We start from the raw sequence: 56,602 nt of genomic DNA, 5'->3' as shown, positions 1-56,602 counted from the left end.
CATTTATCCCACCACGCCAGATCCCGGCCTGAGTGACCACACGCTGCTGATCTCAACTGCCCCACCCCATTCTGCTCCTGCCTGCAAAATCCAGGGTGCTGAGGGGTGAGGGCATGGGGCAAATTCCCTGCCTGCCGGGGATGCTGCTGTTCCCGCCAGATAAAGCTCATGATTAAAGACAATCCCATTTTGATGAACACCCCATCTCAAGATCAGCTTCCTCTAGGGCCCTTAGCCAGCCTCCAGTACCTGAGCAACCCCAATCGTTAGGGCATTCATCCTCCCTGACCCATCAGTCTAGCCAGCCCCGGACCCCCTCACCCCTGTGACAGGTCCTGCTTCATCAAAAGTGTGAGCAAGTTTATAGTTAGGGGATAACCTGCCCCCAGGAAAGATGGCTTCTGCCCTGCAGCAGACGGGTTTCGCTCCCTTCCACACTCTCAGGGCTGTTTTATTCCTGATAGTCTCATGCTCCACAGACCCGTTGGATCCTGCCCTCCCAGCCCCCAGGCAGCAAGGCACCCCAGCTCCGATTGTGCACCACATGTGAACCCAGAGTGACGTCACTCACTCAGCAGGGCTGATCTCGATTGACACGGCTGTAACTGAGCGAAGAAATCTGGCCCTGGCACTGCATGTCCCCCTGTGCAATGACCGGGGGAAGTGAGGGGGTGTTTCTGGGCTGGTATGATGCAGGGCCCAGGGGCAGGACAAAGCAGGGAAGTCGGCAGTGCCTAGGGACGGTCGCTTCTGGTGCCTGTTCTCAGCGCAGCAAGGGGGCCACCTTCTAGTCACTTTCAGCTTCTCACTCCGTCCCTGTCAGCAGCTCGCGGTGCCTTTTGATTCACCGCGGGTGAAAGGAGCTGGTCCCAAAGGCCCAGACCTTCTGTGCAGCTGCAGCTGGGGCCCACGCTCCCTTCTCATGACCTTCCCCCTTACCAGCACTCAGGAGCAGCCAGGCCCTTGTGCATTCCAGGCACTGGAGCAGAACCCAGGAGTCCTGGCTCCCAGCCCCCGGCTCTAAGCCCTAGATCCCCTTCCCTCCCCTTCCCTCTATCCAGCTGCCCCAAGTCCAAGTGCAAAGCGAGTGATCCAATGGTTATAGCACCAATCAGCCACCAGGAGGCAGCACAGCACCACCGTCCCAGTGACTGCAGGGATCTGGCAGGTTAGCAGCAGCCTCCTGTAGTGCGTGTGGTGCCCTCATATCCCCACAGGGGGCGCTACTGCAGCAAGGACCCAAGGCAGGCAGAGTTCACCCCACCCACCTGCCCCAGTCGATGTGTATGGTTATGAGTCTGCACAATGTAATATTCCCACAGATGTGTCTTCATGGCTTGAAACAGATCCAGGCAAAACTCTCCAGGAGCAGAGGGGCAGTTCATACCTCGACAAGGCGGGTATAGGACAAACCCAGCCCAGCTTTCCAGGAACAAAGGCCTGACCTGGGCATCAAGGGAGGATCAATTGGCCTCTCAAGTGAGTCGCCTCCCTGCCCTGGGCCAGCTTGGAGCCCCGAAGAGGAGATGCTCACTGACTCCGGACATGGCTGAGTCCCTGTAAGGACATTGTTTGTCACCTGACCCTGGGGAGGGGGCAGGGGGCAAAGCCCCAGAGGGACGAAGGAACATTATAAAAAGGGGAGACATTTGCCAATTGCCATGCTTGCTGTCTTCCACCTCCATCTATGAACAGCAACAAACAACTGAAGTGCTGACCAGAGGGGAGAGCCTGGCTCAGGGGAAACCAGCCAGCCTGGGGTGAGAATCACCTACGTTTGTAAGGCTGCTGAAAGTGTTACGCTTCGCTTACACTAAATCTTGCGTTTTCTGCTACGCTTAGCTTAGAATGCGTTTCGCTTTTAGTTCTCTTGACCAATCTGATGTGTTACGCTTTGACTGATAGTCACTCAACGTCCTTCTGTAGTTCATACGTGTGTTTGTTTGCTCTACCTAAAGCAGTGCACATGGTTCGAAGTGTTGGACACTCCACTTGGAATAACAAGGCTGGTGCATATCAATTTCTTTGTTAAACTGATGAACTTCTATGAGCTTCTGTTGTTCATTGTGCAGCACTGGACATTGTAAAACGGAGGTTCCTAGGGTTGTATCTGGGATGGTGGGTTGTGGCTGGGCTCATTCTTTTGTAAAATCCAAGCAGTGGCTGGCTAGAAGCACTCACTCACTTAGTTGGGGGCTCCTTACATGCTGGAGGCTGTGTGTGAAGACCCAGGCGTGGGGGTTCTCACAGCAGAGCAGAGTAAGACAGTCTCCAGGAGTAGGGGTTGGGGGTGACATGGTGATTCACCAGCCCAGATTGCAGGAACTAATTGCTCCTTAAAGATCCCATCTAGGTACCAAACCCAACCCTACTTAGCTTCCGAGGATCACACTGCACTGGGGAAGAAGCAGCTTTTTCTATTTGTTGGCAATTTTGAAAGAAATCAGGGGACCAAGAATTCAATTTTTTTGCCAAATCAAAAAATCGGGAAAATTTTCCTTTCATTTTGATTTCAACCATCCTCAAACATTTTTTAAAAAAATTTCTTTAATAAAATTAAAGGATGTTTTGAAACAAAGCTGTTTCAAACCAACCGATCAATATATTGTGATTTTTACCTAAATGTTCTTTTAATGCCCAACTTGGCAAAATCAACACAAATTCGCCAGGTGTTTTGGTGTGGCCGGCTTGCCGAATAAAAGTTGCAGCTGAAAGTTTCACCTCGCTCTAGCTTCCCTGTAGGAAAACTGCCACAACAGTCAGACTCCATGGTGGTCTCACACAAACAGACACACACATGCTCTTAATATTCTTGTGTCCTTCCTTCGCAGGAAAAAAACAACCCCAACACACACTTTAACGATGATACGATGTCTAAAACCACTGTGAACCTGTTCTTCGCTGGGACGGAGACCATCAGCTCCACGTTGAGATACGGGCTCCAGATTTTACTCCGGCATCCCGAGATAGAAGGTAGTCACAGTGCAAGAGGATGAGGTATTCCCAGATGCAAGGATTATCCCTATTTAGATAGGTTTCAGGGAAGCACCCAGCAGAGGCATAAGGGGGGCTTATGTCAGTAAGTCACCCATAGAGAGCTGCTCCTTAAATTTCATGGCTAGTAAAGGCTTCCCAGCTGGGGTACACCAGCCATACTTCCACTGGAGTCAAGGGGGCCAGATCCGAATTGACATAAAGGGGCCAGAGCTCCACCGGCGTCAATGGAGCCCGGGTCCCCAGCAGGTATGTCTGCAGACTGCCATGAAGTGATGTGGATCTACAGCAGCTGGCCCCGGGGACTTTAAGGCAGCTGCAGCACCTGCGCCTTTCTCACCCTTCCCCTGCTCTCCAGAGAAACTCCAGGCAGAGATCGACCGGGTGATCGGCCCCCACCGCAGCCCCTGCATGGAGGACCAAAGCCGGATGCCCTACACGGATGCCGTCCTCCACGAGATACAGCGCTACGTGGACATCGTTCCCATGGGCTGCCCCACACCATCACCCGGGACATCGAGTTCCGCGGGTACACGCTGCCCAAGGTACGAAGGACCAAGACACGATGGCGCACGTTGCTGGGCTCGAGGACAGCCTAGGGGCTGCTCCGACTTACGCTGGGCAGTGATGGCCACACGGACTGAAATCACAGACTGGGAGGGCATCCTGGCCCTGCCCCCTTCCTCCAACCACACCCCTTTTCACTAGTCATGCACCTTTGACTGGCCACACCTCCTTCCCCCACAAGCCAGGCTTGCTTTTCCAACCACAATTTCTTTCCCACCCCTATGCCTCCTAATTGGCCACACCTCTTTTTCCATAGCCACGCCTTCTTTTCAGAAACCACACCCCTTTGCCAGTCACGCTCCTTGCTGGACATGCCCCCTTTCCCAGCCCGACCTGCAGCAGGTTTGGAGGTGGGGCTCGGTCTGCAGAATGTGCCGTGTGCTGGAGTGAGCCAACCTGGGGCAGTGAAGCCAGCTCTACGGCCAGATTGCCGGGCATGTGCATCCCACAGCCCTACCAGTTCTGCCTCCTTCCCTTCTGAGCTGGGGGCCTCCCCCCAGGCTGGCCCTCGCTGCATCCCCTTTCCTCCCCGATACAGGCACCTTCCTCTCACCTGCTGGGCATGGTCAGCGCTGCCTGGTGAGTCCTGCTGAGCTCCACTCCCGGGCAGAGATTTGTCTCTCGTCCGGGAACGCTGCAGCCCCCGAGTGTCTGCGGCGACGCCCGGCAGTCTTTTCAAAGCAGAGGCAGGTTTATGAGTCCCCTGGGACGTCCTAGGGGTCGCACGGAGCTTTTCAACCCTTTGGCAGGGTTCAAAGTGCAGAGGGCAGCCAAGGCATGTGTAGAATCATAAAAATATCACAGAAAATTCCCTCTTCATCACACCTTGGCTGGCAGCTCCAGGTAAGATGAGGCATGAGAGGCAGGGCTGGATTCTTAGCCACTTCCAGGAGGGGGGAAGGAGGCGGAAAGGAGGGTGAAGATGCTTTAATGGCTTATTTGCCTTCCCTGTGTTCTGCACCCTGTGTATCTCAGAGCAGCCTCAGGGTTACCCTAACTAGAGCTGACCTTCTCCCCCCCCCCCCCCAATTGAAAATCTGACAAAAGGTGTGTGGGGTGGTTTGAAATGAGTTATCATCAAAATTTGCCCACAGAAATATGCAGAGGGTGTTTTGGAGGAGTTGGAGGGATCCAAACCAGAAATATTTTGCATCAGGAGTGCCTCATGGGAGCTGTAGTTCAGGTGGATCATGGCTCATGGGAGTTGTAGTTCAGGTGGCCCTGGTCCCATTCTCCACTATAGGCCATCCTCCTCAGAGGACTACATTTCCCATAATGCACCCAGGTCTCCTCCCCCCCCTCTCTCCCGGAGAAGGAAAAGTGTCAGCCAGTTGACACTCTTAATTCATGTTCTGCCTCCCTCTGGCCCACGGGGAAGCAGAGAATAGATATAAGGCGGTGTGGTACAGCCCCATGCTGCCCCCCGTCCATCCCCCTACACCATGGGATGGGAGAAGTCCCACGGACTATCTCCACACACGAAGGGACTGCCACGGGGCTATCTCTGCCCATCCTGGATAACCCTGCTGAGCTGGGAATTTTCTGACAACTCGTTTCCCCCCCGGCCCTCAACTGAAAAATACTGATTGGTCAAAACAGTTGGTAAAACGGGATCGGGTTTGATGTTTTTCCCAATTTGGAAAAAAATACTGGGGGAGAGGGGCAGGGTTTGAGCTTGGCAAAAAGATTTGACATTTTCTAAGGGAACCACCAATAGTATCCAGTGGCCATAGGTCCCACAGTTTACCTTACAATGAGTATTTAAAATGTTTCCATTTGTCTGCTGTTGTGATTCACAAAAAAGTCTCATCCTTCAGGAAAGAACCTATTTGCCACTATAATATCCAGTGGAAACATACATTTGTCTATCTGACTCAGTAACATCCCATGGCTACACGTTCTATAGCACATCTTTGTTAATCAGCCAGGTTAACTATACTATGAATTAAGCCTATTTTTTAAAAAAAACAACCATGGGACCACTCTATCAGCATCACTAGGCATTGCGTAATTTGGCCAATCACTCAGTCAGTTATATTTGTCCCCATGGTGACCTGTCTTCCCCCTCACTCATCTATGAGCCTGCAACTCTGCAGCACAGGTGAAGGAGAAAATATTCCACCTGGTGCTATAAAACTGGTTTTTATTTAACTCAGCACAAACTACACCGCTTGCATAACATTCACCCACAGCCCCCACTGACCAACCCCACTGGACAAAAAGAGCAAAAGACGCAAAGAGACTAAAGTGGTTTTAACAGGGAGCCAGCCAAGTTGTTGAGTAATATTTGAGAAGGGCTGTGTGTACATCTGGCATTTTAGTTGTCATGTGGAGATCATGCAACACCTTAAAAAAACATAGGTATGATAATTACATGATCTCTTATATAACTGTCCCGTTGTAATAGGGGAGCTAAATAAATATTTATACCCTTTTTACATTGAGCGTGTGTTTTGTTTTAGGAGGCAGCGTTACCTAGTGGCTAAAGCACTGGCGTGGACTCAAGGGGCCAGGATTTTAGCCCAGTTCTTCCACTGGCTGCCTGGGTGATCTTGGGAAAGTTACTACCCCCCCTTTGCCTCAATTCCCCCATCTATTAAATAGGGATAATGATATTGTCCTCCAATGTAAAGTGCATTGAGATCTATTGCTCAAAAGCACGCTATAAAAGCTAGCGAGGCATGTTGATTATTATTGAACATTTATATTGTGATAACACCTACAAGCCAACCAAGTTGGGCCTCTATTGTGCTAGGCGCTGCACAAACATGCATGTAGCATGAGCCCCAAAGAAGCTTAAAACAGAACCTAGGAAAAGTGATTGAGTTGAGGTCAGGCTTCGCTAGCTGTTGGGAGCTAAGGCCCCGCCTACACTCAATCTTTTTCCAGTCTTGCTCACCTCAAAGGGTTCAAAAATCATGAAATTGGACCAAAAAAAATAAAAAATAAAAATAAAACAGCAAGATTGGCTTAAAAAAAACATGACCTTTTTATCTAGATTACCTTTTCGGTTCTTTTTACGTGGCTCCTGGTTTTGTAGTTCACGCACATCACATTTCCAAGCTTTTCTCTGCCACCGTGAAGACTAAAATTTTGCTTGAAAAATAACCCAATCAACAAAAGCTGTGCTGGCATAATCCCATGATTCAGGGAACTGGGGATTTAAAACAACCACCAAATGTCACAGGCCTCACCGTGAAAATGCTGAGGCTTGCTGACACTGACTCAGTGCAGTTCTGCCAATTCACACCTGCCAGGGAGCTGACCCAGTTTCCCTTCAACTCTGAAGTCCACGTTTATCAGAGTAACCGATGAATTCTCAGCGCCTCCATTTGGGGGCTGTTGACTTGTGACACTTTAAAGGGACTTTCTGGAAAGTGCAGCACCTCCACCCTATGAAAATCAGGTCCCTTTACGGTGTCTTAAGTTGGGCCCTTAAATGAACGAGTCATTTTGGGAAACCTAGGATGTGATTTTTATCCACAAGGCACCTGATCTTCAAAAGCACCAGCTCTCCGTGACTGCCGCTCAGTTTCCCCAAGGAGTTGGTTCCCTAAATTTGTGTCTTATTTGTAATTGGGATTAGTCTGGCTTGAGCTTCCAGGAATTGGTTCTGCCTTTCTCCTCTAGCTTATACGGCCCTTTAGTCCCTGTGAATGTATTTATAAACTGAGATCAAGACACTGATCAATCTGGCTGATAAATTGAACAGACAGAGATACGGAAGCCACTCCCTGCAAGGCGTTTTCCCAACCCTCCCATTGTTTTGTGGCTGTTCTCTGCGCCCCCTCCAGTGACAACATTCCCAGCTCTGCCCCACCCTGGCCAGGATGCATAGTCACTTTAGGGACAGCAACTTGTCCAGCCGTGAGCATTCAACAGATCACGGGATTGGCTTTAAAAATCCTGAGATTTGGGTTCACTTTATTTGCTTCTGGGTTATTTACTCGAGCTGGGTCTAAACTTTTCTCTACAGCCACCAGAGCTGGAAAAAAATATATTTTATTTATTTTTAATTAAAGCTGGAACTAAGCCCATCAGTCCAGGGCCAGGGCTTTAAAAAAAAAAAGATCAACACCAAATATCACAGTAAAATCTCAAGAGCCAGCGTCGCCGCAATCGTCCTGATTAGACCCTGCAACCGATGAGGCCTGCGAACTCATCTCACATGTGGGCTTGTAACTGGTAGCAAACGCCACAGGACACAAGGCTACGAAAGGGGGAGCAGAGGAGGGATGTGGTGGGCGGCAGCTCAGTCAGCGAGGAACAGCGCAGAATTCATAGGGGTGTGGCACGTTCCCGAATCTGTTCAACATGGGTGAGAGATTGATTTCCTCTGGGCGGGTGAGGGGTGTGAGAGTGAAGCGCTGCAGGACGGTGGTGAAGATGAGGAAGAGCTCCATGAGGGCCAGGCCCTCGCCCAGGCAGACCCGTTTTCCTGGGGGAACGAAACACAGTGACTTCTGGGCTCTGCATGAGTCAAGATGCGTTTCAGGATCCATCATACCACAAGTCTCAGTTACCCTCCCTGTGCTTGGCCTGAGGTACAGAGGGGCCTGATCATGACTGAGAATCGGGCCCTCCCTCTTCGCCTTGGCCAAGGGGCTGGATCTCCATGCCGTGCACATGGCAGCTCCCCCTGCTTCATGGAGCCTCCCTGATTTACTCCATCTGAGGCTGTGGCTGGTCCAGACAGTCACTTCCACTGAGCCCAGCGCTGGAGCAGACTCAGGCCGGATTAGCTCTGCTGTGGGCCTGGGGCTATTAGATTTTGTGGACCCCCCACTTCCCCCCCCCATACAAGTCTTTTTCCTAATTTAAAACAAAATGAGCACAATTATGGCATGGAGGCTATTAACGCTATACTAAATTTGCCTTGTAATTAACATAAGGCCGATCTGTGGGTACATTTCAGTCTTAAAACATATAGAACAGGGGTCGGCAACCTATGGCACGTGTGCCAAATGTGGTATGTGAAATGATTTTGAGCAGCACTCACACTCATGCTGGGCCCACGTCATGGGGGACAGGGATGGGGGAGAAAGGGCGGGGCTGGGAAGGGGGAGTGTCCACTGCGCGGCGTTGCTTGGGGCCAGGAGCGGCTCCTGACCAGGGCGCTGGACCCGCGTCACAAGAGAGAGTGGCAGGGAAGAATGGGGTGGGGATTTATTTTTGGGAAACCCCCCGTAGTCCAAGGCCGTAGGCCGCAGCCCTTAAAGCCCCTGCATTAATCCAGCCCTGAGCAGACTCATCAGGGGAGACTCAACCTTCCTCCCATTGGTTTTCAGCCCATTTCCCACCCGCCCAGAGTCCCCAGCCCGGGGAGCCCACACGCACCTGCAGAGAAGGGCATGAAGGCTTCGTGCTTCCGGAAGCCTCCTCTCTCGTCCAGGAAGTGGGCTGGGTCGAACATGGCCGGGTCTTTGAACTGGGTGGGGTCTTTGTGGACACTGAAGAGCAGTGGCATCACATTGGTGCCCTGGGCAGGGGAAATGCACAGCTCCAGCACAAGCATCCAGGGCATCTCTCTGTCCATTCAGCTGTCCCTCCGTCCATGTGTCACTCTACCCATTCACCCGCTGTCCATCCGTCTGAGTATCTACCTGCCTGACATCCAGCACCTGGTTATCCATGCCTCTTGATGTCCCTCTATCTTTTAATTCACCCATCAGTTTCTCCGACCATCCATCTTTCTGTCTATCCATCCCTCCTGTCTATCTTGGCAATCCATCCATCTCTCCCCATGAATGGCTGGGCAGCCATCTGTCTTGGATGGTTTAGACACAACAAATCCTGCATCCTGGCAGGCTGTTAGACTAGATGACCCTTGTGTCCCTTCTAACCTGATGGTTCTATGAGTCTACATCCATCTTTCTCATCCACCCATGCACCAGCCTACCCACACATCTGTCTGTCTGCCCATCCATTGACTCCTCCCTTCCCCCGACACCCTGAATAACCATCCAACCATCTCGTCTAGTCATTCGTCCTCTCACCCTGTCTATCCATTTATCCAACGAACCACCATCTATCAATTCTATCTATTCGGATCATTTTCTATCCTTCCACCCATCCGTCCATCTGGATTGTCCATCCATCCATGTCTTGTCTGTCTACCCATTTATTCACACATCTATCAGTCTCTTCAACCATCTATCTCTCCAGCCAGCCAGCTAGTCACTCTTCTATCAGTCTACTTGTCGATCTCCCCATCCATATATCCACCCGTCCTACCTTCTCATCTATCTATCCATCCATCCATCCATCTATCCCAGTGCACACCCCTCTGTCTAGCCACCCATTCATCCTGACCATCCATCCATAAAGCCCATTGGCCAGTCAATCCAACTACAGCTCTAGCCATCTGTCCGTCTGTCCCTCTCTCCATCCCCTTTGGAAGCTGGGATGCAATCTGAGAAGAGGTGAGGGGGAGACATCATAGAGCTGGATCTCAGCTTCCCCGAGGTCAATCCAGAGTCACACCCTGGCTGCAATGAGGTCAGATCCGGATCCTGATCTCAGCTCCCTCAGTGTCAGTCCAGGGGAGATATTTGTTTTCTTGCTCGAATGTGGGGAGGAGGGAAACCCTTTTACCTTTGGAAGCAGAAAACCTCTGAACTGGGTGTCCCGGGTCACCGCGTGAGGGAGCGCCATCGGGGCTATGTCACTGACCCTCTGGACCTCATGGATCACAGCGTCAGTGTAGGGCATGTGCGCCCGGTCTTCTACCGAAGGGCTGCGGTGCCGGCCAATCACCCGGTCGATCTCAGCTTGGACTTTGGCTGTGGAGAAAGAAGCGGGATGGAAAGCGGGTTATGACTGGAAGGGCAGCCTGACATCACAGCTCTGGGAAGCTCTGGGAAGGCTTCGGCCTTGTCCTTGGGCGAAGCAGTAGCAGCCATATTAGGAGAGACAGCAGCCATGAGCTAAGTAGCCTGTGTTCACATCTTCACATTCCTGAAATTACATCAACACTGTGGAATCAGGCTGTTGAGACGGAGCTACTGTCCTAATAGTCCCTGCCACCACCAGACAAAGACACAACGGATCCCTTTTCAATAGTTGTGGTTGTAAAATCCGCACTTCCTATTAGTTTGTCTTTATGGTACCCACTTCTCTATTGTTTACATGGCTGATATCTGTCTGGCTCTCCCATTGTTTCATAAGTAGGTGTGAAATATTTAAATCAATTGCTAGGGCGTGAGTGGTCAAAGAATTATTTTGTAATATGATTGGTTAAAGCCCAGCTAAGTAGGACTCCGGTTTCACTATATAAACTTAACTCCAGCACACAGCCCAAGAAAATTCAGAGCATCCAGCCAACTGCATTTACACAAGCTGGAGTGCCCATATAATCGGATCCTGATTGGCTACCAGGAGAAGTTTGTCTGTCTTATTGGGAGTGGTGAACATTGTATGCTTAGCGTGTGTAGTTTGCTTTGGTAATTGTTAATAAATAGAGAATACAGATATTACTGTGTAAGGCTCCTTCACTGGTTAAAGATCCTGCAAACCCGAAGAGAATTACGCCCAGAGCCCTATGAACTGGGAAAGGGTGGGGGTGCCTTAACCGGGCTATGCCTTGAGCACTGCGGACTAGGGTAAAGGTGGGGTGCCCTAGGTAGGGGGTAGCACTGCGTGACCTATGGAAAGTCACTTGACGTCTCCCCCATCTCAGTTCCCCTCTGCACAGTGGGGATAAGGATCCTGCATTCATCTGTCTTTTCTGTTTAGACTGGGAGGCAAAGAAGTGACTCGCTGTGTGTTTGTGCAACACCCGGCACACTGGGAACCTGGCTCTCGTCCAGGGGTTGGCACAGACCCCAGCCCCCCAGGGAGCTGCATTAGGAATAACAATAGAGAAAATATCTCCCCTGTTTCTCCCCCTTGCTCCCCCCCCGCTCACCCTGTATCTCCGGGTACTTCATGAGGATGAGGAAGCCGTATCTCAGGGTGGTGCTGGTCGTCTCCGTGCCCGCGAAGAACAGGTTGTGCGTGGTCATCACCAGAGTCTCCATGTGGAAGTAGCTCAGTGGGTCCTGGTTTTCCTGCAGGGGGAGGCGTATGCAGCTCCTCATTGGGCGTCTCCTCCCGAGAATTCCAACTCACAGTGCTCATGTAAATCACTCCAGCAGAGGGGAGTGTCTCCCCCTAGTGGGTGCTCCACAGATGCAGTTTATGGGTCTACTGCTGCTGCTGGGTGTGGGAGCTAATCCCTTAGCTCTAGGAGCAGAGTCAGATGTTGTTAACCCAGAGTCTACCTGGGTCAAACCCCACAGCCTCTCTGGACAGCCAGGGCTAAAGTAATGCTGGACTTTCAGGGCAGCTCTACTCATCCCCTGCAGTATTCAGCAGAGGTAGTCTGCACTTCTCATTAGCACAGGGGGGGCTGGGAGTCAGAACTCCTGGGTTCTAGCCCAGCTGGAGGAAAGGAGTGGGGTCTAGTGGTTAGAGCAGAAAGCTGGCCTTCAGAAGTCCTGGCTCCTATTCTTGACCTACTGCATGACTTTGGGCAAGTCACTTCCCTGTTCCATGCCTCAGTTTCCCCAGCCTCTGTCCTGCCTCCTGGAGTGGAGCGTCACGAGAATCAGGCTGTTAATGTTTACAAAGCGATCAAGACCAGGCATCAGAACATGATTTTCTAGCAGCGCTCTCAGCGCTGAGCGCAGGGCTGAGAGAACCTGAAGCACCAGAGCTTCAGTTACCTGTTGGCATCCGTCCTGCCCCACCCCTCAACAGACTAAGAAGAGGCCCTGGAGATTATCTCTGGGCATCGACAAGGGCAAGAACCAGTGTGGCAGGTAATGGAGCAGGAAGCGTCTCCAGGATTCTGAAGAAAAACTCCCCTTCCGACAAGTGCCAGGAGGGATTTGGGGCTGGTCACGGGCCAGCTCAGCCCCATGTCTGTGAGTCACACTGCTCCCTTGGGCTGGGCCACGAACCTTTCCATTCTAGCATTAGCCCAAACAAACACATCTGCTCCTGGAGGCAAATTGCCAGATGAGGGCAGAGGCAGGTTTAGTTTTTGGGAAATGTTCTTGGGTCCTTTTAAGCCACTTTAAAGGTTGAAGGAATCTGGAGACGGGAAGGCTGAGCAGGGACGTGCTCATGGATTTCCAGTCTATAAACGGTTGTGATAAAGGGGACGGGATCAATTGTTCTCCGTGTACACTGAAGAAGGTGGGACAAGAAGCAATGGGCTGAATCTGCAGCAGGGGAGATTTAGGTTCGATTTTAGGAAAATCTTTGTAACTCTCAGACTAGCAAAGCACTGGAACAGGTCCCTACGGAGCTTGTGGTGTCCCCATCACCTGAGGTTTTCAAGAGCAGGTTGGACAAATCCCGGTCAGGAGGGTCTGGGGTTATTTGCTCTGTCCTACCCCAGTGTGGGTGCTGAAGGGGGCTGAATGAGATGTCCACTCGAAGTCCCTCCCTTCGCTACATTTAGATGGTTCTGTGCTTATTAATTGTTACTCCTTATGGGCCGAGGAGCTAGTGACAATTCCAGGGTCCTGTGGGTTGTTGCAGTGATGATGAGAAATTGCTGCTAGTCGGGTATATTTTTGGTGCAACCCTATTCATTCAGAAGGATGCAGAAAGTCCTGTTTTCCTGAACACAGGAGCCAGCCTCCTGGCTCACAGCTCTAAGCCTTGCTCAGCGGCAATCCTAACTGAACCCTCTCTCTAGGTTTATCCTACGCTGGGTCTGCTTGGCTTTTTTCTGCATCTGTCTCTCTCTGGCCCGTCTACAGAGCAACTGGGACGTGATTCCCAGTGTGGGTAGAGAGACTCACGCTGGCTGTGGTTGAGCTAGGGCACTAAAAAGAGCAGCGCGGCCACTCCAATAAAATCCTGTCCTAGATCTTTGGTATGTACTTGGGGAGCTCCCCCGAACCACCCCCCACGCCACTGTTATTTTTAGTGAGCTACCTCCATCAAACCAAGAGCGTGTGCATCTGGGCATAACCCCTCCCAGCTGCGGCTAGCCCTGCCATGTGTCCGTGTGTCTTTCTGTCCTTGCACGGTCTCACAGACACACAGCCCCACCCATCCAAAGCCAGCCCCTCCATTGGAAACCCCTTGGCCACATGCTTCAACTTCTGCGCCACCTTGCCAATGTTTTAGAGGCAACTGCTATTGTGAAAGCCGCTTCTTCACCCACACCCTGGGTGCAAGGCAGCGGTTACGCCCGACCCATAACAACAAGGTTTAAACCAACAACCCCTAACAATACCTATATTACTGGAGCACCTGGGAACCCCAGCCATCGGCCAGACCCTGCATTGTGCCAGGTTCTTTACAAACACAGAACAACACTAATTGTCTTTCTCTGGCACCCAGAGGACCCCCCCCCAAAAAATAAGGGCCCTCATTGCCAGGTGATGGCAAACCAAGGGGCAGTGCCTGCCCTACAGAGCTCACAGTCTGTCCAGGCAAAGGAAGGACCATTATTTACATTTCACAGATAGTGAAACTGAGGCACAGGGCGGTCACCCAACAGGCCAACCAGGAATAGAACCCAGATCTCCTGAGCCCCCATCCACTGCTCCAGCCACTAGAACACCCTGCCGCCCATATTGACACAGGAGCAGTTTTAAAGGGGTCAGTCTCCTCCCGCCACGAGCCCACAACCCTTTCACCTGCTCCATTCTGAGGAGGAAGCAGTCGATGAAGTCGCGGGGGCAGTTGGCGTCGAAGGATTCCTGGTGCATCTTCACCCGCTCCGACACGAAGAGCCGCAGCTGCTCCAAGTTCTCAAAGATCCTGTTGTGAGGCCCCGGCAGGTAGGACATGGGGCCGGGGAAGAGGTTGTACATCTGTGGAGAGGGACACGAGTCACCCCAAGGCAGCACGTGAGCTCTGTGTGTTTGTCACCGTAACAAATGGAGCAGCAATGTGTGTGCATTCCCATGGTGAGCTCTGTGTGCATTACTATAACGAACAGGGGGGGCAGCGTGCATTGCATTACTGCAATGAATAGCATAGCGCTGTGTTTGCATTACCGTAATGACAGGACAGCAGTGCAGGTCCATGCACATGACCACACTGAACTGTGCAGCGTGTGCACTTCACTCTATGCAGTTCATTACAGCGTGTGCACGTCATGCTACCAGAATGAATTGTGCATGTGTGAGTCACGTTACCATAATGAGCCGTGCATCACTGCATGTGCGCGCTTGTCCGCAGAGGGGGGAGACCCCTGCCCAGACACAGCCCCCACCCTGCACCAGCACCCACCTGCCCCCACACTGAGCTGAGCAGCTGGAAGGTCTGGTTGATGAGGCCGACCAAGGTGAGAAAGTTCCTGTCCTCGTAGTCGAACCGGTCCCCAAAGACGATGGAGCAGATGACGTTGGCGACGGCGCGGCTGATGAGGAAGGTGGGGTCGAAGGGCGCGGCTAGTGAAGGGGAGGGAACAGGCTGTGAGCAGCAGGAAGTCACAAGTGGGGGCTCCAGCTCAGTCACTGCTGGGCAGGGAATCTGTGGGGGGGGCTCAGCAGTGGGGGAGGGTCTCCCCTTGGTGTCAGTGCAGTGCTAGGGGCGTGTGCAGCAGGAGGCGCTCTCTTCTCTGGGTTGAACCCAACGCCCCAGCGTGGCACTGGGCAGGGGGCGCTGGGCTGCAGGGAGCAGGGTGCGGGCTCAGTAGGGGGCGCTCTGTCCTGGCCGTCTGCACTGGCCCCCATCCCCAGTGCAGCACTAGGGGGCGCTGTCTGGCCCCACAGCAGGGATCTCGCAGCAAAAGGCTGCAGTGCTACATGGATTACGTGTGGCAATAATCCCGGCTGAAGGGAAGCTGTGACCCCGGGGTTGGGAGGCGGCAGCCTGGGCCAGCACCCACCCAGCTGGCGCACCTTGGGTCTGGGCGAGCTCCTGCACCAGGCACCGCGCCTCCTCCTGGATCCGCTCCTCCAGGCTGCGCTTCCCCATGCCGAAGTTCCTCAGTGTCTGCAGGGCGAATCTCCGCAGGACCTTCCACTTCTCCCCATTTGTAAAGATGATGCCTGGGGGAGGGGAGAGGTGAAGAAAGGGCTCAAGAGAGCCCGGCTCCATTGAATTCAGCTGGGCTTCCCCCATGTACCCCTGCCCCATGCTGGGAACAAATGACAATAACCAACCCCTGCTCATGAACAACCGAGAGTCCTGCCCCCACTGCCCTCTCAGGGCCAGGAACAGAACCCAGGAGTCCTAGTGTAGCCCATTGGTCTAGCCCACGAGATCCCACTTCCTCCCAGAGCTGGGATAGAACCCAGGAGTCCCTGCTCCCAGCCAGCTCCTGCTCTAACCACTACCCCCTACTGCCTCCTAAACTGGTCAGTCTCGGTCTCTCATCTGTACACACACATGCCAGGACTGAGGGAAACTAGGAATGCAGGTCACCTGGAGATAGCCTGTGACACTGACTCTAGTCTAGCACCACCTCGATCTAACGCACTCCACAGGGGCTGAGTCATTATCCCCATTTTATAGGTGGGGAAACTGAGGCCCAGTGAGATGCAGGGATTTGCCCACAGTCATGCAGGAAGTCAGAGGCAGAGCTGAGAATTGAACCCAGATCCCTCCGGAGCCTATTACAATTCCCTTACCATTCCCCTGGGTGAAACGGAAGACCACGGGCAGGTCCCCGCGTGCGCTGAACTCCTCAGCCTGGTCCACCAGGGCCTCCTTCATCACCTGGTATCCACACAGCACGACCCAGGGCTTGGGGCCCAGGTGAATGGTGAAGACAGGGCCATAGCACTCGCTCAGCTGCAAACACAGAGAGACCTGAGGGTCAGAATTCGGGGCCATAAGCCAAACATACAGCCCTGCAATTGTGATACCCAGCCCCCCCACTCTAGCCACTAGATCCCTCTCCCCCCCCGAACTGGGAACAGAACCCAGGAGTCCTGGCTCCCAGCCCTCTCCCCTGCTTTAGCCCATTAGACCCCTCCCCTCCCCTCCCAGAGCTAAGAACTGCACCCAGGAGTCCCAGACAACGTGTGACCAGGGGCCATTAACACTGGAGCTGGGCAGGGAGTTTCCAGCAGAGCAGGGTTTTAATGGAAAATGCCCATAAGTCAAATGTGAAACGTTTCTGACGGAATCTGCTTCATTCCTAGTGGTGGTTTGGGGGGCAGAACTTCCGGGCAGGCCTGCCCTGGGCACATCCCTGGAGCCAGGACCCCCAGGCCTTCCAGACTGCCCGATTTCTGCACCCTGTTGAGCCAGCTGCCCCGAGAGCCAGGCAGCCCAGGAAGCCAGATGGAAGCCCTGGGGTCCCTGGCCTGGGGCTGTTCACCTTGTGGAGGAGCTGCAGACATAGAATCATAGAGTTGGAAGCGACCGCAGGAGGTATCTAGTCCAACCCCCTGCTCAGAGCAGGACAAACCTCAGCTAAATCATCCCAGCCAGGGCTTTGTCAAGCCGCAGTTTAAAAACCGCTAAAGACGGAGATTCCACCGGCTCCCTAGGTAACCCATTCCAGTGCTTCACCACCCTCCTAGTGAAATTTTTTTTCCTAATATTCAACGTAGACCTCCACCCCTGCAACTTGAGACCGTTGCTCCTTGTTCTGTCATTTACTACCACTGAGAATAGCCTAGCTCCTTTCTCCCTGGAACCCCCTTTCAGGTAGTTAAAGGCTGCTATCTAATCCCCCCTCATTCTTCTCTTCTGCAGACTAAACAAGCCTAGTTCCCTCAGCCTCTCCTCATAAGTCTTGTGTTCCAGCCCCCTAATCATTTTTGTTGCCCTCCACTGGATTCTCTCCAACTTGTTCACATCCTTTTTGTAGTGGGGGGCCCAAAACTGGACACAATACTCCAATGCGGCCTCACCAGTGCCTAATAGAGGGGAATAATCACTTCCCGCGATCTGCTGGCAATGCTCCTACTAATGCAGCCCAATATTCTTTTGGCCCAATCCTCCAATTTGTCTAGCTCACTCTGTATCCTATCCCTACCTTCCAGGGTATCTACCACTCCCCTGAGCTTAGTGTCATCTGCAAACTTGCTGAGGGTGCAATCTACCCCATCCTCCAGATCATTGATGAAGATGTTGAACAAAACGGGCCCCAGGACCGACCCCTGGGGCACTCCGCTTGTGACTGGTTGCCAGCTAGACATGGAGCCATTGATCACTACTCGTTGAGCCCAACGATCTAGCCAGTTCTCTATCCATTTTATAGTCCATTCATCCAATCCATACTTCTTTAACTTGCTGATAAGAACACTGTGGGAGACTGTATCAAAAGCTTTGCTAAAGTCAAGGTATATCAGGGCATGGGCACTGCCAAGTGAAATGGACATAGTCATCAGTTTCACTGCTGCTGTTCAGTGAGGCAGGTCAGCTTGAAACTGACAAGAATCATGATCGTTTCATTCAGCTGGTTTCAGAACTTCATAGATACCAAGGCAAGGAGGGACCCTTGTGACTGTTACCTGGCAGCTCTGTGTTCTTGGGGAACCAGGGCACAAAACTCTGACTCTCTCTGGCTCACCTGAATCCCCCGCCCAAGCCCCTGCTTGAACCAGAAACTAAAGGCATCTCAATACGAAAAGACAGTGGAAGACACACCTAAAACCCTCCCAACAACCCCTAGCCTCATCTGCATCAAAGGTGTAAAAAGGAGGCATCTCAATTAGCACATCGAATGGAGAACAGAAGCCTCATCTACATGGAAGATGGAACAAGAATTAGCATAGCGAATGGAGAAGCAACCTCCAAAGCAGGGACCGCACTGAACTCTGGGATTGCCAGAGCAGGGACGCACTGCATGATGGGAGATCTCTGCTCTTGATGTAAATGAACTCACACCTGCACACACCCAGTTCCGCAGTTCTCAGACCATTCTAGATATTGATATGCAAAACACTGAATCTGCCTGGTTGCATTGTGAGCTCCCTCAAGGAACATTGCCCATAGCCAGGAGTGATCAGCTCCTTTTGTCCAGCATAAAGAAAACCACTCTGGTATCCTCCCTTGAGTCATCGTTTCCCCATAAACAAACCTGGGGTCTACAAAAACCCCTACGCGAGTTCAAACCCCTGTTCTGATGCCTGGATCCAAATTCTGCATCAGCTCCACTGGAACTTCCCCTTCTCCTGACTGATCGTGTTGGGGGCTCTGCCTGTCTCAAGCGCTCCAGATCCGAAGCTGAACAGCCTGTCTCCTGGGAACCTCTGAGCTGCACGGAGTGGTGAGACCCCCCTCCCCACCCCATCTTCCCCCAACACTCTCTCTCTCTCTCTCTCTCTCAGTCCAGGTATAACTTCCTACTTTTGTAATCAAACCTGGACTAGCTTTCTCCAATACCCCAACTGTAATTGTGTAGTACTGTAAGCGTTGGATTGTTTTTCTCTCCTTGTATGGTATTACTATTAGTATCATAAATTGTATATACCTGGCAATACAATAACTGTTATAATCAAGCTGGTTGCCACTTTCTCTCTCTCTCCAAACTGCATTTACTCCTTTGTGTGGTCCTATTTTGCTCTTCAGCAACGCTTCTTTTACCTAAGCCAAAGATCCCTGGAGTGCCCAAAAATCCTGTGGGGTTTGCTCGTCAAGGGGGTTACTGCTAGAATAATTGTAGAGTGAGGGGGGAGGCAGCTGGGAAGTGCTGCTCTGCCTAGCCTACGGAGTCCAGGGGCATATAAGGGGGGTAGCTGAAAAGTGCTGTGTCACCCAGCCTGCCGAGTTCAGGGACATATAAGGGATCAGCTGACAGTGCTGATAGCCCGGTCCGCTCAGACGCACTCAGTTAATCTGGAATGTGTGTGTGTATCTGTGAGGGGTTTATTTGAATCTGGGGCTGGAGGAACCCAGCCCTGAAAAGCTTAGGTCCCGCAGGATAGCTCCATTGGGAGGAGACTTGTAGCCATATGAACACACAAGTAACACAAGCAGTACATTAATAGAATCACACCCCCCTTCCAGGAAGGTAACCCTAATTAATGAGTATACCTCAAGGTGACGGGCAAATCTGGTAACAGTGACCATCTCGTCTGCCCTCCTGTATCACACAGGCCAGAGAATGGCCTCAAAGTAATTCCTAGGGCAGAGCTTTCACACAAATGGCCCATCTAGATTTGAAATAATCAATGAGAAAACAATTTTTTCTGGAATTTCTGGTTCTCAGGGGAAATAAAAATTAAATTAAAATTTGGAACAAAACCAAAATATCAAAATTTCCCACGAACCAGAAATTCCAAGTTTCAGCTGGTTCTAGTTGGCGGGGGGAGGGGGCTGCGCATCAGGACACCTGGGTTCCATCCTGGGCTCTTCCACCTAGCTCCCTGCATGACCTTGGGCAGGTCACGGCCGCTCCCTGGGCCTTAGTCTCCCCACCTGTAAAAGGACTGAGGTTGCGCACTTTGAGCTGCTCTGACCCAAGGAGGCAAAGGCTGCTAACCTGCCCCTCAAAACTGTCCGCATCGCCCTAAGTGTTAATAGAGCACGAGCAGGGAGATGCTCCCAGTGCAAACTCACCGAAACCTTCCCACAGAGCAGTGAATCCTTTTGCTTTAGTACATTGTGTATCCCACGTTATTCATCATAACAATCATGCACTTCAGTAGCTGCAGGGAGGGGCTGGGATCCAGGACCTCTGGGTTCTATCCCTAGCTCTGGGAGAGGAGTGATGTCTAGTGGCTAGAGTGGGGTGTGGGAGTCAGGACTCCTGGGTTGTAGCCTTACTGCTGGATCTGCCACTGATTCCTGCAGCACCCAACACAAGGGTGTCCTGATTTCAATTGGGGTCTCCAGGTGCTACCGTCAGACACATAATGAGGGAGCCTGGGAGGGGAGGGGTGAGGCACTGATAGAAACGTCGTGAGTCGCTAAGGTTGATAAGCACCTTTCTATGTATGTATCAATTTTGTATAAGTTCTAAATATGCGTCTGTATTTCAACTTGTGCTGTGTTTATGGGCGACACCCCCTCCCCAACCCCAGACAAGCAGCAGCAAAGCCTGATTAACGGCCCATCAAGGGAACTTGGAAGGTTCAATGAATCCAGTGAAAAAACCCAGGGGCTGCACCTTATGAGTGACCAGGACACATAAGAACATGCCTGTAGCAGGAATCTTGAGGGTTCATTAGAGACGGCAGTATTGAATGAGTAAGGAACAGAACTTTAATAACACAGCCAGGAGCGATTCCCAGGTGTGCAGCTGGGAGCAGCCTTGTTCCATCTGATGTAGGGCACATTTCCCAATTCACACAACACTGTCCCACGCTAGGGAGTTTCTCTAAATCACAATCTTCTACAAGCATCTCTCTACATCTTCCCTCCTAAGGAAAAGAAATTAACCCTTAGATACATATAAAAAACTTTCGGATGACGCATTCACTACCATCTAATAACACATAACGACTATCTAATAACACATGCATTATACCATCGTTTCTCAACCTGTGGTACACGTACCCCTGGGGGTATGCAAGACACAGGCAGGGGGTACCTGGGGAAAAACAGAGTGAAGGGGAGGCAGACGGCAGCTGCCCACTTCCCACCCGGTCCCAGCTCCCAGATGGAAGGCGTGTGGCAGCCCCTGGCTTCTGGGGAAGGCAGGCGGCAGCTCCCCGCTTCTCTCCGGGTCCCAGCTCCCAGGTGGGAGCCCAGTGGCAACCTCCTGCGTCTCACGAGCTGGCCTCGCAGCTGGGTGGCAGCCACCCGCACCCCGGCTCTGAGCCGAGGGACAGCCTCCAGCACCCCAGCTTGAAGACGGGCAGCAGCCGCCTGCCCACATCCCTGGGTCTAGCCAGGACAGGACCTAAAGAGAGTGGGAGCAGGGACTCAGATCCTTTTGCTAGCCAACTCCACCAGGGTAGTGTGTAAGCCAAGAAAGTTCCGCACAATAGCGGGCCCATTCCCCCACTTACACACCATGACAGCCCCAGATTTCACCAGTTACCCTCTTTTCCTGTCTCTCTCTCTCGCCCTCCTTCCCTGTCTCTCTCTCACCCCTTCCTCCTCTCAAATCTATGGCATAAAATTTGGCGCGGCGCTTTATATTCCCCAGCATTGGCATGCCACTCAAAGCCTCCTAGCTTTGGCCAACATCATCTCTAGCCCAGGTACGTACTTGAGTTGCACACCCCTGGTTTAAAGGTGGTAACCTTACCCACACTAGATCTGACATCTGTCACATCACAGCCTTATATACTCAGCCCTTCTTCCAACATATGGCTCACGTTAGTCTGTAAATATAAAATCCTGTGGAAAATTGAGTGTTGGGGCACTTATTAAAATTTTCAGACGTTAGGGGGTACTTGCTACTTAAATGGTTGAGAAATACATGCATTATACAATTCCATAAACTCAATGTGTCAGCTACCCAGAGAGGAGAGGTTACTAGCACATCACTATCAAGTGAGTCTTCACCACCCATTTTTCACATATCCTAGAAAGTGTCTATGAGTCTTTCTGCACATTTGCCAGGCTGGGGTACCCCTTTCTGGCTCTGGCTACAAGTAATGGCCAGGGGGCTCTGGGGTTCATCCAGCCAGTCCTCCAAGTCACTCCCCATCAGCACCTCAGCTGGCAACCGATCGTGCACCCCCTCTTCCTTGGGGCCCTCCTTGGCTCCCCACCTCAGATGCACCCTCACCATGCGTACCCTGACCAGGGGGCTGAACGTTCCCCTCAGGGTTAGGCAGGTATCAGGCACCACCTGGCCTGGGCCCACCACCTTGGGCAGGGCCAGCGTGTCCCAGAGCCCCTGGACTGTCCTTCCATCTACCTCCAGGGGAATAAGGTGCTGGCTCCTTCGGGGTGGCCCCACCCTCACCTGGCAGATGGCAAATTCTGAGTTGGAAACTCTGCCTTCCCCCAGTGAGCCGGTCTGGCTGCCTCCTCCTCCCCCCTGGGACCGTGTGATACTGTCATCCACACCCCTTGGGCAGCCAGCTCCTCCTGTGGGGAAACCCCACCCAATTACCCCTTTGAGGGGTTGGCTTGTCCCTCCCACCCTTGAGCCCTGGGCATCGTGCCCACTTGTGTCCCTCCTGCCCACAGTCAGGGCACCTCCAATCTCGTTTGTCTCTGGGACTCATTCAGTTTGTCCCAGTGTTAGCTGTCTCTCTGGGGGAGGTTTCCTGGGATCCGTCTTCTGGGGCCCCCTTGGTGATTCCTGTGTGGCATCCCCGACCTGGCCCCTTTGGACCTAGTCCATGTCCCGACTGACTGTCCATGAACTCATCAGCCAGTTTGTCTGCACTCTGCAGATCCTTAGGCTTCTTGTCCCTCAGCCACAGCTTCAGATCAGGGGGACAGATATTGTACAGCTGTCCCAGACCCATCAGTTCAAAGACATCCTCCTTGCTCACAGCCCCGACTCCAATGCCCCATTTGCAGATGTAACTTCTCATCAGGGTGGTGGTTTCCAGGTAGGTCACCCTCGGAGTCTTTTGCATGGCCGGAATCTCTTCCGGTCTGCCTATGGGGTCAGCTCAAACATGAGCAGTAGAGCCCCCTTGAACCGCTCATGATCCCCGGTCTCCACCCTGTCCGTCTGGCTGAACAGACCTATGGCTTTGGAACCCAGGCGTGGTGAAAGTGACAAGTATGACAGCCCCTCCACCACTCTAAGGGGACGCAGGGTCTACAGTGACAATGCGTCGCCCTAGCTCTGCTGACAAAAGCCGTACGCCTCCCGTCGAGGTGGTTTTATTTTGTCGAACAAACAGGACAGTTTTGTTGGCGGGGAGGTGACTGTCGTGTGTGCAGCAGCACTGCTTTGTCGACAAAAGCTGACTTTGTTGACAAAACTCTCTAGTGTAGACCAGGCCTCAGTTTATGCTGATTGAGGCTGTCTCAGTTGTCACAGAGTTGGCTCAGGACTTAACTGAAACCCAGAAAGAGTCTGTTGTGGCTCAGGAAGATGTTTGTATAGAGCAACCCCTCGCTGATCAGCGACAGGACAGGATTTCTGTGGGAAACGGTTTGTGGCTTAAAAATGCTCCTGAAGGAATAAAACCGCCTCATGGTGGCTTTTGGAAACAGTTTGCTGCAACTGCAGGGTGTGGACGTGAAGTTGTTGAATTAGCTCAGGAAGGATGAATCAGTCACTGCCTGTCGCAAACAAGAGTTTATATGTGGAGAGACTCGGTTCAGTTCCGGTGGCCAGAGGTGTTCAAATGTGGCTGGCTTCACTGACTTTGTTTTAGAAAGCTCCAGTGTGGATCCCTTAGAAAAGGCTCCAGATGGAGTGAAATTAATTAGGACGTTTGCACAGCATATTGGGCAGACATGAATGTCTCCATGTTGGCTCTTTAAATAAACAGTCTGTGTCTCAGGGTCAGAGGGAAAACTGGGTAGCTGGATCTACAGAGCGGGACAGCTGTGCAGTGATCTCCTGGAACTACAGGGGATGGCAGCAAACTCTCTCCCCTGGACACTTTGGATATGTCTGGTCGTCTCTTAGGGCTGGTCTACACTAGAACGTTTTACAGGGGAGGTGCACAGACTAAAATGCTCCTCCCACCAATGGAAGTAAGTCCCCTGCTACGTGGACATAATAAAACCACTTCAAGGAGCGGTGCAAGGCAAGGCTTATGGCTCCTCACTCAGGGCGCCGCAGGCTCAATGTAGATGCGGCTGTGGGGCTGTCATTCTTGTCAATGACAAGAAAGCCCCTGAGAGCTGAGCAGCTGGTCTCTGCTCTTGGGGGAGCAGGGTGAGAACCCCGAGATGCTCCTGGCTGTGAGAAGCTTTCTCAGGTGCTTCTCCATCCACTCCCCGCAGGGAGCAAGGGCAGCCTTGTCAATGGTACGACAAGGTTCCCCAGCTTCCAGCAGGGAGCAGATGGGGGAGGGGGAAGGAAAAGGGGAGCCTGAGCAGCTGGACCCCACTCCTGAGGGGTCCAGGTGGGGAACGGAGAGGAGAGAAGCTCTTGGTTCCCCATCCCTCTTAGCTGGGTGGAAGTGCTCCTGGTGCGGACGTGCTCCTCCAACCCAAGGAGAGCAGTGTGGACATCAGCCACTGCAGCAATGACATAGGTCCACTCATTTTTCTAGTGTAGACAAGGCCTTGGTGGACTCAACCTCTGAGTCCATGTGCAATCACGGATTGGTAGTGAAAGGACAGCAGAGCCCTGTTTCTAAAATGGGGATGAAAAGGGTTGGTATCTCTTTAAGAGAGAATCTAGCCCTGAAATTGCTAACACTTGAAAATTTGAAAACTAGTAAACAAGCTAAGGTGTGTGTTGATGCAAGTTACCTGCCTGACAGGTGAGGGAAAGATTTGCCCATAGCTGTGAGCACAGAGGACACACCTGGCAATTTCACATAAATCAGGCAGAAATTATGCTGCAAGAGCAGATCCCACCCACTACTGATCTAACCGAACTCCGGGGAATGTTTGTAAAAAAAAATAAAAAATCGTTTCCTCCCTAACGAATCTTAAAAAGAAAACCCAGTTTTAATCAACCAGGATGTTGATGTTCCTATTAATGCTAACGTTAACTCTTGTGATTAATTTGCTGATGATGCCAAGAACTGTAAAACTGTACCGTGTGTGATCTTTTGAAAACCCATTGCACAAGTAACACAAAACACGTAATACAAAACCAAGAAGGGAAAATTCCCGTGATGCATTCAGCAGTCTCTAGGGCAGTGTTTCTCAATTTCTTTCCACCCTCAGAACCCTTGCCCGCCCATGCCATACCGTCCACTGAAAAGTCAAGAAAATCTTCCTCTTTTCGGCGGCGCGGTATTTGCTTGATTCGGCGGCGCGCTTTCAGGGCCGTTTTTGGCGGTGCCATCAGCTCTTTGGCAGCGCGCGAACAGCTCTTTGGCGGCACCAGAGTTTTTTAACATTCGGCGGTGCAGTACGGCTGCTTCACGGAACCCTTCCGCTCAGCCCACGGAACCCTAGGGTTCCGCAGAACACCATTTGAGAACCACTGGTCTAGGGACACCCCTTTCCGAATCCATTTTTCTCAGGGAGCGTGACAATGTCTGGCCTATGAGTGACTATTTCTAATATCACTGATACCAGTATTACAGAATTGCAATAAATATCACATAGGAGAAGCCATGCAGGGAACCAATGGAAACATCATGAGTGACTAAGACTGATAAGCACCTTTATCTGTATTTATCAATGTTGTATGATAAGTTCTAAACATGTCTGGTCTGTCTGTATTTCAACTTGTGCTGTGTGTCTGGGCGAACATGCCCCGCCCCACCCCTCCCAGGACAGAATGCAGCAGCACTAAGCCTGCTTAATGGCCCCTCAAGGGAACTCACAGGTACAAGAAATCCAGTGACAGAACCCAGGGGCTACACCTTATGCGTCACCAGGGCATGTAAGAAGTTAAGAACATGCCAAGGGACAGGGGACTCTGTGGTTTTCCCATGCCATGTGCTGAGTTTGGGACAAGCCACATGGCAAAGGGGCATAAAAGGCAGCTGCACCATCCCCATCTTGGCTTCATTCCTACGTCCTATCTCTGGAGCAACTCATCTACAACTGAAACTGTGAAACAAAAGATGGAGACCCAGCCAGGTACTGGATGTACACCAGAGGGACTGCGCAAGCCTGCAGACTCCACAGCTATGCTGAGGATCTGATACACATGGACTTTACAGTCATTTGTATGTATCTGATTGTTTTGACAGCAACATTTTTGGTAACAGGAAACAGAGTTTTAATAACTTCTCTCTTTACAGGACCTAGTTGCTAAATGGGGGCCAGAGACTGGAATGCAATAAAGGGGGTTGTGTATTTTCTTCTTTTTAGCTTCTTAATAACCCGTGTGGGAGATCAGAAACACTGTTTGTGACTGGTCGGTGAGTCTCACGGCTGTGTTACCCACCATTTGGGAGAATCTGCTCTCCTTTTGCAGCCTGCCCTGACCTTGGCATTTTCAGGAGGGCTACACTAGGCACAGCCGGGTCACAATATAAATCAGAGAGGCTACACTCGGCACTTGCGTGAACAATGGCACAAGATGGGATCAAGCCCTGGCTATGCCTAAGTGCAACGCTGCCCTGTCCCTTCTGCTAAAAAGGCTGTTTATGCCTGCGTCAAATTATCCTTCCCATCTCCCTTACCAACATCCACACCAACAAAAGACAGCCAGAAATTCACCAGCACGGTGCAGACATTTCCCACTGTTCACTCGCCAACCCGGCTCGGAAGGCAAATCCCTCCTTACTGTGAGAAGAGATCTGGCCATGTCCTTGGTATCCAGCTGCAGCAGATTCCCCAGAAGGGGCAGTGGGCGCGGGCCTGGAGGCAAATGTCCTCTGTTCTTCTGGCCCTTCCCGTTGAGGAAGAGGAGCAGGCAGGAGACACAGATGACCAGCAAAATCAGCGTGGTCGCACCAATATCCATGGCCCTGCGCCGGGTGCGGCACCGCTGGGTAACGCAAACCAGAGAAGCCAGGCTAAGCCAAACGCAGGGTAACAGCCCGGGGGGGGCTGCTGGCTGCCTTTGCATTTAATGACTTTGGGATGATATCATTCCTGACTGCTCAGGAGGGAAAGGGGCGGGTTTCGAAGCTGAGTCACTCGAGAGGCAGCCAGGCTGGGTGTCACACATAGGTAGGGCCTGGGTCTATGTGTCACCTGCTCTCAAGCTCAGGGGTGTCTCTTGCCCAGGTGAGCTCTGGCCAGGAGGCTAAACGCAGTGACACGAGCATGTCACATGCCCACTTTGAACCAGGCGCCTGTCAGGCACCCGCTCATGCCTTCAGGTTGTAAGTTCTTTGGCACATTCTCCCCCTCTAAGAGCCAGGAGTGGACCCAGGAGTCATGGCTTCCCAGCCTAGCTGCTTGACCACGCTCCCTCAGGTGTAGAGCGAAGAGCTCCTAGAAATGTAGGCCTGGGAAGGCTCATCTAGCCCAGTCCCTTGCACTGAGGCAGGACTCACTATAACCTCCTAAACCATCCCTGACAGGTGTTTGTCTGACCTGTTCCTATAAACCTCCAGTGACGGAGTTTCTACAACCTCCCTAGTAATTTGTTCCAGAGCTTCACCACCCGGGCTCTTTGGAAACTTTTCCTAATGTCCAACCTAAACCGCGCTGGCTGCAATTTAAGCCCATTGCTTCTTGTCCTATCCTCAGAGGGAACGAGAGCCATTGATCACCCTCCTCTTTACAGCAACCTTTTCCGTACCCGAGGATGGATCAGTCCCCCTCAGTCTTTTCTTGTCCCAAATAAACACACCCAGTTTTTTCAATCACTCCTCGTCAGTCGTGTGTTCTGAAACTCCAGCCATTTCTGCTGCTCTTCTCTGGACTTTCTCCAATTTGTCCTGACCTTTCCTGAAACGTGGCGCCCAGAACTGGACAGAAGAGTCTAGCTGAGTCCTTATCAGCACGGAGTCAAGCAGAAGAATCACTTCTTGTATCTTGCTCACAAAACTCCTGCTAACACAGCAACAAATGCGATTTGGTTTTGTTACCACAGTGTCACACTGTTAACTGCTATTTAGTGTGAAATCCCCTGTGACGCCAGATCCCTTCCACAGGACTCCTTCCTAGGCAGTCATTTCCCGTTCTGTATTTGTGCAACTGATTGTTCCTTCCCAAGGGAAGTACTTTGTCTTTGTCCTTTCATTAATTCAGGCCATTTCTCCACTCTGCCAAGATCATTTTGAATTCTAACCCTGGCCTCCAAAGCGCTTGCAACCCCCCAGCTTGGTGTCACCCTCAAACCTTACAAGTGCACTCTCTGGGCTGTTGTCCAAACCAGGTGTGACGCTATTGAACAGAACCAGACCTTGGAATGACTTTCACTCACTTCCAACCTCCCCTCCCACTGCCGGTGCAGCCCCTGTGATAACTGTAGGGCACCGACATCAACAGCGCTGGTGGACATGGCTGACACTTCACATGGTGGCGGGGGATTAGCCCGATGGTGTTTGTGCTGCAGAGATAATACTTGGCTTAATCCCCTAGGTGATGAACCCATAATGAGCTAATAATTAAGCATTGCTTCAGCTGTAGAGATGCTCTGGCTGTACAGCTATGGGGTAACTAGTCACTGCTCCACCGGGGTAAGGTCTGAGGCCTTGTGTTTTTGGCTAAGCAGTAGCAGCCACACTACAGAGACAGCAGCCATAAGCTAAGAAGCGTGTGGTCACGTCTTCACATCCCATCCTACTGTCATTCATCAGTAATATTGGGCTGCTAAGAAGGTGCCACTGTCCTGACAGTAACGACCAGCACCAGATAAAGAAACAGAGCTGAAGGTGTTTAAAAAACACTTTGATAGATTCTGTCTGGCAAGCAGTAGGAAGTGATAGCCTGAGACAGGAGGCCTGGTATGACAGGCCAGGTGTGAGGCCTGAGGCCTGAACTATAGCAATGGTCAAGCCCTGCAGTTACAAAGCCAAGTTAGCAGGAGTCAGGCTGTGAGCCTGCCTGTAAGTTCACAGTAAGTGGCAAGAGCAGAGCTGGTATCACACACGCATTGCTAAAGAAGTGCTAGGTACAGGACACTCACACAAGCACATTCCAGAAAGGTACCAGAACATCCTGTGGAAGAACCCAAACTCAGGGGTCCTTACTTACAAATCCGTTGTCCAGCAGATAGCCCAGAATAAGCCAAACAACAGATTAGTAAAGTCAACATTTATTCTTTATGTAAAGAAGGTGGTCTCTTCAATGTAAGGGGTGACTCTCAATATAAAAAAATCTAAAAGCTTTTATAGCCTCACACAAACACGTCTTTATACGTCACCGTTTCCATGATCATATGTACTAAAAAAACTGTTTATCTAGGAATTTTCTAGCTCAGTATATTCAACTTTCCTTATCTAAGTTACAAGGTCTTTCTCTGCATTCCATCCCTGCTGGCGTCTAGGCCTCTTAACTATTTTGTTAACCCTTAATATTCTAAGATTTAAACATCTGCTAGAAACCATCTCAGGTTTTTGCAGCCATTTCTATTGATCAGTTCTCATAAGAAACAGAGACCCCATCTTCTTTTCCCTTCACAGTCCCAATACCCCAAAGATAACGAGGGCTACTGACCCCTCAGAAGGACAACACGATGGATCGAGAACTTTTGGCAGAGCCGTTTGGTACAAGGTAAAAGGTGGTATCTCACCACGTCAGAGGGCGGCAACTACACACGTCAGAGGGGCAATGTGCAGCTTGTTTCTCTCAGTGTATAAAGGCGGGTCTCAAAGGGAGTGTCTTTGTCTGGTTGAGTGAGGAAGGGAAAGTCCCGCTGTTTACTGAGCTGCTCCATTGTCAGAGGCATACCAGTATTAAGTGCACTTATAGCACGTATAGGGGGCTTTTTACATGGCTCATTTGACAATGAAGCTGGCCTGGTGTCTTCGTTGCTGAAAGGGCTCTGTGATCTTATTGGATGATCTGATCGTGGTTTGGTGTCTCACTTATCTGCTGAGCTGTGACAGCAAACACGCTGGGAGAACACACGCAGCCAACAACTGCCAACAGTGGTTGTAAAATATACTCTTTTATTGTTTTGTCTTATGGTTTCCACTTGTCTGTTGTTTATCGGAATGATTTCTGTCTCGTTCTCAGATTGTTTCTCTCTGTTGCATAACTAACTGTGCAATATTTACATCAACTAAGGTGGTGGGGTATGAGTGGTTAAAGAACTGTTTGTAATGGGCTAGGGGTGGTGTTCTGTAGCACTTTCATTTCATATGATTGGTTCAGGTCTAGCTAAGCAGGACCCAAGTTCTAGCCGTATAAACTGGGGTCCAAAAGGAAGGTCTTTGAAACCTAACTCCAGGACACAGCCAAAGATCAAAGCCACCAGACCCTAGGCAAGTGTATTTACAGGAGCTGGAGTCCCCAGATGATCTGATCCTGACTGGCCACCAAGGGAAGTTTGTCTGCTTTATTGGGCGTGGTGAGCAGTGTACGCTTAGCAAGTGTAGTCTGTTTTGGTAATTGTTAATAAATCGAGGTTAAGGATATTACTGTGTAAGGCTCCGTCGCTGGTAAAAGGCCCCGCAAGCCCTCGGTAAATGACACCTGAGCCCTACACATTGGGAAAGGGTGAGTATTTGAATGAAACAGGTTATGCCCTGAGCCCTAGGGATGGGTGACCCTGGGCTGAAAGTATGAGTTGTGTAAGGGTAGGTGCCTTTCCCCCGGAGCTCTATGGACTGAGAAAGAGTGGGGGTGCCTTAACTGGGTTCTGCCTTGAGCCCTACAGATTGGGGTAAAGCTGTGCCCTAGTGTGCGGGTAGCACCGCAGCTTAAGACATGAAACTGAGGCATCTTAGCAATGCTAAGTTGATTTTTTTAAAATACAGTGGTGTGTCTCATAGCCCCTCTAATGCTAATAAAAGGAGAGTCCTACCTGAAGCAGTGGGCCTGGGAAATGTGCCCCAGCCTTACCTGTTCTGCATGATCCATGAAGCCTAAGAACCCATGAGTCCAGGTATCCAAGTAACCTCCCCCCCTCCACCTGCAGGCATCAGTCGCTTTGTTGCCAAGCCCAGAGCCTTTAGGAGCAGGCGGGGGTCCGGGGCCATGACCACCATGCGCACAACTGCTCCCCTGCCATGGATCGACCTGCAGATCTGAGGCGCGGCATGAAGGGACAGTGGCAGGCTATGGAGAGTCGCTCCCCCACCTAATTTTCCAGGGGAGCTCTGGCTCCTGAGGAATTAACTACACACCCCTGCCCCACAACACACACACACACACACACACACACAGTTATCCTACCACACCAGATCCAGACCTAGACGACTACACGCTGCTGATCTCAGCTGTCACATCTCATTCCACACCCGCCTGTAAATCCAGGGTGCTGACGGGTGAGGGCACGGGGTAAATTCCCTGCCCACTGGGGCTGCTGCTGTTCCCTCCAGATAAAACTCACGATTAATAAATAATCCCCTTCTGATGAGTGCCCCACTCCAAAATCAGATGCCCTCAGGTCCCTTGAGCAGCCCCCAGTACCTGAGCACCCCTCAGCTTGTAGTGCATTCATCACCCACCCCCCCCCCAGGGGTGCAGGGTGCCCCATGTTGCAGTGGCCCAGAAGGACTCAGTGACATGCCCCGTGTCAGACGCTCAGTGGTGGAGTTTCCCTTTCACATCACGCACAGCTGCTGTCAGGTTTCTTTCTCCCCAGCAAACTAGGACTACAGGATTTTCCAGAGCAGATTTGACCCATGGGTCCTGCCAGCCCTGGAGCCCCTCACCCCTGTGACAGGTCCTGCTGCACCAAAGGTGTGAGCAAGTTTATAGTTAGGGGATAACTTGCCTCCAGGAAAGATGGCTTCTGCCCTGCATCAGATGGGTTTGGCTCCCTTCCAGACTCTCAGGGCTGTTTTATTCCTGATAGTCTCATGCTCCACAGACCCATTGGATCCTGCCCTCCCAGCCCCCAGGGTTCTTCAACCCCATTGTGCACCACATGTGAACCCAGAGAGATGTCACTCAGTCAACAGGGCTGATCTCGATTGACGCAGCTGTAATTGAGCACAGAAATCCAGCCCTGGGGCCGAGGGTACTTGGCGCTGCATGTCCCCGTGCAATGACCAGGAGAGCTGAGGTCTCTGGGCTGGTTTGACGCAGGGCCCAGGGGCAGGGCAAAGCAGGGAAGTCGGCAGTGCCCAGGGACATGCGACAGTCACTTCTGGTGCCTGTTCTCAGCACAGCAAGGGGGCCACCTTCTGGTCACGTTCAGCTTCTCACTTGGTCCCTGTCGGCAGATCGCGGTGCCTTTTGATTCACTGCAGGTGAAAGGAGCTGGCCCCGAAGCCCCAGACCTTCCGTGCGGCTGCAGCCAGGGCCCATAACCCCTTCTCATGGCCACCCTACCCCACAGCAGTCGGGAGTAGCCAGGCCCCTGTGCATCCCAATCCCTGGAGACAGAATCCAGGAGTCCTGGCTCCCAGCCCCCCTGCTGTAACCACTAGACCCCACTCCCTTCCCCTTCCCTCTATCCAGCAGCCCCAAGCCCAAGTGCAAGCGAGTGATACATGGGCTGCCAGGGGTTATAGCACCAACTAGCCCCCAGGAGGCAGGTATCTGGCAGCTTAATGCAGCTGGCAGCAAGGAACCCAGGAATCCTGGCTTCCAGCCCCCTCCCACTGCCCGCCCGCTCTAACCACTAGACCCCCCCATCATTAGAATGCTGGAAGCTGTATATTGGCATCAGACACCCCCTCCCCCCCAGCACAGCCCCCTCTAGGAGGCTGGCTGACTGAGTAGTGCCCAGACCCCACCCCACGTGTGCCGGAGAGGGGGGGGAGGGGAGGAGGGAGTTGATGCAGGAGGCGGGGGGCAGTTGCAATGAGGTAAAAGTTTATTTCAGTTCGAGGCGAGCTGCTCTCCACCTGTCCCAGCCTCTGTCTCTCTCGTGGGATGAAATGAGCGGGAAGCTGGGGGTCCACCCCAATCCCCACTGAGGGCCCACCCAGTCCCTGACAGAGTCCGAGCCCCTAGCCCACCAGCAGAGCCCCCCCATGCCAAGCCGGGGACCTTCCCTGGCTGCCCCAGGCAGTGCACTTGGGGGTCTCGGGAGTTAACAGACACCCCTTGCTTCCGCTGCCCCTCACTGAGCCCCCCGCAGCACAGGGCAGAAAGACAAGGCAGGGCGGCCCCCCCAAACATGGGGTCCCCTCTGCCAGCCCCCCACATCTTCACACACACACCTAGAACCCCAGACACCCCCAGTGTCCATGATCTCCCCCCCCAACACACACACATGCCCCCATCTCACCCAGCCCTGCCCAGGAGGGTGGGGGCACTGGCATCCCCCTAGTGCAATGGCCCCCACTCCGGTGCCCAGCCTGGGGTGCAAGGTGCTGGGTGGAGGCTCCCTGGGTGCTGGCAGCATTGGGAGCCATCCCAGGCAACAGCAGTAGCAGCAACGGGCTTGAAATGGGCAAACCAAACACAAGCAAATAGCAGCACAAAGTAACTCCAGGCCAGGCCCCCTGGACAGCCTGCATCCGCCTGGACTCCGGCGTCAGCTGGTGCCGCTCGCCTGGGATGCAGGCACCTGCACCGTCTTCTGTCCGGAGGCTGAAAGAGAGAGACGGACTCAGGGACTGGGGCACAGGCCCTTTCCCCTCTAGGAGGCGCTGGCCCCAATCCAGCCCCTGGGTGGGGGACTGGCTGGCCCAGGGGGACAGGGAATGGGGCACAAGGCTTTTCCCCTCTACGGGGCACTGGCCCCAATCTCCCCCTAGGTTCAGGGGGTGGGGAATGGGGCCTGAGGCCTTTCCCCTCTATGGGGTGCCGGCTGCAATCTGGTCCCAGGGTCAGGGACCAGCTGGTTGGGGTGGGGCAGGGATTGGGGCATGGGACCTTTCCCCTCTAGGGGGTGGCCCCAATCCAGCCCAGGGGCAGGGGACTGGCTCGGAGGGGAGAGAGGGGAGTCAGGGATAGGGTACGGGTCTGGCTGCTCTGTACCCACTTACCCAGCTGGTATTTGCCTTTGGCTTCCGCGCGTTCCTTGGCATCAAAATACCAGACGGTGATGGCGTACCTGGACAGACGGACAGAAACACAGGCAGACAGACACGGCCTGTTAGGCGTTGAGACTAAGAGACTCTCCCCACAGGTGGGGGGTGGGGATGTCCTATCTAGGGGCACCAAATGGCCCCCAATCGCCCCCGCAGCCTGAACTCCAAAGCCAGCTCTGGGGTGACCATAGAAAAAGACCCCGGAGTCCTGGCTCCCAGCCCGCCCCCCCCCCTCCAACCCTTAGGCCGTGCTGTCAGGGAACTCTAGTAAAGGAGCCCAGAGCACGATCAGACGCACAGATTGGATGAAAAATGTGCAATGTATGCAAATTGTATGCAAATCATCCACAGCCCTGCCCCCTCTGCCACACCACAAAAGGCCAGCAGGACCCTGGATGGTGCTGTGTCTGAGCCAACTTCCCCCTCCCCCAGTTCCCAGACCCCTCTCCAAGAGGGCTTCCCCCCACCCGCCGGGAGGTGGCTACCTCGTGGCATACGCCGGCTTCACCTCATGTGGGTTGCGTCGATCCGACCAAAAAATCAGCAGCCGGTCAAAGAGGGGCTCGATACTGGCCACCAGGGGGCGCCCCTCGGGATAGATCTGCAAGGCCCCCCCATGGACCTGGGGAGTGGGGGACAACCACACAGACATTTCAGCTGCCATCACCCCCACGACCTGCCCAGCTCCCAGCACCTGGCGCATGTGCCCTGCTGGTGCCCGAGGGGTTAAACACTGCCTCCAGGGGCTTCCATGCCCCATGGAGGGAGGGGATTCCTGGGGGCAGGGTCACTGGCCATGTGATCCCTTTTCACCCCAGCTCTGCCCCCCAGGAGCTAAGAGAAACTGAGGGCTCAGTTCTCAGCCATGCTTGGGTCCCTCTGGGGCAGGTTCTGCCCTTTGAGAATCCCCCCACCCCAGGGGCCTAAGGGCCCTGCTCCCAGCCCCAGTGCAGGGGGCAGAGGAGGCACACTGGGCTGTGGCTATTCCCTGCCCCCCAGGGCCGTGAGGGCTCGACTGACTCAGGAGACAGGTACAAGAGGGAAACTGAGGCACAGAGCCAGTGGATTGGTATGCAGGCCCCCCAGCTCCAACCATTAGACCCCTGAGCTGAGAGAGAACTCAGGGGCCCTGACTCCTGGCCTCCCCCTGCTCTAACCCCCCCACTCCCGCCTCCCTTTCCAGAGCTGGGAGAGAACCCAGGAGTCCTGGCTCCTGCCCTGTCCCCCCATGCTACCTCCCTAGACATCCCCCCAACCAATCTCCTAACCTAGATCTCTCCCACCCCCCCAAAAAAGCACATCCCCGGGCTCCATCCCATAATACTACCGGCCTGTAACCAGGGTCAGATGGGGAGGGGCGAGGTGGGCGAGCGGGGGAGGGGTCCTTCCAGACAGAGCAGAGGGGGGCAGGTTCCATGCAGTGGGGTGGGGACACAGGGTGCAGCCCAGGGCCCCCCCCCCAGGACCCTGCTCTACCAGCCGGACCTACCTTGCTGTCCCAGTGCTGGTTGAGGTAATAGATGCAGGTGAGACAGCGCCCGTCACCGCTGGGGTTGTCTACGTGCCGTACGTAACCCAGCCCATTCCCGGGGTAACATGCCACCATGGCCTGGGGGGGAAAAGGAGGGGTCACTGCGCGGGAGGGAACAGACACACCACATCTCCCAGACCTGCTGACGTCCCTCTCCAGGCAGCCCTCTTCCTGGCTGAGGCTGGAATAGAACCCAGGAGTCCGGGCTTCTGGCCAGTTCCCCCTGCTCTACCCACTAGATCCCACTCCCCTTCCAGAGCTGGAGAGAGAACCCAAGAGTCCTAGTGACAGAGTTGGGGGGGCGGTTTGAGGCTGTCGAGCCCCCACCCCGGAGCTTGTCAAAGGGTTGCTCCCCCTAGCAGCAACACAAGTGGGACAGTCTCAGCCCCCCCACAAGTACCTGCCAAAAGGGGGGTGGTGGGGTGTCAGCAGATCTGGTGCAGCACCAGAGAGGACAGCATGCAGTGGAGGGGTCACAAACACGTGGGGGTGGGGAGTACACACCTCTTAACCCCTCGTGCACCAGCATCTGCTCTGAGTTGGAAGCCCCGCTGGCCCCAGACTCCCCCTCCCCCCCAAAACTGTCAGCAGTTCACCTCCTGCCCTCCCCCACCCCCACCCCCACCCCCAGTTCCTTTCCACGGTGCTGCTGTCGTCCACCCACCAGCCATCCTCCTGCATGGGCCGCAGGGCCCAGGAGAGGGGTGCATGAAAGCATTGCTTTGGCGTAGGCCCTAGGTAAACATTCACCGTGTTGTGGGGGGGACCAACTAGCACAGGTCAACTACAAATCCCTGGGGGGTTTCTAATTCATCCCCCCCACCACAGCAGCCCAGGATCCCCAGCCCCACACTGGCTGCAAAACACCCCTCCCCTCTCACAGGGGACATGAGACAGAACAGGGTCCAGGGGGAGGGGGCTTTCCTGGGCCCCCAACCACAGCCCCCCCAAATTTGGGCTCCAAGTGATGCCACAGTTATGGACCCCCCCAGCCCCAGCTCCCCAACCCCAAGTCTGGGGGCCGCCAGGTCACAGCTGACATCCATCGGGGGGCTCCAGGCCTGGGCAGAGGAGTCAGGGCCAGCTGCCTTCCTTGCCTCGAGTGACCCCAGCTGGGGGCGGGAGGGGAGGGAATGTCCTGAACCAGCCCCCCCGCCCCAGGCATCACAGAGACACTGTGTCCTTGCCGCCGGGAACAGGACAGCCTGGCACGGGGCAGGGGGGACTGGAGCCAAGGTCGGCTGCAGCTCCACAGGGCAGCTGGGGGGTGTGTGCATCTGTGTGGAGCCAGCACCAATGAGGATTTCAATGGGGGGGGGGGGGATAAATTGCCCCCTAGGAACAGCCACGAGCTCCCCCCACGCCTGGCCCCACGACATGGTTCAACAACTGATATCAGCATGGTGCTCCTCACTGACAGCCTGCAGCCCCCTGCTCTCAGCCGGGACCCCGTGCCAAATTGTGGGAGGGTCTGGGGCTCATACAAGCCCCCTTGGCTTTCAGGCCCCCTCCCCCTGCCCTTCAAGGGGGGCCCTGGAGGGAGGAGGAGGAAGGTAGGAGGGAGGCTTCTTTTTGCTGCTTCCTCCCCCCCTCCCCCCAGCACACACAGGACTCAGCCTCAGTGACTTCCCAGCCCCCCCAGCCAGGGGTAAGTGCCCTCACAGGCCAGCCCCCATCACCATGCACCCCCCAATCCCCTGACACCTGGCAGGGCCAGCTCCCACGGCCTGCACAGCTCTGTGCCAGGCGGGGCCCAGGAGCCGCAAACAGGCACCAAGCAGAAGGGATGGGGAAGGGGGGCAGCCTTGGGGGCTGGGGACCGAAGCCCAGGGAGAAGGGGCTGAGAAGGGTTCACTGACCCGAGAGGAACTTTTTCCATAAGATGTCCAGTGTCCACCAGCCACTGGGCAACATCCAGCCCCGGGGCTGGGCGGGGTGAAGGGGGAAGGAATGGGGCGCCAGCCCTGATTCAGCCCCAGGGGCGAGGGCTGGCTGGGTCAGGTGGACAGAGAATGGGGCAAGTGGCCTTTCCCCTCTGGGGGGCGCTGGCCCCGATCTGGGATCCAGGGAGACTGGCTGGCTCAGGGGCCTTCTCCTCTGGGGCTGGGGCTTACAGGCAAAATGAATTTGTCAGGTCTCAGCCCCATCCCAGTTTGCACTAGCTGCCCTCTCTCTAGGGGGGCCTCAGGCACGACCAGGGGCAAGGTGTGAGGGGGCTCCGGTCTCTGGGGTCCCATGGAGCCAGTGCAAACCACCCCATCTCCACTGCTGCCAGCTGCCACCTGCCCTCCAGCTGCACAGCAGTATGGAAAGGGTTAAAGCCTCTGCTGCCAGCTGCAGTGAGTGCTGCCCCCCCCTTCCCAGAACTGACCCCGCCCCCCACATTAGGTCACTAGGGTTCGAACCAGCAGCCCAGAGCTAAGACTTAAAAGGGTCAGGGCAGCCCTGGGCGGTGGGGCCAGGCCAGGGACAAGGCTGAGCCCTGCTCCAGAGCATCGCATCTCGTAGGGCCCAGGGGGAAACTGAGGCATGGGGAGAAGGGCTGTCCTTAAAGTCACACTGTGAGTCAGCAACAGAGCCAGGAACAGAACCAGGCATCCTGGCTCCCAGCCCCTATCACTCTGACCCCTAAATCCCACTCCCCCCAGAAAACCCAGGAGGCCTGGCTCCCAGCATTCCTTCCTCCCCCCCCCCACTCTAACACACTAGACCCAGGAACATGACTCTGTTGATATGAACTTGCGCCCCACCTCAGAGGTGGCTGCATCTCAGCGCTGGGCGAGGGGTCCCTGTATAACCAGTCCCTGTGCCCCACCCCAGAGATGGCCACATCTCAGCAGCACTGCGGGGCCCTGAGATGTCCCAGGCGCTGGAGAAAGGACCCCAGGCAGCAGCAAGGATGCCTCCTTCTCCAGCCCAGTGCCCACCCCGAGCAGCTGCCCCTGGACTGGCTCCCACCCCTTGTCAGTCAAGCCCCCGCTGGAGTTCCAGGAAGGCAGGGAGGAGTGGGGGGGTCAGGGGAGTTTTTCCTGGTAAACATGGATCAGATGGCAGGCTTGACTGAGAGTCAGCCTCCTCCTCCCCCTCCCCCCCCCAGCTCTGGGCTGGGGGGCAGACACGGGGCGGAGGGATCCCTTACATGGGGTGGGGGGGTCCCGGGCCCTCTGCCCCAGCGGGGGCTATTTAGACATGGCGGGGTGGGGGGGCAGGCTTCAGGTTTCCCACCCCCAAGGGGATTTTCCTGGATACTTTCACGCAAAAAACAGCCAGAGAGACTGGGAATAATTACCCCATAGCCGGGACCCCAACAGCTAACCCCAGTCTGCCAGCTTCCCACTGCCACATCGCCCTCCCCCCAGTCCAGACCTCCCAGCCCCCCCCTCCCATAGGGTCTCCCCCTGCAAACAGCTCCAGGGGAGACATGATTTCCCCAAAAGAATTCAGCACCAACCACAACCAGGTGCTAGGGGGCACCAGGCTGGGAGGTGCCAGGCTGCAGGAGTGGGGTGGGGGGCTCAGTGAGGGGGCACCTTTCCTTCCTCCCCTAAACCTGGGGGGCTCTGCAGGGGGGCTGTTAAACAGCCCCCACACTCCACCCCAGAGGTAGCCTCATCTCAGCACTGGCAGAGGTATCCCTGTATAAACAGCCCCTGTGCCCCTCCCAGAGGTGGCCGCATCTCAGTGCCAGGTAAGGGGTCCGTCCCCCCCCCATTTAGGGGGCTGATTCTCTCTCTCACACACACACACACACACACACACACACACACACACGGGGCCTTTGCCCTTTTAAAGGCCACACATGACCCTGCCCCACCCCCTTGGAGTTGCTGGGGTGGGGGCTCTTGCTTGGCCTCTGCCATTGAGGAATCCCAGGGTGGCATGTCCGGCTGGGGAGGGCTCCTGTTCTCTCCCCCGGGCTCTCAGCCAGCTGGTTCAGGGGTAACCTAAGGCCAAGACCAAGGCCCTGCTGGAGCAGGGGGAGCTGGCTCCCAGCCCCCTGACTCCTCTAACCACGACACCCTCCCACCCCCCACACAATGGGCTTGAAAGTGATTTCCTTATTCCACTTTATGAATCAATCCGATTTTCCTGACAGTTTAGACAAGCCCCAGCAAGCTGTCTGGCTCAGAAAGGGGGTCCAGGTGACAGCTTGAGTGAGCACATCCCGCCGGCGGCTAAGGGAACCCCACTAGTCTGGACCCAGGCCAGCTCCTCCAAAGCCTTCCTACAATTCCCCACCAGGACACATGGGTTCTCCGAGGATGCACCAAGAGAGACCCCATAGAGCGGCATGGTGAAGGCACCCAAGAGAGCCTGGGATACATCCCCAAAGCTCCAGCACCTCTCAGGTGACCGCAGGGGATATTCTGTAGCCCAGCTGCTCCCACAGCTAACCCTGCCGTGCACTGGCAGCACCCACCCAGCCCCTCTCTGCAGCCTTCCTGCTCCTAGACCAATGCCCAGCAGCCCTGCCAGTGCAGCCACTTCTGGGGTGAGGTCAGAGAAGGAGCCAGCAAACCCGGGTTCTATCCCCAACTCTGGGAAAGGAGTGGGGGGCTAGTGGTTAGAGCAAGGGGGGCTGGGAGCCAGCTAACTCCCACTGGGCGTAAGGTGCCCTATTACACCTTTGAGAATCTGGGCCCAAGGGTTTGGCTCAGAAGAAACGCTTGGCTGGGCAGAGGCAAGATGCAGATCCAAGTTTGCCCAGGCCGCTGGCTCTCTAAGCCCGTGAGGGTGGCATTAAGCTGCCCTCACCTATCCAGAGAAATGGGGCCTTTAAGCTATTGAAGGCAGCATGTGAGCCACAGACAGAAGGGCTGGCAACAGCCAGACCCCAGCACTCACCAACTGTGTGCTGAGCTCGCAGCCCTGCCACCCATGCAGCCCACAGCCCAGCTGTCAGCACCCAGCTGAGATGGGGAAACTGAGGCAGCACACAGCAGAGACTTGCCCAAGGACACATGGTGAGTCTGTGGCAGAGCTGGGGATAGAATCCAAGAGTCCTGACTCCCAACCCTCCCAGCCCTGCTCTAAGCAATCGACCCCTCACCCCTCCCAGAGCTGAGCAGAGAACCCAGGAGTCCTAGCGGCCAGAGCGGGGCTCTCACCTTGGTCCTGCCGTTGATGACATAGCCGCCGAGGTGGCCAGCGCACTGCAGGATCAGCTGGTCGATCCTGGCCACAAGGGCTCCAATGTTTTGGCAGCCGGGCTCGTGCCCCTCCACCCAGGCGATCTGGTCCCCGCGGATGCTCTGGGCCGGGAGGCTGCGCTGGCTCACCAGCTGTCCGTCCCGGAGCTTGCCGCCGCGCCTGAGCCCCTGCACCTCGGCCAGCACCCGGGCACCCAGGGCTTGGCCCAGGAACCCGTCCTTGACGCAGATCCCAGAGTAGCTCATGCAAGGCACCACGTAGTCCAGCGCCAGGCGGCCAGCCGGAGCCCCTTCCTGCCACTGCAGCCTGGCCGGCTCGCCCGCCTCCGAGTGCACCTCCAGCCGCCTCCGCTTGGGCCCAGGCTCCCCGTGCCCGCCGAGCGCCAAGAGCAGCAGGCTGCTGTCATCGTCCGCTCCTGGCAGCCGCTTGGGGAGCAGGACGGTAGCACCTTCGCTCTGCAGCGGGCACAGCTTCCCCGCCGGGCTGTGCCGGGCCAGGCTGGCACGCACCGAGCCCTGGCTCTGCCCGGAGGTGGGGTCGCAGGGCGGCAGAGCACTGGCGGGGTGTCCGGAGCAGCCCTCGCCCCCCATGGGGGCCTGCCCCGGCTCTGCGCACCGACGGTCTAGGGCAGGCGGGGGACACAGCTTCTCCATGGCCGCCGGGTCACGGCCCCAGGGCGCCAGGCACGGGGCACTGCCATGCTGCCAGCCGCTCGCTGCCCTCCACTGCCGCTGCTGCGTGGCTGGAAACCGGAGAGGTCGCCGGGGTCGCTGCGGTGCCCGTGGGGTGGGGAATCGCCCCTTCTCCTGGAGAGACACCGTGGGTCAGGCAGGGAGAGCCGGGGGGGCGGAGGAAGGAAGGAGAGATGGGGGCGAGGCTGGGGGGGGCAGATAGCAGCATCCACATTGCATTATGCTGCCAATTCTCAATCCACCACCCCGGGGGGGGGGCACAGGGAGCCCCACATCCCCAGACCCCCTTTAAAAGCACCAACTCCCCCACGGCATCTGCCGAACAACCCCCACGGGGCAGAGCGGGGGATGCACCGCCCTGCAGACACCCCAGGCCAGCAAACAGCCGGTAACATGGAAACGCTCCGCCCTCGTGGCCCGGGGCGGGGGGGCTCCTCTAAAATGCGGGTCTTCCCAGCCCCCCCGGCTTCCCTTCCCCGCCCATCACCTTGCGCTGCTCCGTGCACCGCGCCGGGCTGGCTGCGCGCTGCGCCCGCCCCCTGGCCTCTTGTTGCGCGGTGGAGGATAGAGGCTCAGCGCGGGGCGGGGCCCGTTGCCGGAGAGGGCGGGGCGGACGGAGCTCTGCCTCCGCCCCCAGCCACTCACGGATCCGCCCGGCCCAGCCAGGTTTCAGCTGATCACAACAAGCCGGGACTTGCTAGGAGCAGCAACCTCCGCAGGGCGAATAACTGTCGACTCTTGCCTCTGCGAAGCACCTTCCGCCGCCGGACTGCAGTAAGTAACACCCCCTTTCCCCACCCCCCGCGTGTCTGCCTCGAGGTCGCACTCCTGCCTCCCAGCCACGGGCGTATTGATTGGATTTTCCTGACGTTAACTGAGGATATTAGGAAAAACTGTCAATGCAGCCACCAGCAAGAGTTGGTGGCCACACACTGAAATCATCAAAAAAGTTATTGTGAGAACCACTGCTCTCAGGCAGGGTCACCCATTCCCAGGCCATAGGGCTCCGGGCATAACCTGGTTAATTGAAGTACCTGCCCGTTCCAAATTCATAGGGCTCCGGGTGTAATTTTCTGTGGGTTTGCAGGATCTTTTACCAGTGAAGGAGCTTTACAAAGTAATATCCTTAACCTCTGTTTGTTAACAATTACCAACACACACTACACATGGTAAGCACTACTCACCACTGCCACAAAGCAGACAAACTTCGCCTGGTGGCCAATCAGGATCAGGTCATCTGGGGACTTCAGCTTCTGTAAATACACTTGGCCAGGTGTGAGGTCTGGCAACTCTCTTGGGCTGTGTCCTGGAGTTAGAATTCAAAGAACTTCCTTGTGGACCCCAGTTTATACAGCTAAAACTTGGGTCCTGCTTAGCTAGACCTGAACCAATCATGTGAAATGAAAGTGTTACAAAACACCAATCCTAAGGCCTTATGAAATTTTCTTTAATCAATCACACGCCACCACCGTAGCTGATTTATATGCCCAATTAGTAATGCAATAGACAGAAACAATCAAGGAATCAGACAGAAATCATTCCCATAAACAATAGACAAGGGGGAACCACAAGACAAAACAATAAGAAGTGTAGATTTTACAACCACGACTGTTGATAAGTGATTCCTTGCCAGACAGAATCTATCAATGTTTTCTTTAAACATCTTAAGATCTGTTTCTTTAGCTGGTGGCGGTTTAGGTTGGACATTTGGAAAACCTTCCGGAGTGTCCGGGTGGTGAAGCTCTGGAAAAAATTAATAGGGAGGTTGTGGAAACTCCGTCACTGGAGGTTTATAGGAACACGTCAGACAAACACCTGTCAGGGATGGTCTAGGGCAGCGGTTCTCAACCGGTGGTACGCGTACCACCAATAGTACTTCAAAGAAGGCTGGGTGGCACGTGAGCCATATCGCGCCACCGAATCCGCCGCCAAAAGTCTCCCCCCCGCGAAACCCTGCCACCGAAAAGGGGCAAACGGCAGCAGAGTTTCGGCGGAAAAAAAGGTTGAGAACCGCTGGTCTAGGGGTTATAGTGAGCCCTGCCTCAGTGCAGGTGACTGGCCTAGATGAGCCTTCCCAGGCCTACGTTTCTAGGAGCTCTTCGCTCTATACCTGAGGGAGCATGGCCAAGCGGCTAGGCCAGGAAGCCAGGACTCCTGGGTCTACTCCTGGCTCTTAGAGGGGGGAGAATGTGCCAAAGAACTTACAACCTGAAGGCATGAGCGGGTGCCTGACAGGTGCCTGGTTCAAATTGGGCATTTGACATGCCTGTGTCACTGCATTTAACCTCCTGGCCAGAGCTCACCTGGGCAAGAGACACCCCTGAGCTTGAGAGCAGCTGTGACATAGCCACAGGCCCTGCCTACGTTTGCCACCCAGCCTGGCTGCCTCTCGCATGACTCAGCTTCGAAACCTGAGCAGTCAGGAATTATATCATCCCAAAGTCATTAAATACAAATGTAGCCAGCAGCCCCCACCGGGCTGTTACCCTACGTTTAGCTTAGCCTGGCTTCTCTGGTTTGCGTTACCCAGCGGTGCCGCACCCGGCGCAGGGCCATGGATATTGGTGCGGCCACGCTGATTTTGCTGGTCACCTGTGTCTCCTGCCTGCTCCTCTTCCTCAATGGGAAGGGCCAGAAGAACAGAGGGCGTTTGCCCCCAGGCCCGCACCCACTGCCCCTTCTGGGGAATCTGCTGCAGTTGGATACCAAGGACATGGCCAAATCTCTTCTCACGGTAAGGAGGGATTTGCCTTCCAGGATGGGGGGGCGTGTGAACAATGAGAAATGTCTGCACCGTGCTGGTGAATTTCTGGCTACTATTTGTTGTTGTGGATGTTGCTAAGGGGGGTGGGATGGATAATTCCCCCCCAGTAGTGTTATACTTGTAAAAGAAAAGACTGGCAGGATCTCATTCAGCAGGGCAAGGCAACATGCCACATTTATTGTACATGTAAGAATATCAAAAAGCAGTCACATTCACACAAAGTCATAAAGTTCGCAAGCTGGTGTGATATAATTACCAGTGCTTTTATGCGTTGCTCGAGCCAGCCTAGTGACCAACTAAGCTGGGCGCAAGAAGGGAGCCAGGCCTCTGTCAGACGTGAATCCGATGCTCCAAGATGACAATTGCAGAATGAAACCCAAAGTTTCCATGTTTTTACCCATCTGTTATACTTGCTGGCTCTCATGTCAGTCTATGGGCCTCGCTGTGTCATGCTGCCTTTGGGTTCAGTATAGTTGTTAATCGCCAGCTAATTGAAAGCAGGACGATTCTTTTTGTTCCCAGAGTGGATCCTTCTGTACTTTAGGGTCATTGACAGGTATTCTTCGCCCTTCCGGGTTAGGAGGGCAGTTGGTGTCTTTACTCCCCTTTCTATTGTCAGAGCGGTTTCGGTTGGTGTCTTTTGATGCCCTGCACATACATTCCCCACTCACACACAGAATTTATCAAGATATTTTTAGGTTCAATAGTACAAGTTTCAGGAAAGAGCTCACTTCAAGAAACGAACAAGATGGAGTCCACTTATGGCACACTAAACAGTGCTATGGCATTGTCAGAACAGTAACGGGAACATTTCTCTCTCTCTCTCTCTCTATCTCACTTGTACAATAGAACAAGGAATCTACATCTGATTTGTTTGCACAGCTCCTGGGGAGGTCTCACAGCAGGTCCCCAGCCCCTCTAGCAGATGTGCCGGCTTGAGATTTAAGCATAGCCAGAGCCAACCTTGTTCTGTTGTTCACCCAAGTGCTGAGTGCAGCTTCTTGGATGTATGTACTTGTGCAAATGACAGCACTAGCACAGGGGACTCAGCCCCCCTGGGCTCCCTCATTATAGCACCTGGAGACCCCAGTTGAAATCGGGGCTCCCTTTGTGTTGGGTGCTGCAGCTCCTGCTCAGGTCACCCAAGGAATCAGTGGCAGAGCCAGTAGTAGGGATAGAACCCAGAAGTCCTGGCTCCCAGACCCCCCAGCTCTAACCACCTGACTCCACTCCCCTGCCAGAGCTGGGGATAGAACCCAGGAGTCCCAGCTCCCACCCCTCCCTGCAGCTACTGAAGTGCATGATAGTTACGATGAATAACATGGAACGCAGAACTACACCGGGGCAAGGGCTGTATTAAAGCAAAAGTATTCACTGCCCGGTGGAAAGGTTTTGATGAGCTCGCACTGGGAGCATCTCCCTGCTTGTGCTCTATTAACATTTACTGTGATGGGGACAGTTCTGAGGGACAGGTTTGCACAGCCTTAAACCCTGGCTGGAGACACAGGAGGCAAATGAATTTATGCAAATTCCTTAACAGGAATAGCTGGGGACATAGGAAAACGTGGCAAGAGCAACCTCGCTAACGACTCATCTTAGTACAATTTTGGGATCACCCAGGTTGGGCAATCCTTGCCACCTTGGGTCAGAGCATCTCAAAGTGCGTAACCCCAGTCCTTTTACAGATGGGGAAACTGAGGCCCAGGGTGAGGCCGTGACCTAACCAAGATCACGCAGGGAGCTAGGTGAAAGAGCCCAGAATGGAACCCAGGTGTCCTGATGCCCAGCCCTCTGACCCCTCCCCCCATGCCGACAAGAACCAGCTGAAACTTGGAATTTCTGGTTCATGGGAAGATCTGAGATTTTGGGTTTTTTCCAATTTTTAATTTAAAAAAAAAATTTCCCCTGAGAACTGGAAATTCCAAATAAAGGTTGTTTTGAAAACACAGTTTTGATTTTTCTCATTGATTATTTCCGACCTAGATGGGCCGTTTGTCTGAAAGCTCTGCCCTAAGAATTACTTAGAGGCCATTCTCTGGCCTGTGTGATACAGGAGGGCAGATGAGATGGTCACTAGGGATCCTCCTTCCCTTGACATCTATGAAACCAGCTGAATGAAATGGAGGTGATTCTTGTCAGTTTCAGGCTGACCTGCCTCACTGAACAGCAGCAGTGAAACTGACAACAGCCATGTCCATTTCACCTGACAGTGCCGGATCTGCAGCTCCTCTGCCAGGTGGACGGCCCCAGACCAGGGACCCCAGGGCTTCCATCTGGCTCCAGAGCTGTCTGGCTCTCAGGGCAGCTGGCTCAACAGGGTGCAGAAATGAGGCAGTCTGGAAGGCCGGGGGGCCCTGGCTCCAGGGCTGTGTCCAGGGCAGGCCTGCCCGGATGCTCTGGCCCCCAAACTCCCGCTAGAAGACCAGGCAGATTCTGTCAGAAATGTTTCACCCGTTTCACTCATTGGCATTTTCAATTAAAACCCTGCTTTGCTGGAAACTCCCTGCCCAGCTCGAGTGTTAATAACCCCTGGGTCACAGGTTGTCCCGGACTCCTGGGTGCGGTTCTGAGCTCTGGGAAGAGAGGGGGGTCTAGTGGGTTGGGGCGGGGGACTGGGAACCAGGAATCCTGGGTTCTTTTCCCGACTTTGAGGGGGCAGTGGGGTCTAGTGGCTAGAGCAGAAGGGGCTGGGTATCATGATTTCAGGGCTCTGTCTTTGACTTAGGGCCTCGTATTCTGACTCTCGGGTCTCTCTGTGTTTGTAGCTGAGCGAGTGCTATGGCCCTGTTTTCACCATTCACCTGGGCCTTCAGCCCTATGTTGTGCTGTGCGGATACCAGCCGGTGAAGGAGGCCCTGGTGGACCAGGCCGAAGAGTTCAGTGCACGCGGGAATCTGCCCACGTTGTTCCACTTCACCCAAGGGAACGGTAAGGAATCATCCCCCCCACCTGGTGTCGGTGGATGGCCCTTCCCAGATTTCACTATCTCAACCCTCCTACACCCTCGGAGGAAGTGGGATAGAGCAGGATGGGGCTGGGAGCCTGGACTCCTGGGTTCTATCCCAGCTCTGGGAGGAAGTGGGGTCTCGTGGTTTATACCAGTGGGCTACACTAGGATTTCTGGGTTCTGTTCCTGTTCTTGGGAGGACAGTGGGGGCAGGACTCTCGGTTGCCGATGAGCAGGGGTTGGTTATTGTCATTCGTTCCCAGCATGGGGCAGGGGTACATGGGGGAAGCCCAGCTGAATTCAGTGGAGCCGGGCTCTCTTGCTCCCTTTCTCCACTCCTTCCCCCCTCCGCCAGGCATCAGTCTTACAAACGGGGAGAAGTGGAAGGTCCTGCGGAGATTCGCCCTGCAGACGCTGAGGAACTTGGGCATGGGGAAGCGCAGCCTGGAGGAGCGGATCCAGGAGGAGGCGCGGTGCCTGGTGCAGGAGCTCGCCCAAACCCAAGGTGCGCCAACCAGGTGGATGCTGGCCCCAGCTGCAGCCTTCCAGCCCCAGTGTTGCAGCTTCCCTTCAGCCGGGATTATTGCCACATGTCATCCATGTAGTGCTGCAGACTTTTGCGAGATCTCTGCTGTGGGGCAGGACAGCGCCCCCTAGTGCTGCACTGGGGATGAGGACCAGTGCAGACTGCCAGGGCAGAGCGCCCCCTGCTCACTGCTACGCTGGGGCATTGGGTTCAGCCCAGAGAAGAGAGCGCCTCCTGCTGCACACGCCCCAGCACTGCACTGACACCAAGGGGAGACCCTCCACCGCTGCTGAGTCCCCCCTCTACAAATTCCCTGCCCAGCAGTGACCGAGCTGGAGCCCCCACTTGCGACTACCTGTTGCTCACAGCCTGTTCCCTCCCCTTCACTAGCCGCGCCCTTCGACCCCACCTTCCTCATCAGCCGCGCCGTCTCCAACGTCATCTGCTCCATCGTCTTTGGGGACCGGTTCGACTACGAGGACAGGAACTTTCTCACCTTGATCGGCCTCATCCACCAGACCTTCCAGCTGCTCAGCTCAGGGTGGGGGCAGGTGGGTGCTGGTGGGGGGGCTGTGTCTGGGCGGGGGTCTCCCCCCTCAGCGGAAATGGAGAACAGTTGGTCTCTGTCCTCTTTATAACAACCCCATCGGGAGACGTCTGGTCCCTGCTCAGCCTCCTCTTCGGGAAACCAAACGTCCAGCAGTCGGCAGCGATGTGTGACCCCAACGCACACTCTACATGGTTCGTCATGGCAATGGATGCACTCACTCGCACGCCCTGCACGGTGTGTTATGGTAACATCCCCATATCCACACGGACACACTCACACCCTGCACGGCGCATTGTAGTAATGTGACACACACATGCACAATTCATTGTCGTAGCATGACGTGCGCACGCTATAATGAACTGCATAGAGCAACGTGCACATGCCGCACATGTACCTGCACTGCTGTCCTGTCATTACGGTAATGCAAACATAGCGCTGTGCTGTTCTGTATGGTAATGAACGCACATAGTTCATTACAGTAGGCAATGCACACTGCCCCCGTTTGTTATAGTAGTGCACGCACAGAGCTCACCACGGTAATGCACGTGCACTGTTCCTCTGTTCCTTACGGTGACACGCACACAGAGGTCCCACGCTGGCTTGGGGTGACTCATGTCCCTCTCCCCAGATGTACAACCTCTTCCCCGGCCCCATGTCCTACCTGCCAGGTCCTCACAACAAGATCTTTGAGAACTTCAAGCAGCTGTGGCTCTTCCTCACCGAGCGGGTGAAGATGCACCAGGAATCCTTCGACCCCAACTGTCCCCGCGACTTCATCGACTGCTTCCTCCTCAGGATGGAGCAGGTGAAAGGGTTGTGGGCTCTGGGCGGGGGGAGACTGACCCCTTTAAAACTGCCTGCATCAGTATAGGATGCAGGGTGTCCAAATGGCTGAAGCAATGGATGGGGTCTTAGGAGATCTGGGTTCTATTCCTGGTTTGGCTGTTGGGCTGCTGGGTGACTGCCCTGTGCCTCAGTTTCCGTATCTGTGAAATGGGAATAATGGTCCTTCCTTTGCCTGTACAGACTGTGAGCTCTGTAGGGCAGGCACTGTTCCTTGGTTTGGCATCGCCTGGTATGATGGGGGCCCTTATTTTTGGAGGGGCAGAATCTGGGTGCCAGAGAAATGCAGTTAGTGTTTTCCTGTGTTTGTACAGAGCGTGATACAATGGAGGGCCTGGCTCCTGGCTGGGGTTCCCAGGTGCTCCCATAATACGCGTATTGTTAGGGTTTATTGGTTTAAACCTTGTTGTTATGGGTCGGGTGTAGCCACTGCCTTACACCCAGGGTGCAGGTAAAGAAGTGGCTGACACAATAACAGTCGCCACTAAAACACAGGCACATGAGCAAGCCGGCGTAGAAGTTGGAGCATGTGGCCAAGGGGTTTCCAATGGAGGCGTTGGCTTTGGATGGGTAGGGCTGTGTGTCTTGTGTCCGTGAGACCATGCAAGGACAGAGAGAGACACACACACACAGACACAGGGCAGGGCTACGTTGCAGCTGGGAGGGGTTATTTCCAGATGCACACACGCTTGGTTTGATGGATGTACCTCACTAAAAATAATGGGTGGGACAAGTGGTTCAGGGGAGCCGCCTGAGGACGTATCTAAGACAGGATTGTATTGGAGTGGCCTCGCTGCTCTTTTTAGTGCCTTAGCTCAACCACAGCCAGCGTGAGTCTGTCTACCCACACCGGAAATTACATCCCAGCTGCTCTGCAGCGGACCAGAGAGAGACAGAAGGAGAAAAAGCCAAGCAGACCCAGCCTGGGATAAACCTAGAAAGCGGGTTTGGGTTGGGATGGCGGCTCAGCGAGGCTGGGAGCCAGGAGGCTGGCTCCTTTGATCAGGGAAACAGGAGTTTGTGCATCCTTGTGAATAAATAGGGTTGCACCAAAGAAATAACCGACCTGCAGCAATTTCTCCTCCTCACTGCAACAACCCACAAGACCCTGCAGTTGTCACAAACTCCTCAGCTGAAAAAGGGTAACAATGAATAATCACAGAACCATGGAAATGTAGCGAAGGGAGTGACTTTGAGTGGACATCTCATTCAGCCCCGTCCAGCACCCACACTGGGGTAGGACAGATCAAATAACCCCAAACTCTCCCCGATGGGTTTGTCCAACCTGCTCTTGAAAACCTCCAGTGACAGGGCTGCCACAAGCTCCGTAGGGACCTGTTCCAGTGCTTTGCTAGTCTGAGAGTTACAAAGATTTTCCTAAAATCGAACCTAAATCTCCCCTGCTGCAGATTCAGCCCATTGCTTCTTGTCCCACCTTCTTCAGTGCACACGGAGAACAATTGATCCCCGTCCCCTTTATCGCAACCGTTTATAGACTGGAAATCCATGAGCACGTCCCTGCTCAGCCTTCCCGTCTCCAGATTCCTTCAACCTTTAAAGTGGTTTCAAAGGACCCAAGAACCCCTCCCAAAAACTAAACCTGCCTCTGACCTCATCTGGCAATTTGCCTCCAGGAGCAGATGTGTTTGTTTGGGCTGATGCTAGAATAGAAGGGCTTGTGGCCGAGCCCATGGAGCAGCATGGCACGCAGACACAGGGTTGAGGTGGCCCTTGACCAGCACCGAATCCCTCCTGGCATTTATAGGGAGAGAGGTATTTTTAGGAACCCTGGAGATGCTCTCTGCTCCATCACCAGCCACACTGGTTCTTGCCTTTGTTGCTGCTCAGAGGTAATCTCCATTGGCCTCTTCTTAATCCATTGTGGGGTGGGGCAGGACAGATGCCAAGTGGTAACCCAAGATCTGTTACATCAGGTTCTCACAGCCCTGCCTGCAGAAAAATTAATAGCTTAATTGTCGTGATGCTCCACCCCAGATGGCAGGACAGTTTAGAACTGGGTAAACTGAGCCATAGCACAGGGAAGTGACTTGCCCAAAGTCACTCAGCAGATCAGGAGCCCTGACGGCCAGTTTCTACTCTAACCATTAGACCCCACTCCTTTCCCCCAGCTGGGCTGGAACCCAGGAGTCCTGATTCCCAGTCCCCTGTGCTAATGAGAAGTGCAGACTACCTCTGCTGAATATTGCAGGGGATGAGTAGAGCTGCCCTGAAAATCCAGCATTACCTCAGCCCTGGCTGTCCAGAGAGGCTGTCACCAGCCGTGGGGTCTGACCCAGGGAGACTCTGAGTTAACAATTGACTCTGCTTCTAGAGTTAAGGGATTAGCTCCCACGCTCAGCAGCAGCAGCAGTAGACCCAGAAACTGCATTTGTGGAGCAGCCACTAGGGGGAGACACTCCCTTCTCCTGGAGTGACTTACATGAGCGCTGTGGGTTCGAATTCTGCAGGGGAGGCACCAATGAGGAGCTGCGTACGCCTCCCCCTGCAGGAAAACCAGGACCCACTGAGCTACTTCCACATGGAGTCTCTGGTGATGACCACGCACAACCTGTTGTTAGGGGGCACGGAGACAGTCAGCACCACCCTGAGATACGGCTTCCTCATCCTCATGAAGTACCCGGAGATACAGGGTGAGCGGCTGGCAGCAGGGGGGAGAAACAGTGCAGACACTTTCTCTATAGTTATGCCTAATGCAGGGTCCCCGGAGGCTTGGGGCCGTGCCAACCCCCGTCCAAGATCTGGTCTCCCCATGTGCCGGGTGCAACAAAGACACAGAGCGAGACACTTTGCCTCCCCATGCTCCCAGTCTAAACACAACAAACAGACGAATGGAGGATTGTTATCCCCACTGTACAAAGGGGAACTGAGGCGGGGGAGATGTCAAGTGACTTTCCAAAGGTGACACAGGGAGTCGGTGTCAGAGTTGGAGCTGAAGCTAGGTCTGACATTGACTCCTCTGCAGTTAGGGGGTGACTCTGGATTGAACCCGGGGCAGGTGAGATCAGAATCCAAGCCACTGTCTCTATTTCAAAATGGCAGGGATCAAAATCTCCAGCCAAGTCTCAGATGTAACCAGCTCCAGATCTAGGGTGTCCTTGCTGCCTCCTTGGCCAATGGCTGTTTCACAGAGCTGTGATGTCAGGCTGCCCTTCCCAGTCATAACCCGCTTTCCATCCCGCTTGTTTCTCCGCAGCCAAAGTCCAAGCTGAGATCGACCGGGTGATTGGCCGGCACCGCAGCCCTTCGGCAGAGGACCGGGCGCACATGCCCTACACTGACGCTGTGATCCACGAGGTCCAGAGGTTCAGTGACATAGCCCCGACGGCGCTCCCTCACGCGGTGACCCAGGACACCCAGTTCAGGGGTTTTCTGCTTCCAGAGGTAATGGGGTTTCCCTCCTCCTCACATTCAAGCAAGAAAACAAATATCCCCCTGGATTGACCCTGGGGGAGCTGAGATCAAGATCCGGCCCTGAGCCCATTGTAGCTAGGGAGTGACTCTGGATTGAACCCTGGGAGCTGAGATCTGGCTCCATGATGTCTCCCCCTCACCTCTTCTCAGATTGCATCCCAGCTTCCAAAGGGGAAGGAGAGAGGGACAGGTGGACAGACAGCGAGAGCTGTGGATGCATAGACTGGCCATTGGGATTTATAGATGGATGGATGGTCAGGATGAATGGGTGGCTAGACAGAGTGGTGTGCATTGGGATGGGTGGGTGGGTGGGACAGCAAGCTAGATCTATGGATGGGGAGATCGACAAGTTGACTGAGAGATGGGTGAGTAGCTGGCTGGAAAGATAGATGATTGGAGAGACTAATGGATGTGTCAGTAGATGGGTAGACGGATGGATTGTCAGACAATCCAGATGGACGGATAGTTAGAAGGACAGAAAATAATCCTGACAGATTGCGTGGATAGAGAGTGGATTGTTGGATAAATGGATAGACAGGCTGAGAGAAGGATGGATGGCTAGACGAGATGGATGGATGGCTACACAGGTGGCAATGGGCCGGAGGAGTCAATGGATGGGCAGACAGACAAATGTGTGGATAGGCTGGTGCATGGGTGGATGAGCAAGATGGATGTAGACTCATAGAACCATCGGGTAAGAAGGGAACTCAAGGGTCATCTAGCCTAACTCCCTCCCAGGATGCAGGGTTTGTTGTGTCTAAACCATCCAAGACAGATGGCTGCCCAGGCATGCATGGGGAGAGATGGATGGATAGACAGAAAGACAGATGTTTGGAGAAATTGATGGGTGAATTAATAGATAGAGGAACATCAATATGGATGGATAACCAGGTGATGAATGGATAGGTAGATAGACAGACAGACGAATGGACAGATGGGTGAATGGATAGACTGACGGATGGAGGGACAGCTGGATGGGCAGAGAGATTCTCTGGACGCGTGCGCTGGAGCTGTGCATTTCCCCTGCCCAGGGCACCAACGTGATCCCGCTGCTGTTCTCTGTCCACAAAGACCACACCCAGTTCAAAGACCCGGACGCATTCGACCCGGCCCACTTCCTGGATGAGAGAGGAGGCTTCCAGAAGAACGACGCCTTCATGCCCTTCTCCGCGGGTGCGTGTGGCCTCCCCGAGCTGGGGATCTGGGGCGGGTAGGACAAGGGCTGGAAGCCAAGGGGAGGAAGGTTGAATCTCCCCTAATAAGTCTGCTCCAGCACTGGCCTCAGTGGAAGCGACTGCGCGGTCCAGTCCCGGCCTCAGACAGAGTAAATCAGGGAGGCTCCATGGAGCCGGCAGAGCTGCTGCGTGCATGGGCTGGGGATCCAGCCCCTTGGCCATGGCTCTATGGCTCAGGATGCTCTATGATGCTGTGGGACAGAAATAACCCTCAGTGAGTCCAGGGGCCTCCCCTGTGTTGTGGAGCTGGTGTAGGGGCCCTGCCCCAGCCTCCGGCATAGGGGGCGGATCGGGGCCGTGGCTGAAATGAACTACTCTGTGGCAATTCTCTACCCACAAAGTCCATAGCGGGTTGATCAGTGGCATGGCCGGGGTGCACTGCGCTGTGACTATTTCCTGCCCCCCAGGACTCCTAGGGGACGGAGCAGTAGTTGGAGTGACGTGCCTAAATGCTGTGTTTTGAATTCACCCAAGTCTTTCTGGAGACAACAAGGTCGCCAGGGGCAAACGGCCTCCAAAATTACGGGGGCAGGTTGAAGGGTGCCCAAAGACACTAAGGTGGTTCGTATATATCCGTTTTAAGACAGAGTTTGAGGCTTGGAAACGCTAACTTAGAAAAACATGGCAAACTTCCTAGAAAAACTTGGCAAACTACTTAGAGTCTTAACCATCTAATAGTTTTTATTTATCAACTTACTAGTACAACTATGTGACTAAGATTTTTCTTTTACTGATTCATTTTTATATAGTTACAGACAATAACGCTTGATTACAATGATTGCAATTTAAGGCTCAAAACTAACACCCAAGTCTTTCGAAGGACTTAGCCTTTGCAGCGAGTCTTAAGACTCGAAGGGTGCCCGCAAGATGTTACCACAAATCATCTTTTCTAATTTACAAATTCTTAACACACAAATGAAACTTAAAAAACAATTAAGAATTACAAAGCAAGTGCAAAAAGCAGTTATTCCAACAATTATAACCACAATCACTCCTGGAATACAAGCAGAATTTACATTTACTACTCACCACATGTAGAGATTAACTCAATAGCAGCAAAGATAACAAATATTTTATGACCTGGTCTTTCTTATTTAGCACTGACAACGATAGTTCTGTGGCATTTTAAAGACTAACAAATGTAATATTTGCAGACATAAGCTTTCAAGAGACTTCAGCTCTCTTCTTCAGATGCAGTAAACACATGCTTATGTCTGCAAATATTAAATTTGTTAGTCTTTAAAGTGCCCCAGAACTCTCGTTGTCTTTGCTGTATACAGACTAACACAGCTACCCCTCTGGAATTATTTAGCACTAATTTTCATCCAGGTGGAACCTCTATCGTATTCACACCCAGGTTATCATCCGCGGGACAAGTCCCAACGGGTTATCGGCCCAGTTACCTGACTATTCTAACGCAATGTTGAAGCGACAGGTTGAAGACAGGCGTGATGGCTGATCAGACCCTCTACGCAGTGCGATTCTGGTGCACCCCTTTCTTGATGTGTGACTCTCTGATTTGGGCTTGCCTGACAACCCCTTTTATCTCTACTCCAGCCTATACGTCCACCAAACCAATTATGGGCATTTTCTACGTCACTTTGTCGGTCTCTCCTTGGGGAGTCCCCAGGCCAGAAGTTCATTCTTGACCAGGTGTAACTTAACGAATAAAAGTTGCAGTGACTGCAAACTTCCAAATTTGGGCCTGGGAACTGCTGTGCTTGCAAGTTCCCCCTATTTTGAGTTCAAGCGGTCACTTTTCGGTCAGGGTTTTGCTGCCCCTGAGTTTCCCTCCCCAGGTGACTTACAACTCCTACCTCCTTATCTATTACACAAGATTAACAACTTTCCTTTATTTATTACAAAAATAACTAGGACCAATTATAAGAACAGATGGTCCCAAAACCTTGAAGCACAATTAACAATCTTCAATGAATTTTTCTATGTCTCTTTCTCAACATGGACTCAGGGCACACACACAATACAATGATTTTAACCCGTTACGACAGAGCAGCCCCAAGGCTGCTGTAAGTGACACTGGAGACCGGTCCCCAGAATACAGGGAACATGAAAAGGGTCTTAAAGTCATCTGAGCTCAAGGGCTGGGTGAGGGAAACCAAGATTTGGGGTGCAATGGGTCCTGAAAAGCATCTCGCCCCATGCACGGCCCAGAAGTCACTGTGTTTCATCCCCCCAGGAAAGCGGGTCTGCCTGGGCGAGGGTCTGGCCCGCATGGAGCTCTTCCTCTTCTTCACTGCCATCCTGCAGCGCTTCATTCTCACACCTCTCACCTGCCCAGAGGAAATCGATCTCTCACCCCTGATGAGCGGCCTGGGGGCTGTGCCGCACCCCTATGAATTCCGTGCTGTCCCTCGCTGACCGAGCTGCCACCCTCCACATCCATCTTCTGCTCCTCATTTCATAGCCTGGTGTCCTGTGGCGTTTGTTACCAGTTACAAATGCATGTATGAGATGAGCTCATCGCTTGCAGAGCCTAATAGGGATGATTCTGGTATCGCCAGCTCTTGAGATTTTACGGTGATATTTGGTGTTGATCTTTCTTTTTATAGCCCTGGGCCCTGGACTCATGGGCTTAGTTCCAGCTTTAATTAAAAACAAATAAAATACATTTTTTTCCAGCTCTAGTTGCTGTAGAGAAAAGTTTAGACCCGACTCGAGGAAATAACCCAGAAGCAAATAAAGTGAACCCAAATCTCAGGATTTTTAAAGCCAATCTCGTGATCTTTTAAATGCTCAGGGCTGGACAAGTTGCTGTCCTTAAAGTGACTATGCATCCTGGCCTGGGTGGGGCAGAGCTGGGAATGCTGTCACTGGAGGGAGCACAGAGAACAGCTACAAAACAATGGGAGGGTTGGGAAAACACCTTGCAGGGAGTGGCTGCCATATCTGTCTGTTCAGTTTATCAGCAAGATTGATCAGTGTGTTATACTTATAAAATA

At 53.8% G+C, this 56,602-nt stretch overlaps 3 protein-coding genes across 4 annotated transcripts; 1 reads left to right on the top strand and 2 right to left on the bottom strand.

Moving 5' to 3' along the window:
• Positions 1-7,551: 7,551 nt before the first annotated feature.
• LOC137158765 (cytochrome P450 2F3-like) lies at positions 7,552-26,884 on the bottom strand. The gene is made up of 9 exons (XM_067556630.1): positions 26,705-26,884; positions 16,146-16,308; positions 15,414-15,563; positions 14,800-14,960; positions 14,202-14,378; positions 11,468-11,609; positions 10,156-10,343; positions 8,899-9,040; positions 7,552-7,999 (listed from the first exon to the last, which is right to left on the bottom strand). Exons 1-9 carry the CDS (start codon positions 26,882-26,884, stop codon positions 7,818-7,820), a joined length of 1,485 nt encoding a protein of 494 aa, XP_067412731.1. The 3' UTR covers positions 7,552-7,817.
• A 5,771-nt stretch (positions 26,885-32,655) lies between these two features.
• On the bottom strand, positions 32,656-42,641 carry EGLN2 (egl-9 family hypoxia inducible factor 2). Of its 2 annotated transcripts, none has more exons than XM_067556638.1 (6): positions 42,530-42,641; positions 40,611-41,459; positions 35,461-35,580; positions 34,457-34,593; positions 33,927-33,994; positions 32,656-33,528 (listed from the first exon to the last, which is right to left on the bottom strand). In XM_067556638.1, the coding sequence occupies exons 2-6, from the start codon at positions 41,304-41,306 to the stop codon at positions 33,473-33,475; spliced, it is 1,077 nt and encodes a 358-aa protein (XP_067412739.1). In that variant the 5' UTR covers positions 41,307-41,459; positions 42,530-42,641; the 3' UTR covers positions 32,656-33,472. The 2 variants fall into 2 exon arrangements, with proteins under 2 accessions (XP_067412739.1, XP_067412737.1); XM_067556636.1 differs by lacking the exon at positions 42,530-42,641 and adding an exon at positions 41,833-41,894.
• LOC137158773 (cytochrome P450 2F3-like) lies at positions 41,603-56,287 on the top strand. Its single transcript, XM_067556647.1, has 10 exons — positions 41,603-42,119; positions 43,876-44,079; positions 46,875-47,037; positions 47,412-47,561; positions 47,973-48,133; positions 48,761-48,937; positions 51,485-51,626; positions 52,190-52,377; positions 53,439-53,580; positions 55,840-56,287. Exons 1-10 carry the CDS (start codon positions 41,694-41,696, stop codon positions 56,019-56,021), a joined length of 1,935 nt encoding a protein of 644 aa, XP_067412748.1. The 5' UTR covers positions 41,603-41,693; the 3' UTR covers positions 56,022-56,287.
• Positions 56,288-56,602: the final 315 nt, after the last annotated feature.

Source organism: Emydura macquarii, unplaced genomic scaffold, assembly GCF_026122565.2.
Source record: "Emydura macquarii macquarii isolate MOO-44397 ecotype Brisbane River unplaced genomic scaffold, CSIRO-AGI_Emac_v2 contig_1790, whole genome shotgun sequence".
Classification (NCBI taxonomy): Eukaryota; Metazoa; Chordata; order Testudines; family Chelidae; genus Emydura; species Emydura macquarii.
The sequence above is the reverse complement of the archived record's forward strand: the minus strand, read 5'-3'. Positions and strand labels throughout refer to the sequence as shown.

Coding starts and splice junctions, on each gene's coding strand:
- LOC137158773 (XM_067556647.1), top strand. CDS start 41,694: ATGCACCGCCCTGCAGACACCCCAGGCCAGCAAACAGCCGGTAACATG. Junction 48,134..48,760: donor TCAGCTCAGGGTGGGGGCAG/GTGGGTGCTGGT, acceptor CCCTCTCCCCAG/ATGTACAACCTCTTCCCCGG. Junction 52,378..53,438: donor GGGGTTTTCTGCTTCCAGAG/GTAATGGGGTTT, acceptor TCCCCTGCCCAG/GGCACCAACGTGATCCCGCT.
- EGLN2 (XM_067556638.1), bottom strand. CDS start 41,306: ATGGAGAAGCTGTGTCCCCCGCCTGCCCTAGACCGTCGGTGCGCAGAG. Junction 33,995..34,456: donor AAGCCGGCGTATGCCACGAG/GTAGCCACCTCC, acceptor CCGTCTGTCCAG/GTACGCCATCACCGTCTGGT. Junction 33,529..33,926: donor CAAAGGCAAATACCAGCTGG/GTAAGTGGGTAC, acceptor TCTCTCTTTCAG/CCTCCGGACAGAAGACGGTG.
- LOC137158765 (XM_067556630.1), bottom strand. CDS start 26,884: ATGGATATTGGTGCGACCACGCTGATTTTGCTGGTCATCTGTGTCTCC. Junction 14,961..15,413: donor GGAGCTCGCCCAGACCCAAG/GTGCGCCAGCTG, acceptor CCCCTTCACTAG/CCGCGCCCTTCGACCCCACC. Junction 9,041..10,155: donor GAGGTTTTCTGCTTCCAAAG/GTAAAAGGGTTT, acceptor TCCCCTGCCCAG/GGCACCAATGTGATGCCACT.